Genomic DNA, 72089 nt, shown 5'->3' with positions numbered 1-72089 from the left:
ACATGACAGTGCCTTGTCCTTTTCATTTTTCTCCTCCGGCAGCTTGATCTACATCCATCACAGAGGGGTCGGGCGAAAAACCTATGCAGTTGGGTCGTGGACCTCTTTCTCCAGAAGAAAAGCAAAAGCAATGTAAGTCAGGCCTCTGTTTATATTGCGGAGGGTCGGGTCATCTCATTGCGCATTGTCAAACTGTTATGGTTCTGCTACTGGAGTTAGCAATCTGTTAGGAAAGCTCTATGGTTCGGCTCCTGTGGTGGGAGGAGTTAGCAATCCATCATGCTCTACTCCTCAAGAAGGGAGGAGTTAGCAATCTGTTTCGAATCGGCTCCTGTAGAGGGAGGAGTTAGCAATCTTTTACGGTTCTCCGTGAGGAGTTAGCAATCTGTAATGAACTGGCTCCTGTGGAAGGAGGAGTTTAGCAATCTGATATGTTCAACTCATGTAGAGGGAGTAGTTAACAAACTGTTAAAGTATAGACTGTGGAGTAGCAATCTGTTATGAATCTGTAGCTGAAGACTCCTAATGGGGAAGGAGTAGCCATCTGTTACCAGTGGAGTACTTGGAGAGAACCCTCAGTTGTAGAAGAATGTAGATAGGTGAATCCTTGGGCCTATGGCAGATGACTGCACCCCCAGGAGGATATCCTGAGAGGGACCACCGGCTAGGCTTGGGTATGGAGACAGACACATATAGTTCTTTTATTAGACAGGTTAGTAGAACCACCAGAGGTGGCAGTAGTGAGCTCTTATGCCTGGCAGGGCTGAAGTCCCTCAGGTACTGGAACAGCGATCCCAGGGTAGATGAGCTGTAGAGAAACTATAGATAGTGAGTAGACAGGGTATGCTGTGTTCATAGCCAGAACTGGATGACAACTCACATACGGTCTTAAGGAAGCTCAGTAGCTGGACAGGGTTAGGCCCTCGAGACATGAGTACCTGGTTCCAGGGAAGGCTCTGAGAGAGCGATGGTAACTCACAATTGTCTGTATCTGCGATAGCTTCCAGGCAGTCGAGAATCTTCAGAGTGTTCAGGAACATGGGCGCTCAAGGAGCGAGTACCGGTTCCTATCTGCATTCTGAAATAAAGGAAAGAGAGCGAGGCCCCCGAGGAGTGGGTACCCCTGGTAAGTCCAAGGAGGCAGAGTAGATTGGACAAATCCTTTCTAACTTGATTCGTTAGTGAATACTGAGACCTTTTATATTGGAAGCAGATGATGTCATCTCGGGGGACGCCCCCGAGGTTCACAGCCTTGCTGGTACATCAATCGGAGCGCGCGCGCGCCCTGCGTTATCAGGCAACATGGCTGATCCACAGCGTTGTGCCGGTTCGGGGATGCCAGAGGGAGACGGCATGGAGACGCTGCAGCAGCTAACCGTCCATCAGACCCGGAGGGAGTCGCCACAGAGGTAAAGAGGGAGGAGTGATGGCCTTGAGCAGCGACGGACACAACACCAACGCGTCCAGGAAGCTGCCAAGCCTAGGTTCTATTGGAGGAGTAACCCTAGGCATCACTACTCCGGCTCCCTCACTCACACTGCAGATAATCCTGTTTCTAGGAGACCGCAAATTTTCTATGCTGGCGTTAGTGGATTCTGGGGCTGGAGGAAGTTTCATCCTGGAAGATGTGGTAGAACAACTGCATATTCCTACCCGTCTGTGCCCGACCATTAATCATCTCTTCCATCCACGGAGACCCTCTGCCAAGGAGAATAACTCATCACACGATTCCTTTGGATTGCCATATTGCACCGAATCATACCGAAAGCATCACCTTCTATATCATTCAGAAAGCCATTCACCCAGTTGCTCTTGGGATTCCTTGGTTGCAACATCACAACCCACAGTTCGACTGGACATCGCTAAGACTGGTTCATTGGGGTCCAGCCTGCCGTGAAACCTGCATTAAAGAATCCAATGCCTCTAGTACCCTTATCTGCACCACTCGTCTGGAGGGTCTTCCTTCCCAGTAAGGACAATTCACCGATGTCTTCTCTAAGAAGGCTTAAATCAAAAACTCAATCAAATTGTATGTATATGATGTAGGCTATTAGTGAAATTAAAAAAAAAATCATATTTTCAACATATACATAGAGCTGCTACCGTGTAGTTTATATTAGAGTGCGGAAACCTTATAAAAATGGCGGGTTTTTTGAATAGCCCTTAAATTGCCAAATTTTAGGTTTTACAGTCACTGTCATGCCTGGGACTGTAAGTGACCAACATATAATCATTGGTTTCCACACTCATCTGGTAATTCCAAAATCCTTGTCCGGACTATTTTTAAATATGCTATAATAGCTTTTAGGCAGTATAGGAGAACTTATCGTAGCAGGACTTAGACAGCAAAGAAAACTGCACAGCCCGACATGGCTTGTGTTTCTTTAGGCTTCATCAGGGGCATTCAAGTGTTGTATGTTTCTGAAATCTGCCAAGAAATACACTGCTACTCGCGATTATTGATTACTTTCTTCAACCAAATCTATTACTGTCCATCGGAGGTCATCAAAGCTATGTTTCTTTTCCATACAATGCTCAACAATCGGGGCTTCTATCATCTTTGTGTTTAGTCATGACCTGTGTTCAATTAACCTAGTTCTCACTATCCTAGAGGTCCGACCTATATAATTTTTTGGACAAGGACACTGTATGATGTAAACAACATTTTTAGACAAACAATTCGTCTCTCCCCTTCTTTTGATCCTGTATCCTGTTACTGGATCTTCCTATTCTAATCCCTCAATAATCAATTTACAAATATCGCACTTATCACATTTACTGTGTCTAGCCTGAGAGGAATTTCTGTTGGCATCTTGTTGCGACCGTCGCTGACCGATGTCTCCACTATGCCCACCTTACCTCCTCAGTGACTCCCTCTTGCTCAAGTGGAAGGTTGGCTGCCGCAGTGTCATTCTGCTGACTCCCTCTGGCGTCCCCGGAGCGGCTGCCATGATTCACAAGAGCCTAAGGGCACGCGTGCGGTGCGGCCCTGACTGATGAACCAGCAGTGGCGCGAACCTCAGGGGCTTCCCCTTAAGATGACATCATCCATACCGGATATATAAGGTCTCAGAAATCGCTAACTAATCGATTTTAGCAAGGACCAGTTTCGCACTCTCCTAGCTACTCTGCCTCCTCGGACTTACCAGGGGTACCCGCTCCTCGGGGGCCTCACTCTCTCTTTGTTTTTCAGGTCACAGTCAGGAACCGGTACTCGCTCCTCGAGGGCCCATGTTCCCGGACTGGTTGCTGAGTGCTTATACTGCCTGGAGGTCATCGCTGCCTATTACACTGGTGAGTTGCCTTCTCTCTTTCAGAGCTTTCCATAGAACCAGGTGCTCGCTCCTCGTGGGCCTAGCTCATTCCAACACCTGGACTGCTTCTGGAGACTATTGTGTGAGTGTTACCATCAAGGTTCTGTTCCTGAACTCTGTATGCCCTGCCTACTCACTATGTTCAGTTTCTCTGCAGCTCAGTTGTCCAGGATCACTGTTCCAGTACCTGAGGGACTCAGCCCTGTCGAGCACGTCCAGCTCACTACTGCCACCTCTGGTGGTTCAATATACTGTTTAATAAAAGAACTAGTGTGTGTCTGTCTCCATATTCTGAGCCTGACCGGTGGTCCCTCTCAGGATCTTCCCCTGGGGGCGTGGTCATCTGCTACCAGCCCAAGGATTCACCCTTGGGGAATATTGAGTAAGAAAAGGGAAGTGATTATCCCCTTGTATAGGTCCTTGGTGAGGCCTCACCTGGAGTACTGTGTTCAGTTCTGGAGACCGTATCTACAAAGAGACAAGGACAAGATGGAAGCGGTACAGAGAAGGGCGACCAGGAAGGTGGAGGGTCTTCATAGGATGACATACAAGGAGAGATTGAAGAATCTAAATATGTACTCCCTGGAAGAAAGGAGGAGCAGGGGTGATATGATTCAGACTTTCAGATACATAAAAAACTTTAATGATCCAAAGACAACGACAAACCTCTTCTGTCAGAAAAAAATCAGCAGAACCAGAGGTCACGAGCTGAGGCTCCAGGGAGGAAGATTAAGAACCAATGTCAGGAAGTATTTCTTCACGGAAAGGGTGGTGGATGCCTGGAATGCCCTTCCGGAGGAAGTGGTGAAGTCTAAAACTGTGAATGACTTCAAAGGGGCGTGGGATAAACACTGTGGATCCATCAAGTCTAGAGGGCGTGAATAAAGTGGAGGCAGCAAAACACTGCACGGAGCAGCAGTAGCCACAGCAGCATTCAAACACTGCACAGAGCAGCAGTAGCCACAGAGGCATTCTGGAGCGGGATGCCAGTGGCCAGTAGTTGGTGTTCCACCTTCACGGAACGGAAGGATGGAGGGCTGCTGTCTCCAAATAAATAAATAAATAAATAAATAAATAAACAAACAAAAATAAAAACAGGGGTGGGTAAGAGTATGGGGCAAGGGGGTGGCCTGCTTGTTACAGCGGTTGCTACCCCTATTGAGCTGGATGTCACTTGGATGCAGATACGGAGCTGCTCTCTAAATTGGTGATAGGGTGGAGGGGAAATGGGGCTGGAGGGTACTGGAATCAGATACGGAGCTGCTCTCTAAATTGGTGGTAGGGTGGAGGGGAAATAGGGCTGGAGGGTACTGGAAGCCAATAGTAACAGGTGGGAGAGAGAAAAAGGGAAAAAAAATGGATAAAGTGCGTGGCTTGCTGGGTAGACTTGATGGGCCGTTTGGTCTTCTTCTGCCGTCATTTCTATGTTTCTATGTTTCTATGTTTCAAACACCAACACATGTATGGCAGTGTCCGCATGTACCACTTGATCTCGAATGTTAGGACCTCTTGTAGTGGCTATCAATGGTGTGTCCTTAAATACCTCTTGCAGTGAAAGTGTATGCCAGTGCCTATGTATAGATGATATGACAGATGAAGATGTCATACATTGGGGCAAAATAAATGTCAACCTATGTTGTTCCTTGCTGTTTCGATATTCTAACAGTTGTTCCTGATCTGAATATTTCACCCTCTTATAGGCTTTGTTGATTATATTTTTTAGGTAACCTCTGAACTTGAACTTCTGTTTCAGCCACTGTGCTTGCTTCTCAAATTCATCATTCGTCAAACAGATCCTCCGAAATCTGAAAAATTGGCTGACTGGCAACCCTTGTTTTAAAGACTTGGCGTGATGGCTATGATAACGTAATAAGGTGTTCCTCTCTATGGGCTTGTGGTATACTGTTGTATTCAGTCGTCTTCCTGTCCTTGAAACTTCAACATCAAGATAACTGATCCTGACCAGATCTTGATTGGAGGTAAATTGGAAATTAGGATCCGTGGTATTGATCCATTGTAAGAATGTCTTCAAATCTTCTTCAGTTGACCTCCATATGAAAAAGATATTGTCTATATATCGATGCCAGTATACAATCTTCCTCCACTATATGGATTGGTAAATATGCTGATTTTCAAATTCAGATACATAAATATTCACTACCGATGGGGCCAATGAAGACCCTATTGCTATACTGTGTACTTGATGGTGAAATTTGTTGCCAAACCTGAAATAGTTGTTAGTTAAAACTAACTCTAATAACTGTACCAAAAATGCTGTGGGAATCCTGTTCACCCCTCTCTCTTTTACCATCCTATTTGTAACTACTTCTATAGCCTCATTTTGGGGAATCTGCATGTATAAGGACTGTATGTCAATCGTGACCAACCAATGTTCACCTTTATCCAATTGGATTTCCTTGATTTCCTTAAGGAACTAACTGTATTGTATCCTTTAGATATGATTCGGTTTTCATTACTAGAGGTTGTAAGATCTTATCTAAAAAAAATAGCAGGTGGTTCCAATACTGTGTCTCGCAATGAGACTATTGGTCTTATAGGAGGAGATATTATGTTCTTGTGTACTTTAGGAACCAAATATATAAGTGAAATGCTGGGGTGACTCTTCTGTAAATATCCTTTTTCCTTTGTTGTCAAAAATGGTATTGATTCTACCATTAGACACAATTTCTTTATTAACACTGCTGTTGGATTAAGGGGTATTTCCTGGTAATATTTTCGATCTTCTAAATGTGTCATCATAGTGGATGTATATTCTTCAATTTCTTGCACCACTATGGCCCCCCTTTATCAGCAGGTTTGATGACCACTTTCTGTTCTTTTGCTAATGTCATTAATGCCTCTCTTTGTTATCTAGTTAGATTATGATATCTAGGGGTTTCTTTCAATTCTATTTGTTCTAAATCCTGTAAAATTAAATGTTTAAACATCTGAATATATGGATCAAACAGTTCTGGTGGAATCCATGTTGATGTAGGTCACACAATCGACATATCCGCCACTGATGTATTCTGAGAACTGAAAAACAATTTCACTTGTAGTTTGCATATGAATTTATGAATCTATATCCTCGTATCAAATGGCTTGTGAAATTATGTTGGCACAAACGAAAGTCCATTTTCCAAAACTTGCTCTTGTTCTCTCATCAACTCCAAATGTGACAGATTTATGATTGCTTTTGATTTTTGGAAAATGGTTGCATCTTGTGGTCTTGTTGCCTCGTCATCCTGCCTCCTCCTGTCTGGTATTCCGAGTTCCCCCTTGTTTTGTACTTGTGGAATGTCCTTCAATTTCTGTTTTCTTCTCCTAAAAAATTCTTGGAGCCTGTGTATCCCGCTAATGCTGATTTCTGTCTGCTTGAAATATCCAAATTATGGCTCATATGATCATCCTCTATTTCTCCTGCCTCCAAACTACTGCTGGTACTCTCCCCGATGAGTAATTAAATCTTACTCATTTCTGTTGTCCATTTTCCTGTTGATGTTTCCAGATATATACTCTATTATTAGTATAATCTCTCTGTTCCCTCTTGAACTTAGTCATTTTAGCTGTTTTGATATTACTATGATATTGGTCAAGCATTTGTTTATGTTCCTCAAGCTTCTTTCAAAGTCTGCTAATTTATTAACAACCTCCAAAGTTTCCTGAATTTGTACACTGATCTCATCTGTGTATCATTGTACTCAATTGATTATACTATACCATCCTATACCATTAATTTTGCTTACAAGAGGGGAATAGAGAAGTGTTTTGATAGATATTTTTGACCTCACAAATAGCGGAGATTGTATCTTTGAATGTATGACATAGGCAGGGAGAAACTCATAGCGACATGACAAACTGTTTGAATACTGATGTTTTAGGACATTTTGCCTTTAATTGTTTCCCATAACACTAAAAAATGCAATGGTACAATAGGTTCAATCATACTACCTAATATTTATAGTGAAGAGTAGGAAAATTAATAATCAGTTATGATAATGAGTACAACAAATAATTTCCAAGTATAACAAGTGGTATTTTATTGGTCAAATATTAACTTTTGTATCAAAGAAGCATTTTTTAATAAAATTATTCATCTCCAGATATGAGGCATCATGTACCTGCAGGCATGTTCTGAAAAGAAAATCTCATTATTTCAATTTCTATGTGATTTATCTTTACAAATTCAATATAATCTATGTACTAGGATAGGATACCAACCAGAAGAGAAGTAATGCAGGGAAGGGATCAAGAATTACACCACATTTTTATTGCTAAATTCTTTTATTTATGTCATAACCCTTAGGAAGAAAAATTATGGCATACAAAAATGTCAGAAAGAAAAATGAGTATGATAATATAATATATACAAACAAAAGAAAAAGTAACCATTGGAGTGTAATATTATAGTGGCTGATATACAACTTCTGGTATACAATAAAATAAGAATAAATGTCTTTATTCTTTTTCATTTATCTCTTAGGGTAAGTAAGAGCATCCATACACCCCAAATGTTATTTTGTCTTAATCCTATAGTGTCTGAAAACTTGTCTCACCTACCCTTGCCCCTTGTCACAGGTGAAAGAAAATGGTATAGAGTTCTCAAATTTAGCAACAGGACCATGAACGAGACTGCAAAGGTGTTCCTATCTACTGCTTCTGAGACATTTGGAGGCAAATATTTAGCACTATTTAGCCAATACATAGATACTTACCTGGCTAAGTGGTGGCGTGAATATCCTCTGGCTATGTTCAATGGCCATCACTTAGGCCTAGATTTACCAAATGTCTCAGGGCTCCGTAAATCCCGTGGTAATGGGGGGTGAAATGGGGGTGGCGGTCCTGCGATAGCCTGCAGTGATCGCACCTCCGCGGTGTGATCGCTGCCGGCGTTGCACGAAATAACTACCATAAAAGGTGTAGTTATTTGGCGCGAAACTGACAGCGAATTAGGTGCTTACCTTTCTCTGTCAGTGCAATCTTCGGGGTGTCAGCCCCGGTGCTGCCCTAACTCCTTCTCTTCAGGGGCTGACGCCATCCTGACTCCGCCCACATCTTGGTATCACATGCAATAAGGGACTTTTCGCATGCAAAACGTCCCTTATCGCGTGCGATCTGCTTAGAAAATGACCCCCTTAGCTGGCTAATTATGTATCTGGCTAAGTAGATAGTGAGATAGATAGGATTTTAGAACTGGAGAGAAGCCAGCTGTCTTGGTACATGTGGGTACCAATAACATAGGAAACTGTAGGAGGGAGGTTTTAGAAGCTAAATTTAGGATTTTAGGTAGAAAGCTGAAATCTAGAATCTTCATGGTAGCATTTTCAGAAATGTTCCCCATTCTATTTAGTGTTCAGCATCTTCAGGAGTTGGAGTCACTCATCCAGAGAGATCCAGTGCACTGAAGAGGAATGCATCTTCTTTCATTCCTGGGGAGAAGGAGACATGAGGAATTTAGAGAATACTTGTGGTACCCATATGGTGTTAACCAAATGTATATCACCACCTGCAGATGTAGTGTACTTGGATTTTCAGAAGGCATTTGACAAAGTTCCTCTTGAGAGGCTTCTAGGAAAAATAAAAAGTTATAGTGGCGATGACCTTTCGTGGATTACAAACTGGCTAAAAGACAGGAAACAGAGAGTAGGATTAAATGGACAATTTTCTCAGGGCAGTGGAGTGCCTCAGGGATCTGTATTGGGACCCTTACTTTTCAATATATTTATAAATGATCTGGAAAGAAATACGGCAAGTGAGGTAATCAAACTTGCAGATGATACAAAATTGTTCAGAGTAGTAAAATCACAAGCAGATTGTGATAAATTGCAGGAAGACCTTGTGAGACTGGAAAATTGGGCATCAAAATGGCAGATGAAATTTAATGTGGATAAGTGCAAGGTGATGCATATAGGGAAAAATTACCCATGCTATAGTTACACAATGTTAGGTTCCATATTAGGAGCTACCACCCAAGAAAGAGATCTAGGCATCATAGTGGATAATACACTAAAATCATCAGTTCAGTGTTCTGCGGCAGTCAAAAAAGCAAACAGAATGTTGGGAATTATTAGAAAGGGAGTGGTGAATAAAACGGAAAATGTCAAAATGCCTCTGTATCACTCCATGGTGAGCCCACACCTTGAATACGGTGTACAATTCTGGTCGATTACATCTCAAAAAAGATATAGTTGCAATAGAGAAGGTACTGAGAAGGGTGACCAAAATGATAAAGGGAATGGCACAGCTTCCCTATGAGGAAAGACTAAAGACGTTAGGACTTTTGAGCTTGGAGAAGAGACGGCTGAGGGGGGATATAATAGAGGTGTTTAAAATCATGAGAGGTCTAGAACGGATTCATGTGAATCAGTTATTTACTCTTTCAGATAATAGAAAGACTAGGGAGCACTCCATAAAGTTAGCATGAGGCACATTTAAAACTATCAGAGAAAGTTCTTTTTCACTCAATGCACAATTAAACTCTGGAATTTGTTGCCAGAGGATGTGGTTAGTGCAGTTAGTGTAGTTGTGTTGAAAAAAGGATTAGAAAAGTTCTTGGAGAAGTTCATTACCTGCTATTAATTAAGTTGACTTAGAAAATAGCCACTGCTATTTACTAGCAACAGTAACTTGGAATAGACAGTTTTTGGGTACTTGCCAGGTTCTTATAGCCTGGATTGGCCACTGTTGGAAACAGGATGCTGGACTTGATGGACCCTTGGTCTGACCCAGTATGGCATGTTCTTATGTTCTTAAGCTGCCCTAACCTCTTAAGCCTTTCCTCATAAGGGAGCCATTCCATCCCCTTAATCATTTTGATCACCCTTCTCTGTACCTTCTCCAGAACAACTATTACTTTTTTGAAATGCACTGACCATAACTGCACACAGTACTCAAGGTGCAGTCTCACCATGGAGTGATATAGAGGCATTATGATATTCTCCATTTTACTCACCATTCCCTTCCTAATAATTCCTAACATTCTGTATGCTTTTTTTGACCACTGTGGCACACTCAGCTAATGATTTGAATGTACTATCCATTAAGACACCTATTTTTTTTTCCTGGGTAGTAACTCCTAATATGGAACCTAACGTTGTGTAATTACAGCCTAGGTTATTTTTCCCTATATGCATCATCTTGTACTTGTCCACATTAAATTTCATCTGCCATTTGGACGCCCAGTCTTCCTGTCTCAAAAGGTCATCCTGCAAATTATTACAATCCACTTGTAATTTAACTACTCTGAATTATTTTGTGTCATCTGCAAATTTGATCACCACACTTATTGTACCCCTTTCCAGATGATTTATAAATATTTTGAAAAGCACTGGTCCAAGTACAAATCCTTGAGGCACTCCACTGTTTACCTTTTTCCACTGAGAAAACTGAACAATTAATCCTACTCTCTTTTAATTAATTTGCAATCCACAATCCACTTGTGTGGCTGAAACCTGACTTTATATGGCTGTGCACACTCTCTTGCAAAATTAGGCACACACATATGCACGCCTAGGCTATTTTAAAAGAAACACACATATCTGCACATGTTATAAAATTTCTGTGTCTCTAGGTGCATGCTGACACACTTGTACACTTATGCGCCCACGAGCCTGTTTGAAAATTACCATTTATTAGTATATGTCAATATTATTTACTCTTTTCCATGTTCTTTTAAGATGTTATCTTATGTTTCTCACTCATGGGTGCCCTTTTCTCTATTTTTGAGAATATATAGTACAGTAAGTGACAATATATGACTTGAAAAATTCTGTGAAATGTACTCACCCAGAAATTGCTAACAGTTCTCTTTTGGGAGGCTAAGAGAGGCATATATAGCAAATGCATTTCACAAAATGTCTTAAAAGAGGTAGCTGTTTGCTAATGATCAAAACAGAAGTGACATAGGCTCTCAACTGCAATTTCTGCAGCTGTGGTCAGGATGTTTTGTGACGTTAATAAACACCCTGGATTCCTTTCCTGGCTCATTTGAATATCTTCCCTTTTCAGATAAAATTGCAGTTCTGATTGTTTAGTTAAAAGTGTTTTGATCTGAGGAAAGTAATAGAAGTTAAAAAAAACACATATCTTTATTAATATTGCCATTTCTGATTACAAAAAAGTTTTCACTTTACTTTTCTTCAGAGAAGGTGGTGACTTATTCTGTCTCCTTGTACATCTGATCATAAATTCTTTTGAATCGCACAAGGAAATGTATTTGAAATTCATTTGTGTGAACATTAAATAAGAAATGGACTAGAGCAGGGACCGCCACAATAATCTATTTTTGCATGATGGAGGCAGAAACTAAAAACATCTTTTTCACCTAACATCGGTTTATCCAACTGTATTTGCATAACAGCAACATAGTTGACAAGTCATAATTTTAAAAAGAATCATCAAGTGCAACACGTGATATAAAACAGCAATTTAAATAAGTGAAAAAAACAACAAAAATGAGTCAATCTCTACTATCTAGTTATAGTAAAGTGCATGAAAAACTGTACCCACTGATTTCTACCTTTCAAGATTCTCAAAGCCCAGAATGCACACAGGGGTCAATTCATCCATGTTGTGACTGGAAAGGCGTCCAAAAGAAAAACCACGTCAGTGAATATACCGTAGTTGTTATTTAAAGCTGAAGCAGAGTCTGTGTTGAGAGCTGAATAGATGTTAAGTAAGATGAATGTGGGAATTTAATCACTATGGGCTTTCATAATACGAGTGACAGAATTTACTAGCTACCTTTTTTCCTTACATACGGGCCGATACAGTACAGTGCGCTCCAATGGAGCGCACTGTTAACCCGCCATTGGACGCGCGTATTCCCTTACCCCTTATTCAGTAAGGGGCCAAAAACGCGCATCCAACCCGTCGAACCTAATCGCGCCCTCAACATGCAAATGCAAATGCATGTTGATGGCCCTATTAGGTATTCCCGCGTGATTCAGAAAACAAAATGTGCAGCCAAGCTGCACATTTTGCTTTCAGAAATTAGCGCCTACCCAAAGGTAGGCGCTAATTTCTTCGGGCACTGGGAAAGTGCACAGAAAGCAGTAAAAATTGCTTTTCTGTGCACCCTCCAACTTAATGGCGATATTAAGTCAGTGATCCCGAAGGGTAAAAAAAATAAAAAAAAAATTTAAGTCGGCCCATGGCTGTCGGGTCGGGTCAAAAACCAGACGCTCAATTTTGCCAGCGTCCGGTGTCCGAGCCCGTGGCTGTCAGAGAGCTCGAGAACCGACGCCAGCAAAATTGAGCATCGGCTGTCAAACCCACTGACAGCCGCCGCTCCGGGCCAAAAGGAGGCTCTAGGGACGCGCTAGTGTCCCTAGAGACGGGCCTCATTTAAATAGAGAATTGCATGCACAGGAGAGTGGCCTGTGCGTGCGCTCTCCCGCGGACTTTACTGAATCGGCCCGATAGAAACTTCATTATCTTTTATAAGACAAACATAGTACTGAGTTTTCAAAGGAGGTCTAGGTATAAAAAATAACATATAAGCAACATGCTCACGTGTATGTTATTTCATAAATTTCAAGAGTATGCATATTTTGGGTTTTACATGTACATTTTACCAGGACAAAAGGGGGCAATCTAGAGGCATTCTGGAGTGCAGTTCAGAAGAACTCATGATGGTTGCTATTTTGTAAGAGATACATGCATATATATATATAAGCAAGCCAAACATATTTGCATACTTTCGCACCTGCCATTTGACATGTATTTATGTATTTATTTATCAAGTTTTATATACCGTCATTCGGTTTCGCCATCATAACGGTTTACAAAAAATACAAAGGTTATAAGGTTAAGGAGGGTAACAAGGGTTTCAAAAGGTTCAAAAGATTGTTAACATAGGGATATCATAAACAGGTTAGTTTCTGTTCAGTTTTTTTTTCACGTTTCTATTCTTTGTTATAATCCATACTTGTGTTGAGTTTTATTTTCTTCAGGTTAGACCGGAGGGTGTTGGCGTTGTGTTGTTCATTGGGTGACATGCATAAGTAAAAACAGGCTTGTTTGTTGTCTTCAGAGTTTAGGTGGGATTTAAGGTTAAACTGGTGGGGGTGACCTGCTAGAAGACCTGGGCAGTGAACTGGGAGAGGTATTGGTGAACTGGTGATTCCAAGTAAGCATGCACGTATTTTCAAAATGCTATATGTGCATACTTTATAAAATGCCCACGCCACGTTAATGCTTGGTGTTTATTCATATACAATTATTTTGCGCATAAGATATACTCACAAATGTTTTATAAAATGGGTACTGAAAGTACTTTCCGAGTAAAACTGTGAGGTATTTTAAAAACTGTGCAGCTCCACCATGCAGTTTTTAAAATACTATCATAAGTATCCATGCATCCACTTACACATGCAAATGCTGTACTGTGGCTAGGTTTGAAAGTAGAGGATCAAAGTGACTTGGGTGATATCAATCTCCTATAGAAAATGTTGAGGAAGCCACATGATCAGAGCATGATGTCAATGTATCTAAGGGCAAGAAGCCATTAACACTGTGCGCACTTCAATCTCCACACCACCTTTTTTGCATACTTTCTGAAACACTTATTCATCCCAGCACAATAGAAATTGAAGGGGAAACCCTAGCATTCTCACACAGAGAATATAAAATGCATATTAATAGCCAGAAAAAAGACACATCATCTTAACAAGCCACAAGGAATCGGTAACTGCTAATATTCAAGACCAGTATGTGTCTAAATAAAAAAACAAAACAAAACAAAATTTCCCATCTTTATTCTGCATCCTTCACTTACAGCTATCTTCCCATGAAAGACAGCATTTGTACCAGACATAATAATATGAGGAATATTTCTTCTATTAACAATATTCTGTTGGACATTTTCTTTATTTCTAACCTAATGCCTTTTCTTTGGATGCACTCATGAGCTGTGCTGGATTCTTCCAAAATGCAAACCTGCAGGGGAGTTTGCCTGTTAGGACTGGTTATTTCCACAAACAACCAAAAGTCGATACTCCTGTTTGGTAGTATCAGAGTTGTAAAAATGGAAGCACCATGTAATTTCAATGAATCACTTTTGAGCATGATTAATTTGTTGTTTCTCCCGACCTGTGTTTCCCTCTTCTTTCTCCCTCTGATCCACAAGCTGCCTCTCTCAGAGGTCATTATGATTGTTCAGACTCTTGAGTAGATTCCAGCTAATAAAATGTTGCTGACTGCAAGTGACGGGGTTGGTGTTTGTGCGTATGAGATCTGCTGTTGGCGTCTTTTTTAAAGAAATCTGTCACACATACGGTGGGCACTAGTCATAAACCGTTCTGGTATACACACCATTCAGTCCTCAACTCTTGCATTGCTGTCACGGCCTCACAAACTTGTAACCCCATTCTATACAGTCCAGCAAGGCTAGGGGCATATCCTACTAGAGATGTGAATCGTGTCCTCGATCGTCTTAACGATCGATTTCGGCTGGGAGGGGGAGGGAATCGTATTGTTGCCGTTTGGGGGGGTAAAATATCGTGAAAAATCGTGAAAAATCGTGAAAAATTGAAAAATCGTAAAATCGCAAAACCGGCACATTAAAACCCCCTAAAACCCACCCCCAACCCTTTAAATTAAATCCCCCACCCCCAATGACTTAAATAACCTGGGGGTCCAGCGGCGGTCCGGAACGGCAGCGGTCCGGAACGGGCTCCTGCTACTGAATCTTGTTGTCTTCAGCCGGCGCCATTTTCCAAAATGGCGCCGAAAAATGGCGGCGGCCATAGACGAACACGATTGGATGGCAGGAGGTCCTTCCGGACCCCCGCTGGACTTTTGGCAAGTCTTGTGGGGGTCAGGAGGCCCCCCCCAAGCTGGCCAAAATTTCCTGGAGGTCCAGCGGGGGTCAGGGAGCGATTTCCCGCCGCGAATCGTTTTCCGTACGGAAAATGGCGCTTGCAGGAGATCGACTGCAGGAGGTCGTTCAGCGAGGCGCCGGAACCCTCGCTGAACGACCTCCTGCAGTCGATCTCCTGCCGGCGCCATTTTCCGTACGGAAAACGATTTGCGGCGGGAAATCGCTCCCTGACCCCCGCTGGACCTCCAGGAACTTTTGGCCAGCTTGGGGGGGGCCTCCTGACCCCCACAAGACTTGCCAAAAGTCCAGCGGGGGTCCGGAAGGACCTCCTGCCGTCCAATCGTGTTCGTCTATGGCCGCCGCCATTTTTCGGCGCCATTTTGGAAAATGGCGCCGGCTGAAGACAACAAGATTCAGTAGCAGGAGCCCGTTCCGGACCGCTGCCGTTCCGGACCGCCGCTGGACCCCCAGGTTATTTAAGTCATTTGGGGGGGGGGGGGTTGGGGGGGGGGGGGGTTTTAATTTAAAGGGTCGGGGGTGGGTTTTAGGGGGTTTTAGTGTGCCGGCTCACGATTCTAACGATTTATAACGATAAATCGTTAGAATCTATATTGTATTGTGTTCCATAACGGTTTAAGACGATATTAAAATTATCGGACGATAATTTTAATCGTCCTAAAACGATTCACATCCCTATATGCTACTGTCATATGCTACTGTCATATATTAGGGATACATCTCTGTATCCCTTTTCTTGCATTCTCTGCAGGTATGTCATAATAAAAGACATTCTGCCTTCTTCCTTCCCACTCCTGCAAGCATCCTGCCAAATTCCTCAGCACAGATAAAGAGGAAGAATGAATAATATCAAGTGAGATACACTATTACTCATTATTAGGGATGTGAATCGTTTTTTAACGATTAAAATTATCGTCCGATAATTTTAATATCGTCTTAAATCGTTATAGAACACGATACAATAGAAATTCTAACGATTTATCGTTAAAAATCGTTAAATCGTGTTAGTGCGCACTAACGGGAGTTAGTGCGCACTAACTCGAGTTAGTGCGCACTAACTAAAAATGATACAAATTGACACTTTCCAGGTCAGTAAAGGTCAGTTAGGAATGAATATGTGTTCCTATTGGCTGGCTGCCCTCTTATCTATTGATGTTAACCAGGTTCCCACTGAGGTGATGGTTGGGGGGATGGGAAATGGAAATGGAAACTCAGGAACACTAACAGAAAATGATACAATTATTGACACTATCCAGGTCAGTAAAGGTCAGTTAGGAATGAATATGTATTCCTATTGGCTGGCTGCCCTCTTATCTATTGATGTTACCAAGGTTCCAACTGAGGTGATGGATGGGGGGATGGGAAATGAAAACTGTTGGTAGTTGACAAAAAAAGTAATGTGATCAGTCAATATGACTAGAACCTGTGCCCTATTCCTGATACCAGGGGTGTTGTGATCTTCCTGCACTCAGTGCCCTATCCCTGATACCAGTCTGAGACAGCTCCCTCCCTGCATTACTAGTGAGAGGCTGGCTTCACAGACAGGGGGGAGCTGCCTGACCCTCACTCCTGACTTCCCCCATGTCCCAGCTAGTGAATGGTGTGTGGGTGAGGGGGGGGGGGGAGGATGGTGAAGTCTGAGACAGCTCCCTCCCTGCATTACTAGTGAGAGGCTGGCGTCACAGACAGGGGGGAGCTGCCTGACCCTCACTCCTGACTTCCCCCATGTCCCAGCTAGTGAATGGTGTGTGGGTGAGGGGGGGGGGAGGATGGTGAAGTCTGAGACAGCTCCCTCCCTGCATTACTAGTGAGAGGCTGGCTTCACAGACAGGGGGGAGCTGCCTGACCCTCACTCCTCCGGGGTATTGTGATCTTCCTGCACACAGTGCCCTATCCCTAATACCAGGAGTGTTGTGATCTTCCTGCACGCAGTGCCCTATCCCTAATACCAGGGGTGTTGTGATCTTCCTGCACACAGTGCCCTATTCCTGATACCAGGAGTGTTGTGATCTTCCTGCACGCAGTGCCCCATCCCTGATACCGGGATGTGTGCAAGAAGATCCCAACACCCCTGGTATCAGGAATAGGGCACTGTGTGCAGGAAGATCACAACACCCCTGGTATTAGGGATAGGGCACTGTGTGCAGGAAGATCACAACACTCCTGGTATTAATAGGGATAGGGCACTGTGTGCAGGAAGATCACAACACCCCTGGTGCCAGGGTTAGGGCACTGTGTGCAGGAAGATCACAACACTCCTGGTATTAATAGGGATAGGGCACTGTGTGCAGGAAGATCACAACACCCCTGGTGCCAGGGTTAGGGCACTGTGTGCAGGAAATCACAACACTCCTGGTATTAATAAGGATAGGGCACTGTGTGCAGGAAGATCACAACACCCCTGGTGCCAGGGTTAGGGCACTGTGTGCAGGAAGATCACAACACTCCTGGTATTAATAGGGATAGGGCACTGTGTGCAGGAAGATCACAACACCCCTGGTGCCAGGGTTAGGGCACTGTGTGCAGGAAGATCACAACACTCCTGGTATTAATAGGGATAGGGCACTGTGTGCAGGAAGATCACAACACCCTTGGTGCCAGGGTTAGGGCACTGTGTGCAGGAAGATGACAACACTCCTGGTATTAATAGGGATAGGGCACTGTGTGCAGGAAGATCACAACACTCCTGGTATTAATAGGGATAGGGCACTGTGTGCAGGAAGATCACAACACCCCTGGTGCCAGGGTTAGGGCACTGTGTGCAGGAAGATCACAACACTCCTGGTATTAATAGGGATAGGGCACTGTGTGCAGGAAGATCACAATACCCCTGGTATCAGGGTTAGGGCACAAGTTCTAGTCACATTGACTGATCACATTACTTGTTTTGTCAAGCTACCAACTGTTTCCATTTCCCATCCCCCATATACTGTCAGTGGGAAGCTTGGTAACATGAATAAATAAGAGGGCAGCCAATAGGAATACATATTCATTCCTAAACTGACCTTAACTGACCTGAAAAGTGTCAAATTGTATCATTTTCAGTTAGTGCGCACTAACTCGAGTTAGTGCGCACTAATCGGAAAAAACGATTTTTAACGATTTTTTAACTAAAAAATCGTGCCTAACACGATTTTCTTGCCCTGCCACACGATTTCTATCGTTAAGACGATATGGAAAACGATTCACATCTCTACTCATTATATCATTTTATAAACAGTTTTATGTTATGATATGAGCAGGCATAAAAATAATTTTTGACTAGTTTTTAGTTTGGACATCCAAGTTATGCCTGGGCATCTTAGGGGATATAGGGTAATAGGTAGAGCAGAAGAGACAGAGGAGAAGAAAGAGGTAACAAGAAAAAGGAGACAAGAGAAGGTTGCCTTGTTGGAGCACATCATTATTTTAGCTTCCATCTAAATATTCTGGCCCATCTACAGCAAGGCTGGTACCATCCAAATCCCCTGCACTCTGTGGGTATTCTAGCAAATTTCTAAATCTCCCCAAAGTTTCCGGATCGGGATTACCCCCAGTTCTCCCAAATGGTTTTGCACTTGCAAGGTCTCCACTTTTGCCTAAAACTCCTCTATTCGCTAGTCTACAAAGGAAAGCCTGTGTGGATAGCCATGCACCGTATTAGACAAGTTGGGTTCTATAAGACAACCCTGAGAGAGAAAAATGCTAATATGGCAATATTTATGCTCTGTTTTCCTAAATGGCATTTTAGTAATACAGATAACGCACCAGCTTATCCCTGCTATGTTGCCAAAGCTGTCTCTATGAGCTCAATTAATCAACCAATGATGTCTATTCTTTTGACAAGACATTGCTTCTGAAATGAGAAATTAATTGAACAGATGCAGCCACTTCACATCTTCTTGCAAAAGGCTAGAATTTTGATGTTTGGATGCTAATGTTTGATGTGTTTGATTGTCCTGTGGGTGACTCAAAGGCTGGTGACATCGGCAACTGTTCATTGCCAAATTCACTCCTTGGACATTATGGCTTTTCCAGTATAGCCTTTGCCAAACCCCACAGTTGACGTTTCCAGTATTAGCTCTGAAATCTTGTTCTCTGGTTGTATGAAGAAGAACATCCACATACCATAGACATATCACCTTTCCAGCCTCCAGCTCCATTTCTTCCTCAGCTCTTTCTTCTCCATGTCTTCTGACTGCTCTTGAGATATTTAATTCATTTTTTGGTGGGGGCAGTGTTAGTATCTATTTATTGTTCACCTCTTCAGTAGCTCTCCTGCTTTTCCTCTCAGCACTGAGGACCAACAGCTTGTGCTGGCCTTTCTTTTATACACTTAAAAAAAAAAAGGATGCAGAGCCAAGGGGATTAGCAGGATGAAAATTTTCTTTTTGGTTCTTTTTTTTTGTTTGTTTCTGGTGATTTTTTTTTTTTAAATTTTAGGTTCATTAACAGGTCCGTATTTAAAAGCATATAGCCAGATAAATTAGAAGTTATCTGGCTAAATGAAGATTTGGGCTCTTATCCAGCTAATAACTTGGCTGGTTAGAGTTTAGCTGGATAAGATAGGTGCATTCTTGGGATGAGCTAAGTTAGCTAGATAAGTTATCTGGCTAACTCTAATTGACCCTTAGACCTATCCTAAAGTTAGACGGATAAAGTTATCCGGCTAACTTTAAAATAGCCAAATATATTTAGTTGTGTGGCTGCATCGCTAAATCTATGGCAAAGTTAGCCAGTTAAATGTATCCGGCTAACTAGCTAAGCCACACAACAGCTGAATATGGACCTCTGTATGTTTATTTCCATTCAGTTTGTTTTCCAAACTGAAATAAACATGAAAAAAAAGAAATCCCCACTCCCCTAGAACCAAAATGGGGCTCCTTGTGGCCTTCCAATCCCTTCTCCTACTCACCAAGAAAGTCACTGGGCCTGAACCTTTCTGGCTGAACTCAGGTGAACCTAGCTGGGGCCTCCTTGAGCCATCCAACCCCACTCCCATCCCACAAAAGAAACCTTGGGACACAAGTCTTCTCAGCTGGTATCAGCTCAGCCCATCTCAAGCCTCTCTGAGTCCCTCTGGTCATCTCCCACTCCCCCAAAACTTGCCAGGGTTGGGTATCTTCCCTGCCTTCACTTACCCTTTCCATGGGAGTCTTCTAGGTGAAAAGGGTATAATTAATGCCTCTTTACTCCTGCCTGCCCCATTGATCCTTTAAAAATAGAGCTTTTCACTGCTTCCTGCTTCCTCTCGCCGGGTCCGCCCCCTGACGTCGGCAGTCGCGCTGATGGTCGGGTCGGGTCTGCAGGTGCTCCCGCTCCCTCCGGATAACTCGGGCCAGCCTCAGGTTGTTAGTCTCTGCTTGCCTTCTCCGCCTCTCTCAGCGTTCTCTCACCGCAGCCAGCTTTTCACTGCTTCCTGCTTCCTCTCGCCGGGTCCGCCCCCTGACGTCGGCAGTCGCGCTGATGGTCGGGTCGGGTCTGCAGGTGCTCCCGCTCCCTCCGGATAACTCGGGCCAGCCTCAGGTTGTTAGTCTCTGCTTGCCTTCTCCGCCTCTCTCTGGCTGCGGTGAGAGAACGCTGAGAGAGGCGGAGAAGGCAAGCAGAGACTAACAACCTGAGGCTGGCCCGAGTTATCTGGAGGGAGCGGGAGCACCTGCAGACCCGACCCGACCATCAGCGCGACTGCCGACGTCAGGGGGCGGACCCGGCGAGAGGAAGCAGGAAGCAGTGAAAAGCTGGCTGCGGTGAGAGAACGCTGAGAGAGGCGGAGAAGGCAAGCAGAGACTAACAACCTGAGGCTGGCCCGAGTTATCCGGAGGGAGCGGGAGCACCTGCAGACCCGACCCGACCATCAGCGCGACTGCCGACGTCAGGGGGCGGACCCGGCGAGAGGAAGCAGGAAGCAGTGAAAAGCTAACTGCGTGCGGCGCGCAGCAGAGCCGGCGCGCTGCCCAAGCCGCGCGCGCCTAAGGGGCGCGCGTAAGATCGGCTTTGCCCGGCTTGGGCAGCGCGCCGGCTCTGCTGCGCGCCGCACGCAGTTAGCTTTTCACTGCTTCCTGCTTCCTCTCGCCGGGTCCGCCCCCTGACGTCGGCAGTCGCGCTGATGGTCGGGTCGGGTCTGCAGGTGCTCCCGCTCCCTCCGGATAACTCGGGCCAGCCTCAGGTTGTTAGTCTCTGCTTGCCTTCTCCGCCTCTCTCAGCGTTCTCTCACCGCAGCCAGCTTTTCACTGCTTCCTGCTTCCTCTCGCCGGGTCCGCCCCCTGACGTCGGCAGTCGCGCTGATGGTCGGGTCGGGTCTGCAGGTGCTCCCGCTCCCTCCGGATAACTCGGGCCAGCCTCAGGTTGTTAGTCTCTGCTTGCCTTCTCCGCCTCTCTCAGCGTTCTCTCACCGCAGCCAGAGAGAGGCGGAGAAGGCAAGCAGAGACTAACAACCTGAGGCTGGCCCGAGTTATCCGGAGGGAGCGGGAGCACCTGCAGACCCGACCCGACCATCAGCGCGACTGCCGACGTCAGGGGGCGGACCCGGCGAGAGGAAGCAGGAAGCAGTGAAAAGCTAACTGCGTGCGGCGCGCAGCAGAGCCGGCGCGCTGCCCAAGCCGCGCGCGCCTAAGGGGCGCGCGTAAGATCGGCTTTGCCCGGCTTCGCCCGGATTGCCTGGACGCCTGGGACTTTCTGTAACTGAAGCTGAGGTAAAAATAAATTTCTTTTTCTCTCCTAAATTCTCCTACGGAACATCTGCTGGGAAATATAGGCAATATAAATTGCAGAAACGACTAAAAATATTTCCTTTATTACTTTTGTTTAGTAATGCCTCCGAAAAGGAAAGGGAGGGTGAGAGTCTTTCCATCTCTCCCCTTACCCTCTCCAATTCAATTGGATATCAGTCGCTTCATGCTTACTACTGGGTCAAATAGGTCAGGTAGCGAAGAATCTGGTGTGCCTGCTAATCAGGGAGGATTAGCAGTGCCTGCAGAGGAGGCCTCCCTCAGTCCAAATGCTGGACTGCCACCGGCACGGAGAGAAGGGAACGGGACATTTGGAGAAGCCCTTGAAGGAGCTGTGGGTGTTGAGATGAATGTAGAGAGTAAATCAAATTCCTCTCCTCAAGTTGAGAGAGGTGTAGAGCTGACCAACAGGACACCCCCTGTCCTAGTGACCCGCCCTCCGGTGGTTACTTTAGATATGCTCTGGGACATGATGGCTGGAACTTTAAATAATATCCAAAGGTTGGAAAATAAAGTTGATGCAATGAATGCAGGATATCAAACAGATCTCCTTCAAATCCACAAACAGCTAAAAGATTCAACAGAAAAAATAAAGTCATTGGAGACAGATGGAAAGAAAAATGCAGACTTTCAAATAGCGGTGGTCAAAGACCGAGAAAATATATCTAAAAGACTGGAGAATCTTGAAAATAACGCCAAACGGCTAAATTTAAGATTCTTAAACTTCCCCAGGGTGGTGGGGGAAGTACCATTAATTTCCTTAAAAAAATTTTTGATTGAAGGTTTGGGGTTTTTATTAGAGAATTCTCCAGTGATTATTAACTGCTTTTTCCTACCAAAATCTAGAAACCAGATTCCTATAGAAGATCAAATGTTTCAAGGAGATCTTACAAATTTTTTAGAAGACTCTTTGGCTCAGGTAATTGATAGGGGAACATTAATGGCAACATTTTCATCTATAGAAGACGTAAATTTAATTATGAAAAAATTTTTCATTAAATTCCCAATCAATTACCTTGGCAAAGAAATGAAAGTGTTTCCTGACTTAGCTGCAACAACCCAACAAAGGCGTAAAGCCTTTCTTGCTTTTCGAACAGAAGTCATTGCTTTAGGTTATAAATTTGTTTTAAGATTTCCATGCAAGTGTTTAATTTCAAAGCAAGACGAAGCATTTATTTTCTTTTTACCCGACCAATTGAAGAATTTCATAGAACAGCGAAAATTAACAACCTCATCCCCACTGCCATAACTTAAGTAATAGAAAACAGGTATACCCAGTTAATATTGCCCTTTTTGTTAAATGCAGTGGAAATAATTATTCTCCCTTAATTTCTATTTCCCATGTTGCTCTCTCAATTTTGATCTATATAGAGATTGGTTTATGGACATGATGGAAATTATATTTGTTTATTGTTTGTTTGTATAATTACTGTTATTAAGTAATTATTTGCTTTTGTCCAACCAATAGTTTGAAAAATTCGACATATGTTTAATATTGAAGTTATATTATGTTAACTTTAAATTGATAAATAAAGTATTAAAAAAAAAAAAAAAAAAAAAAAATAGAGCTTGTCTCATAGCTGACAGGTGCCATTTTGTTCCTGCCTACAAAGGAACCCTTCACATCCCCTCTCCTAAAACTACACAATGATCCTCCACTAGGGACAGAACACTCTCAATAGCAGGACCCATCAACTGGAACTCTATGCCTCCCGATCTACGCATTGAACCCTGTATACACAAATTAAAAAAACAAAAATCTGAAAACTTGGCTGTTCAACTAGCCTACCCCTAATACCTACCAACATCCATAGAAAACCACCCCCTACCATTAATGTTATTAACCACTCTCTTTACGTGCCTTGTCTCCAAGCTTTACTACTTTACATATATATATTATGTCAACAGCCATCTACCCTCTAGTTTAATGAGATATAACACACTACAAACACACCTTGTTACCAAATGTTCAATCAAACATTGTATATAGTATCCAATATATATATGCTTAAATCAACAGTTATGTTCACTCCTCTTATAATGTTATGCTTTTTCCCTGTATACCATGTAACCAAATTGTTCAATGTATTTCTCTCTATCATTGTTACACGTTCTGTGTAAACCGATACGATGTGTATACGGTTATCGGTATATAAAAACACTTAAATAAAAATAAATAAATAAAAAATATGGCAGTAAGCCAGTTTTGAGGTAGCCAGAGGACAGATTCAGGCTGGACTTTGGCTGTTCCCTCATAAATTTCTTTATTAATAACAAGAAAACAAAACATAATAGCTCTGTTTACCTTTGCAGTTCACAAAACTAAAGATAGCAATATAGCTCATAGTTCAGCTGTATTAGTCTTCCCTAGCTTCTTTCTTTTTCCTGGGGCCTCTTTGTTTCCCCTGGACCTAACTTCTAATCTCCCTGTAAGGAGAATGTCCTCAAAGCAGAACTCCCTTCCTATTTGTTGCTTAAGATGGACCAGGCTAAATGCCTGGTCCCGAGCTTTTAAGGATGGTCTAATAAACACATCTTCACAGCTATTTATTGGGGAAAAGTCCCTATGCAACCAGCTGGCACCATTTTCAACTTGGGAACACCAGGCCAGGAGTTCTAGTGGGGTGATTTGAGCCCCACTAGTGCACCAGTCATATTGAGGTACTTCGTGGAGGATTGGAGGTGAGCTAGGGTGGGGGTGGGGGTGAGGAGGAGTTGTGGTATGGGGGTTATCTTGTATAATATGGGGAGGGGTGGGGGTAGCTGACAGTGCCTAAGTTCATGGTCTTCAATTTAATTTTTTTTCACTTAGGCTACCTCATAAGGCAGCATGGAGGATGGGACAGTGGCCTTTCAAGATCTCAAAGAGTTTTACTGTGATTGTGGTGGACACTTTATAGGCCAATTGTCCCCTTTAAAAGATGGCAGGCCCAGGATATCAGGATATCATCAGATGTATTTCCAGGGGGTAGCTAAGCTGAGAGGATTATTCCCAATTATATTTTACCACTTGGGAAAATGCAATGGGACTGACGATGTTGCAGTGCTTTGAGTAAAATACCATAGCTTAGTAAATAACCCCCTAAATTTGTACTTGAAATCTATCCTATCTTATTATATCAGATGAAACAGCCTGGATTTCTTGTAATAAACAGGGACAGTAACTTTCAAATGGGCATGTGTGTCGGCACACACCCAGAGATACATTTTATAGCACATGTGCACATATGTGCATGTTATAAAATAACCTAGGTGCATGTATGTGTGCATGTGCTTATTTTATGCTTGTACATGCCCAGCAGCATAAGTCGGCTTAAGGTTGTGCAACTGCCTGTATTTTGAAACAAAAATGTGTCCAGATGAGGACCATTTTCACCATTTCATCCATCGGTTCACCCAGTGTTCTCCTAGATCCTCCCAAACCCCCTGGCTATACAGCCTTTACTCCCTCCGCCCCCCCCCCCAGTTACCCCAGACCCCTCAAACCCCTCATAGATGCCTGTATATTTTTTTAACTTTCACCACCTCCATAGCAGAATAAATTTGAGTGGCAGTGGACCTGGCCGCGTACCCAGGTATTATGTAGGTACTTGTGCGCACATCTCTTGGCACATCTCATGCCCTATCCACACCATGCCCTTTATTCTTCAGATGCGAGTTGTGCATGCATCGGCACTTGTGCACTCATCTATAAAATAGGGTGGACACACAGTAGTACTAGATACACATCCTTCTCCACATTGCAATGTGGAGATATGCTTTTAAAATTCACCTCGTAATATATTTGCAGAGTTTTGAATTAAGAGTGAGCAAAGGGTACAAAAGTTTTAAGAAAAAGGTCCAGAAACAAAGATGCTGTTTCAAGCTCTGATCCTTTGCCTGAAATAATGGGCCATTCCAGGAAGTCTCAAAGGACTTGGGGATTTCGGGGACCGTGTACATGATGAGTATATGGGGTTATTCAACTATTAAAATTTGGGGCTCCTTGTTCATCAATAAACCTATTTAATCAGCTTTAGTAATTAATCTTTTAATTTGCAACTGCAGTCATATGATTCTTTTAGACCCTTATCAGTGTGTCTTTCGAAATGGACAGAGTATGGAGATATATTTTTTTTACTCTCCCAATCAGTTGTTAAGTTTAAAAATATGTATCTTCTGCTGGTAACAGACCAACCCTGCTAAACAGATTACATAGTAAACATTAAGGGGCGGATTTTCAGAGCCCTGCTCGCCTAAATCCGCCCAAATCTGGGCGGATTTAGGCGAGCAGGGCCCTGCACGCCGGTGAGCCTATTTTACATAGGCTCACCGGCGCGCGCAGACCCCGGGACTCGCGTAAGTCCCGGGGTTCTCCGAGGGGGGCGTGTCGGGGGCGTGTCGGGGGGCGGGCCCGATCCACGCGGCGTTTAAGGGGCGTGTCGGGAGCATTTCGGGGGCGGACCCAGAGGCGTGGTTACGGCCCGGGGCAGCCCGGGGGCGTGGCCGCGCCCTCTGGACCCGCCCCCAGGTTGCGTCCCGGCGCGCAGGAGGCCCGCTGACACGCGGGGATTTACGCCTCCCTCTGGGAGGCGTAAATCCCCCGACAAAGGTAAGGGGGGGGCTTAGACAGGCCCGGGTGGGTGGGTTAGGTAGGGGAAGGGAGGGGAAGGTGAGGGGAGGGCAAAAGGAAGTTCCCTCCGAGGCCGCTCCGATTTCGGAGCGGCCTTGGAGGGAACGGGGGTAGGCTGCGCGGCTCGGCGCGCGCCGGCTATACAGAATCGATAGCCTTGCGCGCGCCGATCCAGGATTTTAGTGGATACGCGCGGCTCCGCGCGTATCTACTAAAATCCAGCGTACTTTTGCTTGCGCCTGATGCGCCAGCAAAAGTAGGCCTATTCGCATAGTTTGAAAATCTACCCCTAAACATCCAACTAGATTGGGGGGGGGGGGAGGCAAGTATATCTGCTGCCTTTGATTTGGTGAGTCACTCTGTTCTACTTTGAAGGCTGCAGATGCTTGGTGTAGGGGAGGGTGTATTAAGGTGGTTTAGATCCTTTTTTTTTTATTTTATCTAATCGCCCACAGTAAGTATGAATGGGTGGATAAAGGTCATCTCGGAAAGCAGTCAGCTCAGGCATTTTGCAGGGCTCTCCACTCTCATCTGGGTTATTTAATATTTATGTACAGCCACTATGTGCTGTTATTACCTCTATTTTTAAGATTTATGTGGATGTCATACAGTTGCTCTTTTCTGTTAGCAACTGATTTTTTTTTTTTTTTTTACCACCACTGAGGTTCTTCTTTTCTGTTGTTTAACGGGGCTGTGAAAGCCTGGTGGAGGGAAAATAAATGAGTGCTGACTTTTTCTAAGACTGAGGCCTTGTAGGTGAGTTGGTCCGCATTCCCTGAAAACTCAGCAGGAATCTGTGTGATTATGGTTTATATAGGTTTTTCCCTTATTCAACTTTATAGCAGAATTGGAGGCACAGCATAGTATTAACAAACTCAGAGAGCTTTGGAGTAACAGAAAGTATTCCTGTGAGCATTGCCTTGTATAGAAAGACTCCAAAGAAGGATGAATCTGTTTAGACTGTCACAAATAATGACATATGAATATAATACATAAAACAGATAGTACACCTTTATATTTACTGTGGCATTTCAGATAACTTTGCAGAGCATTTGTTGGAATATTTTCAGTTTTATATTTCTGATATATTTTTTCCTGTTGTGTTTGAAGCAAAATATGCAGGAAAGCATCCAAAGCAAACTATTTTTCAATGATCAATATGCTCTTATTTCCCACAGCTGGCATGCATTTAAGCCATTCATTAGTCAGACACATAAATAGGATGTATTGTGGGCTGCCTAAGTACTTGCAGTCCTTCCAATGTTATGTATTTGAAAGGGAGGTTTGGCAGAGCAGGTGTTTTCAACAGGGAGGAAGTAAATGATATGGAAAGCATTAATGAAATGCGACTAGTCACTTGTGTGGAACTTGATTTTTAAATAAACTAAACAAGATTTAACCATGTAAGTTGTAGGAGCTGATTATTCAGGTCTGAGCAATTTTCCATTGATCTGTAAACAATCGGAAATATTACATACATATGGGGAGGGCACTTTTCTGAAATAATTTTCCTGAGTATTTGCTTATTTACCTGGATGAAAGGGTTGTCTGAAATTTACCCACCTTGTATGCAGATTAAAGCACCCATGGGAAAAGTAGGTGGGAAAAGAGGTGGGGGTTAGGGGAGGGGAGGCCACAACACACATACTTTTGGATTTTCAAAACTATGCATGTCGGGTGACCTGTGCTACAAGACCTGTCAGTGCTGAGCTGCAGTTCCCATCCCCCACTCTGAGGCCTGCTGCTGATGTCATTTAATGGAGCCTTGTAACAATTTTTATTGCAAGGGTCTCTTGCTTCATTGCTGTATATGAGGCAAAAGAAGAAAGTTAAACTCCTTTCTTCTCCTTCTTCAAATTTGATTAGAGCTTCGAAGGATCTCCATGTCTGGCACACTTTTCAGACTGCCCAATGTGACTTGGTGATTCAGTTTCTGGTACTTCCTTGAGGCCCTCGGCAATTTCTCCACCCACTCAGCCTCCTGCTCCGATTATTGATGGTGGTAAGAGTATGCAAGTCACCCCACTGGTTAATGATATTTTGCAGAGTGGAGATGGGCAGAGGAAGCAAAAGGCTGAGATCTTAATGAGACCCACTTTAGGGTCTGGTTCTGTTCCTCTGAATCAAGGTTTTTCAATGGAGAGAGTTCCTATTCCACCTTCTGTCACCTCCCTGGGGCCATTATCTGAAGTTCAGGAAAATAAGGGTAATGTAACTCTCCTATATATGGAGAATTGTTATCAGAGTGGAAAAAACATTGACTAACTCTGTAGTTCAGTTATGTGAATTCACTGAGGGAGCTTACTCAAAGTTTGAAGAACAAGATTTATGTTTTAATATTCTTGTGTGGCAGACCCTCCTGGTTTGGCCACCAGCTGTCACTGTCCCTGTCTTAGGACACGCTTTGTAAGAAGTCACCCATACCTCTAAGTCCCTTCCACCTGGAGGTTCTGGATTGGATGCCTGAAGACTATTTAGCCCAGCTTTTCTAATATACTGTGGGGTTCATTGCAAACCGTAGCTGAGAAAGCACCAGTGATGGATCCTGCTGCGAGAGACAGTGAAGGCAGAAGAGATATCCAGTTTAAACTTTAAAGTATTTTTTGGACATAAGAAGCATGGGAAGGTTTCTGGATCCCCTTCCCCACTGGAATTACAGAGTTGAGAACCAGCCTGGTCCCATAGACTTTTCACCAAATGAAGTCCTCCAGATAGATCAGAGAATAAGGATGAAAGAATCATTAAGGAGACAAGAGCAAAAGTAGGAGATCCCAACTGGAGCTCCACAACCAAAGAACCAGAACGGGCTGGGTGCTGAGAAGAAGATGCTCAAAAGTAGGATTTTTTCAGTAAAATTGGGAACACCTCCACTAGGATTCCTGCACAGCCACTGGGAGAGTTTGTGCATAAAAAATCACCATGAACTCAACCCAGAGGTCTGGTAAAAGGACACCTCCTACCCAAAATTATACCAGCACCATCAGTCAGATGTAAATTCACTCTTCTGGATAATGGACTTTAATTAATGAGTATTAATCAGTAAATTTTATTTTAAGACCCAGACCTGGTCCTGTCAGAATCATTTCAGTCTCTCACCTCGTGGGAAGCACCAATACAGTATCCACACACTGGTGACCTTTTAACATCATCTGGGCTGTAAGTGAGAGCTACCCCCCACAAAAAGAGTCCCCCCCTAGGAATTGAGAATCAGCATGGGATGAAAGGGATACCCAGAGCAGCCCCAAAGAAATAAATTAATTATGTGCCCTAAGGAGGAACAATCCTCCAAATAAGGAGTTACACTTTAAGAGAAAGTATTTATGTTATTCACCAAAGTGAATAATTTTCAAGGTTCCAAGGCTAATTTTATTAAGGATAGTATGATTTTTCATAGATAACTTGAATCCTTAGGGAATGGTATTTCTAAACTTTCCTATGACTCATCTTCTTTCTGCACAAGGAATTGTTTAAAAAAATATTTCTGTGAAACCTTACATTTTACCTCCCTTTATTTTCAAAAATATTTTATATTTCCAAGGCCATGGTAACAGGTGATACCAAGGAGGATATGCCTGAATTTTTTAGAGAAGAAAATGTTGATCTGTCTGATTTCTTATAAGCCTCCCTTGTTGACATTACCGTGTGAGCCACTTTTTTAGTATCTTATTATTATTATAATTTGATTTATATTCCACCTTTCATCCACTTCAAAGTGGATTACATTCAGTCCTGTAAGTATTTCACTGTCCCTAGAGAGTTCACAATCTGAGGTTTCGATTTAAAAAGCATTGCTCATGCTAAAATGCCCACATACATGAGTATCTGGGCCTTGTGTAAGCAATGAGTATTTAAAGCCAGAAATTATGTATGTAAATACATGTGCACGAGTTAAAAAAAAGAACTGAGTTGTGGCGTGGCATGGACATGCTGAGGAAGGGCAAAAACTTCCATATTTTAAAATAGGATTCTGCAGCACACGGCGGCTTGGTAGTCATGTAACTTTACTGCTGCTCCTGATGAGCAGGTAAATGTATATGTACTGTGAGACAAAAAGCATATATTTCTCTGCATACAGAGTGGGGAAATAGAAGGAGGTAACAATTAAGGATGTTCATTTGTCTAGGACGAATTAGGCAATTTCAATGAAATTGCCTATTTCGTCCTGGTTCGGGGAGCCCGAAACCCGAAGTAATTTTTACCAATTTTTGAGTTTAGTACGCAATAACATTTACTCAGTTCAGACCTTTAAAATTCAGGGAGACCCGAAATTTGTTTTAGTGCACACTAACTCCTTTTAGTGCGCGCTAACGAAAAAATGTTAGCACGCACTAACTCTCATTAGTGCGCTAACGGGGAGTTAGTGCGCACTTACCCCGTTAGTGTGCACTAAAACGAAATTTGGATCTCCCTGAATGTTAAAGTCCTGAACCGTGGGAAATATGACATTTCCCGTGGTGGGCTGAAAACGAAGCCCGAACCAATAGATTCGGGCTTCGTATATCTCTAATAACAATAATCAAACCTTATTTTTACATGGGTAAACTTGCTTTTCCATGTAAAAACATTTGATTATTACCGCCCTGAGTGTATTGTGATCAGTGTTGTGCTATAGCATAATGCTTGTCCAGATCTGCATATCCAAGCTATGGTTGGCATCTTTGAGATTAACTTCTACGCAAGTGAGAAATCGGGGTTGGATGATAAATGGAAGTCCTGAACTACAAAAAAAGATAACAGTGACTGCAACTGTCATGTCTCACTTATCTGGGGTCCCAAAATGTTTTTTATAAAGAGTCCAGTTTAGCTATGATCCTTGCCTATGATAAACAAGTTTCTAAATCATTTAGAACTAGAATATAAGTCCTTTCTTAATTTTGTACTGCTTGTTCAGCTGGAGGGAGTGAAATTCCTTGTAAGCAATTATTTTTGTGATCCAAATGAAGTTTGGAATACAAAAGAAAGAAGTTCTAGTAAATATCAATGTAGGAAACCATTTGACATATAAACCTACAAAATCAAGATTTGCAGCAGTCTAAGGCATAGATTCATCAGAATGCTATAAAAATAGAAGAAATATGGTGTGATAGCATCTGCATTAAAAAAAGGGGTGTGGTTATGATAAAACTAGATCATTCACAATGCAAAGGTAATTTGCCTCACTTGTAATACATTATCGCATCGCACGTAGCATCAGCATGTCGTGCATCATTTTTTGCGGCACTTGTTGATTTTGTGGCAAGTGTGTGGCAAGTTATTTTTTTGGTTTAAATATACTGGTTTCCTGCAGTTGCCTCTTTGAAGGTATGTCAGGTGTTGGAGAGAGGAGAGGAGAGTTGGTGAGTGGTTTAGTGGGAGTAGGAACCTTTTGGATTTGATTACCTGAGTATATTGTCTTGTTTTCTGTTGTCATCTGTTTCCCTTTCCCTTGGTCATTTGTCTCCTTTGTTTGAGTAAAAGTTTATATTAGTTTGTCCAGTTTGTCTTTCTCTCTTTTTCTATGGAGAAATGAGGAAAAGTGGTCATGGTGGTTAGGAGGTGTGAGGAAGAATGGTGGTGGGTGGTGAGGAGGAGTGGTGGTGGTGTTGTGGAGGACAGAGGACTTGTGGTGGTCACAAAGAGGAGTGGTGGTGGTAAAGGAATGAGGAGGAACAGTGGTGTTGTGGAGGAGTTGTGAAGTGTGGTAGTGGTGATGTGGAGGAGTGAGGAGTGAGGAATGAAGCTCTGGAGAGGATGGAGTGTGAAAGGTGTGGGGAGAAAGGAGAGGATAAGCATCAGGAGGGGGAGGAGGAGGGAGGATGAGGGCAGGAGTGGTAGGAGTAGGGACTGGGACAAAAACAGAGTAGAGATAGGCAGGAGGGAAGGGAAGGAGGAGGAGGGATGGGGAAAGGGATATGCAGACCAATAAGGTGGGAGGAGAATGGCAGGATAGAGATAGACAGAGAGGGAAAAGGGAAGAGGAGTTGGTAGGGCAGGTGCAGGAGGGGAGAAGGAGGGGAGGAGGAGGAAGGGGTCTGCCGGCCATAGCAGACCCACAGCCTGGTCCCCTCACCTCTTTCAGACAAATCCAGTGTCTGGTTCCCCTTCCCTGGCGGCGGTGGGACGCTGGCTCCATCCTCGGGCTGCCCCCGGTACATTAGCTTCAGCTACAGATCCCTGTGCTCCGCATCGGGCCTCTCCATGTGGCCCGCAGAAAGATGACACTGTTCAGCGCCATGCCCCTCCCTAGGCTCACACTAGCTCATTATTGAGTCTTATGAAGGGCCTGAGACTGGAACTTGGCTGCGGCCCCGGATAATGACGTCAGCGGAGCTCTGGTACTTATGGAAGGGCTCCGCTTCCTAGGATTGCCTTGCAACAGGTCTCCACGCTGGTCGTGTACTCGTTGCCTCCTAGTGATCCTCCTGCATTCCTGGTTCCTGTTCCTCGCAAGTTCCTGTTCTCCTTGTTCCTGTGTTCCTGATCCTCAGATTGCTTTCTTGGATACGACTTCTGCATTGCCTGACTTCGCCATCGACTCTCTCTAAGCCTGGACCTTTGCATTGCTGACTACGCTATTTCCTTTTTCCAAGCCCGGACCTCTGCATCGCCTGACTACGTCTTTGACTCTCTCCAAACCTGGACCTCTGCATTGCCTGACTACACTATAGCATCTCTCCAAGCCCAGACCTCTTCATCGCCTGACTACGCTAATGACTCTCTCCAAGCCCGGACCTCTGCATCACCTGACCATGTCGTTGACTCTCTCCTCATCCAGACCTCAGCCTTGTCTTGCCACCGGCCCTGACTCCAGCTTGCTCTACGACACCTCTTCAGTCTACATTCAGGCTTTGGCCTGTTCTTCCTCGGGCGCCCCCTGTTTGACTTTGGTTCTATTGGCGCCAGGGACTCCGGGACTCCGCCTCGTCTAGTACAGACTTCTTCATCCCACTGGGTTGACCTCTCGACGACTTACAGAGGCCCACCTAAGACCAGCCAGCCCCAGTACCCAAAGGCTGAACCCGCAGGGAACGAGGGCTGGTATTGGTGAAGCACCAGCCGGCCTCCGGCCTTCAGCCTACTCTACCTGCCAATGGTGGGGTCCTGTAGGATCCCTCCTATGGGTAGCATCAACCCCATCTTGGCCCAAGGATCCACCTCCAGCACAACAGGTTGCAAAGGCCATGGACTCTGCGGAGCCGCAGGCCCTCTAGGCCATTCCTGGCCTGGCTTCAAACGTACAAGAACAGCAACAGTTTCTTGAGGCACTGGCCTCCTCCCTTGAGCATCTTCATGCCCGGCTTGATGCCCTGTCCAGTAACTCAGTTCCAGTAATGGCTTGCTCTCAGGAACAGCTGTCTCCCTCCACTCCTAGAGCCTTGCTGGCTCTACCAGCTCCGCCTCGTTTCAACGGTGACTCCAAACTCTGCAGAGGGTTCATCAACCAATGCTACATGCTGTTCGCTCTGCAGCCCTCCATTTTTCAAGACTAACTCATGAAAGTCATCTTTATCTTGTCTCGCCTAGAAGGGAATGCATTGGCTTGGGCGTTGCCCTTATGGGAGCATTCAGATTCACTCCTATAGGAACTGTCTCAATTCGTGGCCGTGTTCCGACGGACCTTTGATGATCCTGGGCGGCATGCCATGGCAAGCACTAATTTGCTACACCTCCGACAAGGCCAGAGAAGCCTATTTGATTATACAATTGAATTTCAGACCTTAGCCACAGAACTCTCCTGACAGGAAGACTGCCTGTGTGCTATCTACCTGGATAGACTCTCCCCACAGCTGAAGGATGAATTGCAGCTCGGGAGATCCCTTCCTCACTTGAAGATCTCATCAATCTGACTGGCTGAATTGATCATCGTCTCCAAGAGTGCCACTGGGAGACTCGGATGCCCAGGAAGCCTTCTCTGGTTCACTCCCGTTCACCTATGGCCATTAGCCCTGCTTCCAGTAGGGTCTCAATCGTGGCCAAGACAGAAGAACCCATGCAGTTGGGCCATGGTCGGCTGTCCCTAGAAGAGCGCCTCTGGCAGAGACAAACAGTCCTGTGCCTGTACTGCGGAGCACTTGGCCATCACCTGCAGGCCTGCCCAGTTTGTCTGGGAAACTACCCAGCCTAAGTTCAGTTGGGGTCCTGAACTTGAGCACAACGTCACTGGTCCCTCAATTGTCCATGCCACTTAATTTGATTTGGGACTCTTGGTCCTTTCCAGTCTTCACTCTGGTGGACTCTGGAGCAGGAGGGAACTTTATCCTCAAGGATCTAGTTCAACTTCTGGGTATAAATAACCATCCTTTGGAGACCTCCTTGTGTATTGTTTCAATTTATGGAGAGCCGTTTCCTGGCCAAATTTCCCTAACCACTAAGCCAGTTCAGCTTCTTCCTGGCTCCCTTCATACCGAAATCTATCTACCCGGTAGTCTTAGGACTACCCTGACTCCAATGTCACTCCCCCCAATTTGATTGGGGGTCGCTCCAGCTGATGGAATGGGGTTCCACCTGCCATCAGACTTGTTTACAAAGAGTGGTGCCACCCCTGTGATTCCTTTGACGACCACCTCCTCAGGCATACCTGCTCCCTATGCAGACTTTGAAGATGTGTTTTCAAAGCAAAGGGCAGACCTTTTACCACCTCTTTGGAGGTTCGACTGCCCTATCGAACTTCTACCTGGGACTACACCTCCCCGAGGGCATACGTATCATCTGTCCCTTCCTGAGACCAAGGCTATGATGAACCTTGCTAGAAGGTTCATTCATCCCTTAACTTCTCCTGCCAGTACAGGATTCTTAATTGTTACAATGAAAGATGCATCCCTAAGGCCGTGTATCGATTACCACGGCTTAAATGCCATCACCCGCAAAGACAATTACCAGTTGCCCTTAATCTCTGATTTATTTGATCGACTACACAGAGTTTCCATTTTTACCGAATTGGATCTATGCGGAGTGTACAACTTGTTGCGTATCTGTCCCAATGACATCTGGAAAGCAGCTTTCAACACCAGAGGTGGGCATTAGGAATATCTGGTGATGCCCTTTTGCCTCTGTAATACTCCTGCAGTATTTCAATGAATGATTAATGAAATCTTCAGAGATCTATTATATATTAAGGTTGTGGCATACCTTGATGACATCCTTGTCTTCTCCAAGGATCTGTCTACACACTGCACTGATGTCCACATGGTTCTTCAATGTCTCCGTGAAAATCATATATTCATGAAATTGGATAAATACCTGTTTGAAAAATCCAGTTTGCCCCTTATGGATATCATTTCACAATGAGGATTCTCTATGGACCCTGAAAAACTCAAAGGAATCTAAGATTGGCCTCAGCCCGTGGGTCTTATTTATTTATTTTATTTATTTAATAGCTTTTATATACCGGCATTAGTGCGAGACATCATGCCGGTTCACATTTTAACAAAATGAGCGGAAAATACAATGGAACAAGGAGATGGGGAGGGGAAAACAACGCCAACAGGGCAACAGGTCTTAAAGCTCTACAATGATTTCTAGGATTTACGAATTATTACCGCCATTTCATTCTTCATTACTTAACACTGGCAGCTCCTCTTACTGCATTGACCCGTAAGGGCCAAGACACCCAGAACTGGACCCCAGAAGCCATTACAGCCTTTCAACACCTCAAAGAGGCCTTCCTAGCTGGACCTTGTCTCCACCATCCAGACCCAAACTGCCCCTTCCAGTTCGAGGTGATCGTCTCTGCTATCAGAGCTAGGGCAGTCTTGATCCAATGTTCAATCTCTGGATCCCTAGTTCCATGTTCCTTCTACTCACGTAAATTCTCTTCTGCGGAACAAAACTACAGCATTGGAGATCGCAAATTACTTGCTATCAAATTAGCCCTAGAAGAGTCGTGCCCAATGCTAGAGGGTGCTCAACATAAATTCACCATATTTACAGATCACAAGAATCTGAAACCCTTGAATCGTGCCCAGTGCCTCAATGCCTGCCAAGCTCGATGGGCCCTGTTTTTTTAGACGTTCAACTTTGAACTTTACTATCGTCCAGCTAAAAAAATCTGTGGGCAGATGCCCTGTCAAGTTCCCTGGAACCAGAAGATACTCCAGAAGAACCTGGTCACAATATTGACCCTGCTTGTATTTGTTTGTCTGCGACTCACCCAGTTCTGACTGGGAAGACTGTTGTGCCCCGTCGACTCTAAGTTCACCGGTCACCCAGGGCGAGCGTGAACTCTAGCGTTGCCCCAGCGGTTCTTCTTGTGGCCCACTATGGTCTCTGATGCTAAAGCATACGTCGATTCCTGCAATACTTGCGCTCAACAGAAAACCCCTGTTGGCCGAACATGGGGTTTGCTCCAACCACTTCCAGCTCCCAAAGAACCATGGGCTCATCTCTCCATGGATTTCATTGTGGACTTACCACCATCCAAGGGTCACACATTCATATGGGTTACCATAGATAGATTTTCTAAAATGGCCCATTTTGTTGCACTACCGGGTCTACCATCTGCACCCAAATTGGCACTCCTGTTCTTTCTCCATATATTTCGGCTACATGGCCTGCCCAAGGACATTGTCTCTGACAGGGGTCCACAATTTGTTGCCCATTACTGGCATGCCCTGTGCAATAAATTTGGCATCAACATCAGTTTAACAGAATACCATCCGCAAGCCAATGGACAAACTGAGCGAATGAACCACGCCTTAAAATCCTTCCTCCGTGCCTATATAAATGACCATCAAGACAACTGGTCTGAATTCCTTCCTTGGGTGGAGTTCTCCCACAACTCCCATATTGCCGCTGCCACAGGTATGTCGCCGTTTTTAATTGTTTATGGGAAGCAACCATGACCACCACTGCCTATATCACTATCAGTGCCCTCTCCTGCCACGCAAGCGACTGCTGATACTCTCAAGGCCCTCTGGAATCAGACGAATCTTCACTTACACCAAGTCACATACCAGTCCAAAAAGTCTGCAGATATCCATTGACACTCGGCTCCTGAGTTCCTCCCTGGCCAGAAAGTATGGTTGAACACTCAGTATATTCAGCTTAAGATACCTTCCCAAAGATTTGCACCAATGTACATTGGACCTTTTCCAATCATTCGTCATGTTGGACCAGTTACATTTATTTATTTATTTTATTTATTTAATGGCTTTTTTATACCGACATTAAAATACACATCATATCGGTTTACATCGTAACGAAAGGTAGAAATTACAATAAAAGGGGAGTGGGGAAACAAGAGAACAATAAACAATAGAAAAGGGGCTATGAGGAGGAGCCAAATATCAAGCTAGAGAAACTACAGAAGGGGTGGGGGGAGAGGGATATGAACATATTTACAAAAATGGAAATGATGCTACATAATGGGGGTAATTTTCAAAAGGAGTTACACGTGTAAATGTAGCTACTATTGTAGCAATTTTCAAAAGCCATTTACTCAAGTAAATTGCACTTATGTGAATAAATCCTATAGACAAGTCAATGGCATAAATTGTAGCAATTTTCAAAAACCCACTTACTCAAGTAAAGTGAATTTACTCCAGTAAACCTGGTTTTTACTCGAGTAAATGCTTTTTAAAATCAGGCCCAATATTTATAACATATTTACAAAAAATACATACCAGCTTCGGTTGCCTCCAACATTAGGAATCCATAATACATTCCACTTATCACTGTTGAAGCCAGTAGTTCTATCTTGGCCTTCACAAAAGGCTCCCGAACCACCTCAGCTGGTTGCGGAGACCAACACTACCTACAAGGTCCATGAATTCCAAGATATTCACTGTAGGGGCCGCCAGTGGGAATACCTCCTTTCCTGGAAGGGTTACAGGCCCGAAGGGAATTCGTGGGAGCCAGCTCATAATATCTTGGATAAAACCCACCTCCTACAATTTCATCATTCCCATCCGGGCAAACCCAGACCTCAAGAGTGGGGCATAAAGGGGGGTTACTGTTACGCATGCCAGCCGCGGCAGACACCCAGCCCTGTCCCCTCACCTCTTTCAGACAAATCCAGTGCCTGGTTCCCCTTCCCTGGCAGCAGTGGGCCAGCAGCTCCTTCCTCGGGCCGCCCCCAGTGCATCAGTTTCAGCTACGGATCCCTGTGCTCTGCGTCAGGCCTTTCCATGTGGCCGTGGGGAAACACCTCTGTTCTGTGCCATGCCCATCCCTAGGCGAGCCCGTGCGCATCATTGAGTCTTATGAAGGGCCCGCAGTGGGAACTTGGCCACGGCCCCGGATGATGACATCAGCGGAGGTCTGGTATTTTAGGCTGGGCTCCACTTCCTAGGATTGCCTTGCAACAGGTCTCCACGCTGGTCATGTACTCGTTGCCTCCTGGTGATCCTCCTGTGTTCCTGGTTCCTGTTCATTGCAAGTTCCTTTTCTCCTTGTTCCTGTGTTCCTGATTCCTAACCTTCCCTCAGATTGCTTTCTCGGACATGACCTTTGCATTACCTGACTTTGCCATCGACTCTCTCCAAGCCTGGACCTCTGCATTGCCTGACTATGCCATTGACTTTCTTCAAGCCCGGACCTCTGCATTGCCTGACTATGCCATTGACTCTCTCCAAGTCCGGACCTCTGCATTGCCCGACTACTCTATTGACCCGCTCCAAACCCAGACCTCTGCATTGCCTGACTATGCTATTGACTCTTTCCTCGTCCAGTCCTCAGCCTTATCTTGCCTCCGCTTCCTGATTGCCGCTGGCCCTGACTCCAGCTTGCTCTATGACACCTCTTCAGTCTATGTCCTGAACTTGGCCTAGTCAGGCTTCGGCCTGTTCTTGCTCAGGTGCCCCCTTTGGTTCTATTGGTGCCCGGGTCTCCGGGACTCTGTCTTGTCCAGTACAGACTTATTCATCCCACTGTTGCTGCCTCTGGGCTGACCTCTCAATGATGACATACGGAGGCTCACCTAAGTCCAGCCAGCCCTGGTACCCAAAGGCTCAACCTGTGGGGAATGGGGGCTGGTATTGGTGAAGCGCCAGCCGGCCTCTATCCTTCAGCCCACTCCGCCTGCCAACAGTGGGGACCCATAGGATCCCTCCTACAGGTAGCATCAACCCCACCTCGGCCCAAGGGTCTACCTCTGGTGCAATATAGGCTGGGTGTCTGCCACCAGGAGACAGTAGCCACCCAGCAGGAGCAGCCCACCAGCTCCATCTTGCCTCATTTGGAAGACCAAATTGTTGCTCCAACCACAATGAGCACAGCACCAGCATTAACAGAGTGGTCTATGCATGAGCAGTTGGACCGCCTGCAATGGAGGCATGGTGATCACCTCCACCACATATGGGCAGAGCTAGTGAATGTGAGGAGGGCTGTCAATGCTCACAACCAGGCTCTGTGTGACCAGATAGCAGCCCACACATAATTCCTAAGCATTGTGTCAATGTCATTCAACAATATGACCAGTGTTTTAACACACATCCTGCAAAGAATGCCCAAACCTCCACCTGTGCCTTGCCCAGCTTCCCAGGACTCCACACCATGCAGCAGTCCATGACCTGAGAGATGACGCAGAGGTAGGCTCCCCAAAGAGATGGTACCCCCAACTGGAAAGCCACGCCGAGGCAAAGGTCCACGAGGCTACAGTAGTGGTGCCATATATACAGAGCTAACAAGCCTGGCGGTTCACTGTACAGATTTCCTGTGCTGGTTGGATTAAGCCAGATGGTTTCTGGGGCTGCGTAGATTAGGGAAGACCTATCCTTCTATACCCTCAATGAGAATGGAGGAAGGTGGTGACTTGGCCAGGACTTTCTGGTGTTTGCATCATCAAGATTTCCATGCTAGGAGGCCAGCCTCTTTCAAAGGAAATGAGGTTCTACAATGAGGGGTGTAAAGTGAGTAGAATTAATCTAAGGAAATATTGTTGTAGATGCATGGAACAGCCTCCCCATGGAGATGGTAGAGACAAGAACAGTATCTGAATTCAAGAAAGTATGGGATAAGCACAGGTTATCTCTGAGGTAGTGGTAGAAATTGTGAGGGCAGAATATTTGGTGTGAATATTTGGTTTGGAGGGAGGAGCACTGTGAGCCTCACCATCAGCAGGCACAGTTTCAGTGTGACATGGGACACAGCTAGTAATGAAGACTTTATTAATAGGAAGGAAGAATTAGTCTCCACAGTCCTGAGCAATGGGAATTACCCAGAGTGAGACACAGTTGAGAAGATCTGGTAGTGGCCCGCGGAGCAGGGTATACCGAGGGTGTCTGTACAGTAGATGTTGAAGAACTGGTAGTGAAGCCTTAACCCAGAAGTGGCTCCTGTAGATGAGGTGTCAGTATTCTGTAGAGCCAGAGGGTGGAAGCCTCCCACAGGAGGAAGGCAGTAGTGGCCCGAGGATTGGGGTATGCCACGTGGAATCCTCAATGCAGTCTGTATAGTAGAAATCAGTAGCAGTACTCACAGTCGGTGGTTCCTGGAGTGAGGTAGAGATGAGAGGAGGCAGATCCCATAGCAGTCAGGCAGGAAGGCCCTCCAAGGAGTGGATAGCCGGGACACAGGGGAGCCCACGAGGAGCGGGTACTCATATGCCAAGACCAAGCCAGGAACAGAAAGTCCTTGAAGTGGAGAATACAGCAAGATGGAAGTCCTTGCTAACTCAAGGAAGGCAAGGGCAGGGCAGATTAAATACACTGGTAGGTTGACGTCATCGGGTGGGGACGCCCCCAAAGTTCCCGTCATGATGTGTTCAAATGAGGCCCTTGCGCGCACGCACATGTCTAGGTATCTCCGGGTCCAAGATGGACGTCGGCAGTGCCCACACTGTGCCGGGAATGCCGGCGAGGTTGGCGCGGACTGGTAGAGACTGCCATTCTTCCCAGACTTGATGGAGCGGCATGAGAGGTTGCAGCCGTCTGCGACCGACAGGCATAACATTTTCTATTCACAACTCTCACTCAGACCATTGTCAACATGCCACAAAACCCCAGGTGGGGGTTAAATGAACTCTCTCACCCAGAATCCTTTCCAAGGAATGTTTTCCATGACTCAGGTCTCATTTTGGGAGGTCTATCATATGAAAAAACAATGTCTGAACCAAAAATGACCCTAAAATGAAAGAAACAAACCAAAACAAAAATTTCAGCTGTGCACATCTCTAATTTTTAATGGGTGTTAGTGCAGGCTGTTTAGCCTTTAGTAAAGGCATTAAGTCTTTCGTAAATACTATGAGAAATGTGGTTTTGCCATGACCAATTATATGCATATGTTACTGGCAATGGCAGCACATCTGTCTTTCTTATACTGATAATGCAAACACACCTCCACACCAGGGAGGTAGACTGCTGAAGATCTGCAGTAAAATTCTCTACCAATATCAGAACATCCACACCAGAAGCAGACCACTTCCCCATTGAAGTCTCCCCCTAGGCAGAAACACTCTCTCCAACTTGGAGATCCCCTTCCAGAACGTAATGTCAAGGGGAACCAAGCCCCAAAGCTCATAACCCCTAGAACTTCAAGTGGGATCCAAACACTCTGATCCATCTTCTCCTCATATCTCCCTCCCCAGGTTCCCCCAGTCACCTCCTACCTATACCTTCTAAGTTCTTATGGGGGCAAGATTGATCTCTTCTTTAAGCTCTCCCACTGGCTTGGAGATAGGAATGAAGCTGGCTCATCTGATATTCTTCTTCCTTTGTTTTAGATGTAAGAGGTCTTGGATCACCTAGGGAAAAGAGACTCAGGGGCATCTGGGAGACTTGTAGCATCCCTCTGGGAGGGAGGGAGGGAGGGGATATTGGGGCTTGGAACCCTTTGTTACCTTGCTGGGGGATGGGAGCATGTTTCTGGAAGAAGGATATGCCTCTTGTTGGAGAGAGGGGAGACTATGTTTCTGGTGATATGTGTGTGATGGGGGGGAGGGTTTATATGTGTGTTAGGGGGGTGTCTGATCTGGGCAGAGTATTACTTTGAGAGAAGGGTTATTTCTGCTTCAAGGAATTCTACTCATGCTAGGAAGTGGTGGTTGTTACTTTGTGATTCAAAAGGCCATTTTTGCACAGTGGTGGTGAGATCAAGGCTAAGACATTGACAGGTGCATTAGCAAGCTGATGATCTAAAAATAAAATTAACAGTGCATCTTATAGATATAATCACTGTCTTAATGGGTGCATTAAAGTGAATTTTGTGTTAAAAGAAGCTGAGATTAATTTAAATGAGATGATTAGCATACATTTTGATATTAATCAGTACATTTAAATTTGAATGCAAAAATCGGCTTTAATAGGGCACCACTTTAGTATTGATGCAAATTTGTTAATGTCCATTAACATCATTTTAACATATAAGCATAAATGCAGGCATAGGGAGCCCGATTTTATAACATAGCACTTAGGATGAAGTCCACACATACAAAGGGCATGTGAATATTAGCATAATTTTCAAAGCATGCACGTAAGTCCACTTTGAAAATTATGGGGTATTTGAGAACCTTTGTGTGGCATCCATGTTTACATCCAAGCCTGTATATGACTAGGTGTAAATGTTCAAGTACACATTCATTTGAATACTTTTGATGTGAGAAAGTATGTGCATAAACAGTTTTCACACCCTGACTCCCCTCTCCCCCTGGGGAATGCCTCTTTCAAGTACAAGTAAAAGTATGCATGACATTTCTGCTGTGTGCACTTTTAGGTGTGCAGCACCCGGGCTAATTTTCCAAAGGCCTATACACATGCGTAAAATGGTGCTCTCTGTGTGTATACACTTTTCAAAATTCACTCCTTAGTGATCATTAATGCCAGTGTTTGCATTAATGCTGATTAGTATATAGGCCCAAAATATTTTTGTCCATTCAGTCACTTCCACACAACTCCACTGAAAGCTAAAATACTTTTCTAGTAGTAGTACTCTGGCCTTCACAATGTTTATATATTGGTCAAGGGATATATATATATGTATATATATATATATATATATATATATATAGCAATCAAAAATTTTTTTGGCAGTATTATCTCCACCAGTGCTAAAACTAGTGTGTATACAAAAAAAAAAACCCAACGTAAAAACGTGGGAGAAAACCAAGCACTCTTCTGTATTCAATAAACCATTTCAAAAATGTGATGTTTCTTAAGATTATTATTCTTTTATTGAAAGTTTAACAACATTAACCTATCAATGTTTCATGAAATACATTTTTAACATATCATTGAGTATTTCATTAACATTAAAATCAACATTGAGTCCACATAGTTATGACCCTCAACCCTCTCCTACTTCTTACCTCAATCTTGCCCTAACTGGACTTTGTATTCCCTCACCGCACTGATGTTATTATTGGTCTTTCTTGTTGGATACACCGTTTTTACTTCAAAGATCTTGTTTATATTACTTAAATTACAATCCTATATTCATTTAATAAAAGTGTATTAATGGTGTATTCCATTCAGCTGGTTCTATCTTCCATCCCGACAAGACCTCGTTTCGCCAATTTGGCTTCTTCAGGGGAATACTCTTATTAAGACCAAACATCAACAGAAAGCAATGACTTCCACCTCTTGTATCTATAATACATAAGTCAATGTTGAAATAAACTGCTTTTCCCATATCCTAAACCCCCAGATATAGTATTTCACCAAATTTACCCAGATATTATCAAAGCATCCTTTAGACCATTATATATATATATTAATTTTTAATCCATAAATGATTATTAATAAACGATGTAATTTATAAAAACCTCATCCTGAAACCCACTCCTACCTGAACATAAAGGAGTGGATCAGAAAAAGCACATTCAATTCACTCCGGCTCAATAGCTCCTATTGTTTTATTTAAAAAACTCCCGAATGTGAGTGTGCACCTATAAAATAATTCAAACAAGAATTTGGTTCAACCTTCTTCTTCCAATGTAATTTAAATATAAGAATCTCAAAATAGTTTAAATGAACATATTTATAGTCCGGTATAGTCTTGAGATGCTCCCACAGTAAAACAATTGTTAGAGCAAACAGGGAAGGCTCAGCAGGGAATAGGAGGGCGGGGCGAGCTAAGGTGCTGGGCAGGGTGCGCCGGTGGCGCCCGTGGATGACGTCAACGGCCCCATAAAGGGGCCGCAGCTCGACGAAAGCGCTCCTTTTCGGATCGCAGGCAGAGGGAAAACATCCCACCCTCCCACCCAATGTTTCTGCCATATGTTCAGATAGTGATCAATGTTAGTAAGGAATTTCTGTATTTGTTCATCTTTTGGGTTTGTTGCAGCTGATGGGGGCGGGTACCCGGGCCGGTACAGGTGGATTACATGTGGTGCTGGTGTCACCACAACACGGCGGGGTAGCCGTGAGTGCCGGGAGGTGTATGAGGCGATGGCCCCCTTGCTCGGGAACAAGGCGGGGGGCCCGTATCGTCTGGCTGCCTTGCTTGATCCACGCGGCGGGCAGCAGTAGAACCCCCTCCCCCTGCCGGCGCGGGTATTTTAAAAGTTATTATGTTATGTTTAAATAAAAGCTGCGGCCAATTTTATACCAACAACTGAGTCCATCTAGTCAATTAAAAGTATTATAACGAAAGGGGTAACAGTGTGAACACTTAATTTAACTACTCTCAATTCACTGGGGAGGAGCGACAAAAGAGCAAGTAGCAGCTGCTAACGTCATGAGGTAAGAAGTAGGAGAGGGTTGAGGGTCATAACTATATGGACTCAATGTTGATTTTAGTGTTAATGAAATACTCAATGATATGTTAAAAATTTATTTCATGAAACATTGATAGGTTAATGTTGTTAAACTTTCAATAAAAGAATAATAATCTTAAGAAACATTACATTTTTTAAATGGTTTATTGAATACACAAGAGTGCTTGTTTTTCTCCCATGAACGACCTCCTGCAGTCGATCTCCTGCCGGCGCCATTTTCCGTACGAAAACGATTTGCGGCAAGAAATCGCTCCCGGAACCCCGCTGGACTCCCAGGAAAATTTTGGCCAGCTTGGGGGGGCCTCCTGACCCCCACAAGACTTGCCAAAAGTCCAGCGGGGGTCCGGAACGACCTCCTGCGTCGAATCGTTTTTGTCTATGGCCGCCGCCATATTGCGGCGGCCATTTTGAAAAATGGCGCCGGCTGAAGACAACACGATTCTATTGAGGGGGCCGTTCTGGACCGCCGCCGTTCTGGACCACCGCCGGATCCCCAGGTAATTTAAAGCATTTGGGGGGGGGGTTCGGGAGGGGGGGGGATTTAATTTAAAGGGTCGGGGTGGGTTTTAGGGGGGTTTAGTGTGTCGGCTCACGATTTTAACGATTTTTCACGATAGTTTACACACCCAAACGGCAACAATACGATTCCCTCCCCCTCCCAGCCAAAATCGATCGTTAAGACGATCGAGGACACGATTCTCATCTCTATTATGCACTGCTTTTTTCTTCGGGCTGGCTGAATACAAGAGCTTGACACTGAGGTCGGGACCCCAGCCACCTGGTATCTAATCAGTGACTCATCGAGGAGTGAGAATAGAGGGAGTGTTCAAGCATTTGTTTTGTTTATACCCTCAAGCAGCATCCGAACAGTTGCAGCTTTGGTAACATTTTCAATGCTGAAGGGATCCTCTCTTTCTTCTCTTAAAGTCTGGTAAAATGTTGTTTGTGGGGTTTTTTTCCTGTTAAAAGTTGTTATTATGTTTTTTTACCTGGTGGATGGTGCTGAAACACATCAGAACGTGTCCTCTTAACTACCCCTAATTTTAGAGGTAGTAACTTTACTAATGTGTTTTAGAAGGGATGGGAAATGGGAGGACGGGGGAGGGGGAGAGAAGGGAGGGCAGAAGGGGGGGTTCAGGAGAGAGGGAGTGGTAGTCCTAGCTGGAGAATGGAGAGAAACTGGTCTGGCTGTTCAGGTATTGCTTCACTATTATTTAAACTGTCATAACATAGTATGGAGATGGATCTCCAAGTCTGTGAGCCTAGGCTGGGGGGCTCATAGACTCATTATAGCAGACATCACACTAGGTATTACAATTGTTTGTAATCTTAGGTAAGTTAAGATACGATTAGCAAGCTTAAATGTCAATGGGTTGGGGACACCTATTAAAAGAGCAAAAGTTTTACAGGCTCTCCGGAGGGTGAAAGCAGATATAACATGCTTACAAGAGACCCATCTGAATTCAGTCGAGAGTAAAAAATTGCACCGTGAATGGGTAGGTCAAGTATACTTTTCTCCGGCACAAGGAAAGAAAGCTGGGGTTGCAATTTTATTTCACAAAAATGTAAGTTTTCAACTTGTTACCGAAATTGCAGACCCAGAAGGCAGATATACCATACTCGTAGGAACATTAGAGGGGAAAGAAGTTACGATATGTAATCTGTATGGTCCTAACTCCATGTCTCCGAGTTTCTTCCAAAATATAAGAAACCTCTTGCTGACCCACAGACAAGGCTGGCTAATTATTGCAGGGGATTTTAACACAGTTTTGGATCCCCTACTAGACAGATCCACAACACCATATCAGGGAACGGTATGCCCATCCAATACTTGTCTAGCAAACCTCTGCAAGGACCTACAGGTTCTGGACCCCTGGCGGCTCCTACACCCAGAAGAAAGGGATTACACACACCTTTCTAAGGTCCATAAAACCTCCTCCCGTATTGATTACATTTTGGGGGCCCAGGAGATTTTTCCATTTGTTTCCGATGCCAGCATAGGGCATGCGAGTGTCTCGGATCATTCCTTGATATGGATGGACCTCAACATAGGGGTTCAGGCACAGCAAATGCGCTGGTGGCGTTTCCCCGCATATATGAAAAATGACCCAGATTTTCATCAATTCCTCCGCTCTAAATGGCTTCTTTTTAAGGAGAGTAATGCACAACACCTGGAAAATGCCCAGCTTTTTTGGGAAACCAGCAAAACCGTGCTACGGGGGGAAATAATATCTTACCTGCGACAAAGAAATAAGAAACTAAATGAAAACATTTTACAATTAGAAGGAGAATTAGTACAAGCCAAAAAGCTGATGATCCAACGCCCTTCTGAAATCCATATGACGCAATATCATACCATTCTTAGTACATTACAAAATTATGTACATCAGAGAGCAGTTAAGAAACTCCAATTTGCTGAACATAGTTTCTTTCAGTACGGCAACAAATCCGGAAGGTTACTTGCAAATCTGGTAAGATCACGCCGTAGCAAGACATTTATACAGAAACTACGAACCCCTATGGGTACTTGGGCGACTCGGGAGGTGGAAATAGGGGAGACTCTCCGTGCTTTTTATGCTGCCTTATACACTGATGACAGGGGAGGGGAGAAACTAGAGGAAAATGAGTTCTTTAAAAATATTCAGTTACCTCATTTAACTCCCCAACAACTATTAATCTTGAATCAACCCATCATGCCCTCAGAGGTCTCACAGGTCATTAAAAACTGCAAGGTAGGCAAATCCTCGGGCCCAGATGGGTTCTCCTATGACTATTATAAAATACTTGAGAACCAAGTACAAGAGCCTTTATGTCAATTCTTCCAAGCTGGCCTAGCCCAAGGGTTTTTCCCCCCAGACTTTAATAAAGCATATATAACAATACTTCCTAAACCGGGGAAGGATTTGACCCAACCAGCATCTTACCGTCCAATATCCTTACTTAACTGTGATTTGAAACTGTTAGCTAACATTTTGGCCACTCGGTTGAGTGCTATCCTTCCTCATTTGATATCTAATCATCAAGTGGGTTTTGTCAAAGGCAGATCGGCAAGTCTACATATTAATAAACTTATCACAGCCATGGCTTACTGTAACAAACATAAGATACCATCATTAGTGGTCAGTTTCGACTCTGAAAAAGCCTTCGACCGGGTTTCATGGCCTTGCCTTTTTTCAGTTTTAGAACGCTATGGCTTTTTGGGGGCAATTATTCAATATCTGTCTCTTCTCTATTCAGACCCTACGTCACATTTGTTGGTTATCGGCATGATCACAGATGCCTTTCTTCCTGGAAGAGGAGTGCAGCAGGGCTGCCCTCTTTCACCACTCCTCTACATATTATCCATCGACCCGTTATTGCGGGCTATTGCTGAGGATAATGACATCCAAGGCTTGGAAATGGGAATACATTCTTTTCGTGTAGCGGCGTTTGCTGATGACGTCTTAATTTTTCTTACTACCCCCCAACACTCATTGCCTAAAGTCTTAGAACATCAGCATAAATTTGGTAGTTTTTCCGGGCTCAAAATAAATAGGGAGAAGTCAGAGGCCATGGCAGTGCACGGAAACCTCCAGCAAAATTGGGGCACACACTTCCCGCTTAGATGGTCAACTACTCACCTCAAATATTTGGGGGTGATCATCCCTACAGAAGTTGACAAACTTTACCATAGTAATATACTCCCAATGCTGAAGAAACTTAAATCTCACTTACAACAATGGGCATCACTGCCCTTATCTCTGACGGGAAGAATACATCTTTTCAAAATGATTGAGCTGCCCAGATGGTTGTACGTAATGCAGATGCTTCCTCTATGGTTGCATAAGAAGGACCTCCAAGAAATCCATAAATGCCTTCGTCACTTTATATGGGGAGGAAGGAGGGCTAGGCTGGCATTTCATTGGTTAGGAGCACCCTCTCGAGAGGGAGGTTTGGCATGTCCAGATTTTAGGAAATATAATGTTACATGTCTAATGGGACATCTGAAAGACTGGTTCACAGGCACGGCATACTGCTCACCACATACCCATCTACAGACTTGGTTCCAGGGCTATGAACTGGCTAGTTTAGTTCAGATACCACCCTCCTCGGTACCTAGCGAACTTAGGAATTACATGATTTTGGAATCTGGAAGACTAGCGTGGAAATTCGTGTGCAAGCTCTTTGGGCTAAGGTCCACACTTACCCCCTTATTAACCATTCAGGGAAACCCCCAATTTGCTCCCGGATCAGATTCAGCAATATTTCGTCAATGGGCACAGAAGGGGTTAGTTACCATCAGTCAGATTCTCACGCACTCACCAGCGGCTCTATACACTTTTCAGGAATTACAGAATAGGTACCAATTATCCAGCAGAGACTTTTATGCTTATTTGCAACTTAGACATTATGTGATTACTTGGAATTTGCATACTTTCCCTAAAAATCACCTTACCAAGTTAACAAGCATTTTCTCAAATACACGCTTAGGTAAGATATCTTGTTCGCACTATGCTAAAATGTTTAGGGACAATATACCAAATAAACTTTATTCGGAGGTTGTAGCACGATGGGCACACTATCCACAATTCGACCTCTCAGAACATGATGTTAAACAATACATATGACACATTCACAAGGTGTCTGTTAATGCAAACCATAGACAATTACTATTTAAATTCATTTGGCAACTTTACTATGATCCTGCCACTGCTTTTAAGATGAAAATATGTCAATCAGCACTTTGTCTTAAATGTAAAATATCTGAGGGAGATTACCTCCACTGTTTTTGGTATTGTCCAGTGATATGTTCCTTCTGGTCAAAAATTATAGCTTTATGTTCTACTCTGTATCCTCACTCTATTTCGGCAGACCCCAAGGTATGGTTGTTGGGGCAGTTTGTGGTGGACCAATCAAGATCTGGAAATTCACAAAAACTATTTCTGTGCAAGGCTGCCCTGTTAGCTAAACAGACTATACTATCCCAATGGCTATCGGAGAAAGCCTCGGAATTTCAACACTGGACAAACAAGATGTTGAAAATGGCTATTTTCGAAAGCAAGACAATTAACCCAGCTCATGGACTTCGTTGGAAAATCACAAGGGAGATATGGACCCCATATATACAAAGCCATACCACGGAGATTCAACAAATGTTTAGGACTTTCTTGGCCTAACTGCTAAGCTACAAAGAAGTGAGGTACTAACCACAGTCTAATGTAAATGATAGAGCGTACTCCTATCTCTATATCTATCTTTTTACTTGTTTCTTCCTGTTTACCACTATGTTACTATTTGCTCACTGCTGTGCTGTTGTACTTTGAGGGGGTACTCGTGCAGAGGCAATATCACACCGTAACAGATCATAGTATAAATAACTGGAATTTAAAGACAGTCGCAATACAGTCTACATAGAGTCTAATTACAGTTTAAATATAGTCATAAACATAGCCTACAAAACAGACTAGCAACATACCAGCAGGACGGGGTGGGAGGGGAGGGATTGGGGGGGGGGGGCTAAATGAAGGGGGAAGAGGGGAAGGGTAGAAAAAGAAGCTGGCTCAGAGAAGGTTCAGCTTTCACATTGGGCTGGCAACACTTAATGACTCTTTTCTGTAATTCAATGCCTCTCTAAAATAGTTTGTTATGCTACTGTTACTGTTTATACAATACGCACATTAAACTATGTATGCATTTCAACTTAATAAAAAAGACATAGAAAAAAGAAAAAAAAAGAAGCCCTATACTTTACCTGGGTGAACTAGGAACAAACTGGGGAAACTGGTAAATGTGTCGGTGAGCGAGTCTACTAAAGTCCTCCCACTTAAGCAGTAGAGATGGCATTTGTACACAAATGCATGTGCCTATATTAAATTTTGTGCACATGTATGTGTATACAGCCTATTTTATACCATGCATGCATATGTCCACTGGTGCGAGCCAGCATGCGCACATACATGTACACCAACATGGTTGTTTCAAAGTTACCGTCCTGGTAAATCAGGCAATTAGTTTTCACCCAGCGTCCCTTCCATCCTTTTTCTAATCACAAAGCTTTGAAAATCTAATCTAGATACCTACCAATACTATTGTGACTATTGCCCAGGTATCCAACCTCTTATGACCTCTATAATCCTACCAAACAGACCCAACTATGTGAACACCTACATCTTCAAGGAATCTAGGATATATAGGGGCCAATTATCAAAGGGTTTAGGCTCCTAAATTTTGGAATTAGGCTCCTAAATTGATCCTATTGAAGATTTACTAGGGCTGAGTGCCTAAATTTAGGCTGCTAGTTTGGCTGAAGCAAAAATATTGGTCTACACCCAAAATGCTTCTGAAATGAATGTGGTCAACGTTACTAAATCTGGGTCACTGACAGTGAAAATGCTGCTTAAAATTATTGATTGGCTTTAGTTTTCAAGATATGCTACTGGGTTAGTATATATGACCTTTGACTTGGGAATTGCAGAGGATAAGTGAGTTAAGAAAGGAAAGGATCTCTGTCATCTCAGTGAGTGATCCGTTGCCAGAACCTTCTGATAAGAACATAAGAAGAAATTGCTTTAAGAATATCTAGGAGGAAGTTTTGTCTGCCCCTTTTCCTGACAATTAGAAGGAACAACCAGATCTGCTTGTCCAGAATAGGGCCCTCCCATGTCGGATTTGTCTGAGATAAATAGAACATGGAAGATCAATGAACTGCAAGTAAAGAACTATTTGAGATAATTAAGAAAAACGTATCAGGAGTCTTTACCTTGGGGAGAGAGGCTCTCTGTGCAGAAACTGTGATTTACTAATTTTAACAGTTTTGGAAGGGGATTTTCCTGCCCAATGAAAGAATACCCTGCCCACCTAAGAACTCCACTTAGCCAAGCTGTGGAGGATGGATGTTTCCCTTGCCCTGGTAACTAAGACACTTACACAGATAGAGGAGAAGAACTATAACAAAAAAGGAATTCTGTGGTACTGAGGACTAAGTTTTGTGTCATATTTTATCTGACTTTTGCAACAGAAAAGACTTTAATTTTGCACATTAACCCAGAGTGGCCTTCCAGAGTGATATTCTTATTTTTTGAGGGTAATTTGTAAATCCTTATTATACAGTTTGCAGTTTTGGTTAATAACTAGAGAAATTATATAAAAGATAAATATTTTCTTTATATATATTATACACTCAAGATTGTATGATTTGATTTAATAATATGTGATATTATGTAATGCAACTTTATATGGAAGGATTTAAAATGTAAAATTGAAAATCATAAATAAATAATAAAAAAAACCCAGAGTGGCTCCAGTGTTTTATTTGGCATTCACAACATACATAGTAAAAGAAAAATACCCCTCTCCCAGGGACAAGAAAATAATAAAAGAGTCACCACTGTCACTCTGGGCCCTGAAAGTTAAGTCTTTCCCCCCACCAGCAAAGGATCCACATCCTGGGGAAAAGAGATTGCATGTATTAGCTAGCCAGGAGTGGGCCTAGCCCTGAAGAGACTGTGAATTCTTTTATAACCCCATTGGAGTGCATTCCAGAGCCCGGAATGCACTAAAATAAAGGAAGGTGTTTTTGCTGGCCCTCAGATTCATGAAGATGATGCATTTAACCATGCATTGTGTAGTGAGCATGGAACACCTTCCATTTAGTGCTAACACATTTTCTCAGAAACAACAAGGGAGACAACTATAAGGAGTTGGTGGAAAACCTCCTCAAGGCATACAAAAGCCTTGGCTACAATATGTCACTAAAGATATATTTTTTTGTATTTTCATCTAGATTTCTTTCCACCAAACTGTGGACCAATGGGCAATGAGCATGGTGAGCAATTCACCAGGACATTGCAGCAATGGAAAAATGGTATCAGGGCAAATGGGGCCCATCAGTGCTTGCAGACTATTGCTGGACAGCGACAAGAGATATTCCATTTAATGAATAAAAGAGACAACTCAAGAGCCTAGTAGCCACACTTTAAGGGTTAAACTATGTACACATACATATACATAATAGTTTTTGACCTTTGTTTCTTAGTAATTTTATTTCTTTAATCATTTTGCTGATTTAATTTTTAAAGTGTTACATAAACAGGACAGGTGAAATATTTTTGTAATGCTTTTGTACTGTTTTATTTTGTTCATTTTGGTTTTTTTTATTCTTTTTGGTTAGTAATATTATTTTATATTGTTTATAATGTTATATTGTTATATTGCTATATTGTTTTACTGTATCTCATCTGAGTTCTTTGTAAACCTGCATGATGTGCTTCACGAATGTCGGTAAATAAAAGTTAATAAATAAATAAATAAATAAATATTATGCAGGCATAAATACATGAAAAGACCTAGGTTTAAAATTCATGGTTAAAACTCTACTATCTACACAATAGACATAGATGTAAACTATAAAAACTTAAATGTCATGGAAGCACTAGCCAATTAGTTGGTTTAATTCTCGTATTTGAAATCAGGACATCAATGTCAGTAGTAAATGGCACATTTTATTGTTGAAGCAGACAACATCTACAAATTTGTATACCAATGAAATTAGTAAAACAAATTTTCTAAGAAAGAAAAGAATGACAGAAATGCAAAAAGTCCCTGGTGGTCCAGCGGGGGTCCATGAGCGATCTCCTGCACTCGGGCCGTTGGCTGCCAGTATTCAAAATGGCGCTGATAGCCTTTGCCCTTACCATGTCACAGAGGCTACCGATGCCATTGGTTGGCCCCTGTCACATGGTAGGAGCACAAGATGGCGCCGGCCTTCCATTGCTCCTAGCATGTGACAGGGGCTGATCAATGGCACTGGTAGCCCCTGTGACATACTAAGGTCAAAGGCTATCGGTACCATTTTGAATACCGGCAGCCAACGGCGTGAGTGCATTAGATGGCTCCTAGATCCCCGCTGGACCACCAGGGAGTTTTGGTAAGTCTTGGGGGGGGGGGGGGGGGGGTCAGGAGGGTGGGGGGTTGTAGTTAATTAAATTTTAGCCGGGAAACGAATAAGAATGGAACACATGAACGGATCGGGGCCTCCCTTGCCAAATGCAAGATATCTGCCCCCCCCCCCCCCCACGAATACTGAATGTAACATATGCGATCCCTCTGCACATCCCTACTTTTTAAAATATTTATAAATAATCTGGAAAGGGGTACAAGAAATGAGAGGATCAAATGTGTGGATGACACAAAATTATGCAGAGTTGTTTAATCTCAGGTGCACTGTAATGAATTGCAGGGGATCTTGCAAGACTGGAAGATTGGGCTTCCAAATGACAGATGAAAATTAACGTGGACAAGTGCAAAGTGATGCATATAGGGAAAAATAACCCTTGCTGTACTTACACAATCTTATGTTCTATCTTAGGAGTTACCACCCAGGAAAGAGATCTAGGCGTCAATGTGGATAATACATTGAAATTGTTGGCCCAATGTGCTGTGGCAATCAAAAAAGCAAACATAATGATAGGAATTATTAAGAAGGGAATGTAAAATAAAATAAAGGATGTCATAATGCCTCTGTATCGCACCATGGTGAGACCGCACCTTGAATACTGTGTGCAGTTCTGGTCACCGCAACTCATAAAGGATATAGCTGCACTGGAGAAAGTGCAGAGAAGGGTGACCAAAATGATAAGGGCCATGAAACGGCTGCCCTATGAGGAAAGGCTAAAGAAGTTGCTAAAGAAGTTTGGAGAAGAGATGACTGAGGAGGGATATGACAGAAGTCTATAAAATCATGAAAGGACTTGAACAAGTTAATGTAAATTGGTTATTTACTCTCTCAGATAATAGAAGGACCAGGGGGAACTCCATGAAGTTAGCAAGTAGCTCATTTAAAACAAATCAAAGAAAATTCTTTTTTACTCAGCGCATAGCTAAGCTTTGGAATTCATTGCCAGAGGATGTGGTTACAGCAGTTAGTGTAGGTGGGTTTAAAAAATGTTTGGATAAGTTCCTAGAGGATAAATCCATAAACTGATATGTTGGTAATTAATAAGAAATAGTAGCTTCTGATCTATCTAATGTTTGGGTACTTACCATGTACTTGTGACTTGGATTGGCCACTGTTGGAAACAGGATACTGGGCTTGATGGGCCCTTAGTCTGATCCAGTATAGCATATCGTATGTTCTTATGAGGTAGGGCAAACAGTTATGCACAAAACTCTGTTTTTTAAAAAGAGAGGCCACAGGGGAGGAGTCAAAATGGCCACGGCTTGAAGGCGCTGAATCGACCTGCTCCGACAATCACTTGTTGTTTTTCCTCTTTTTTATCTACTAAAGATTAAACATTTTTCCTAAAATTCCTCACAAGCGAAAGTGTAAGGTAAGGGTCTATCCTCCAGACCTACCTAGCCCGGCGGGGCAGCGGTACATCACAGACTTCGCGTCAGTCTCTCCTATCGTGGGAACTCCGAACGCAGCTGCGGGAGAACTGAGAGAAGTGGCAATCTCGCCAGGCGAAATCACCTTGAGCCCACCAGAACCTTGAGGCCCGTTGAGTAGCTCTCCCCTCCGTCTCAGCAATGGAGCTGGACTCACTGACGCAAAGATAGTCGGGGGAGAACAGCGTGGAGGACCGTTGCTCAGACGGGAGCAGGGTCTACCCTCCCCCCCCCCCCCCCCCCGGTTGGAGGCTCAAGAATTACCTGCGAGGAGTTTGATGAATGCGGGAAATGAATCTCTGGGAACATCGAAAGAGAAGCCACAAGGGGAGGTAGGAGAAAACATCTTAGGACCCCTGGAGTTTGAAAAACCAGCGGTGATAACTTTGGAAGCCATATGGGATCTTATGGCTACTATGGCCCGTACCCTGAAGATATAATCTCAGCAACTGGGTAAATTTGAAAGTAAATTAGATTCTGTGGATAAAGAGTACTCACAGAAAATTCAGGACCATACTAACAGTATTCAGGACTTGACTATAAAGGTAAACCAGACACAGTCACTCAATTCTTCTTTAATGAAGGATTGTATAACATCTCAGAGAAGGCTGGAATCAGTTGAAAATTATCTTCGCTGTTTGAATGTTAGACTGGTCAATTTTTCTAAAGTAATGGGTGAACCAGTTTTGGTGACTTTCAAACGTTTCACAATGGAATCCTTAAAGATGGAAGCTGAAAAGGTGCCGCCTGTGAAAAAACTTTTCTTTCTTATGCCAAGAAGAAGTAGTTTACAGATTACCTCTGGAGGAGAGAGGGATGATTTACATAATTTAACACAATATCTGGAAAACTCTGAAATAGAAGTCACAGAAAGGGCAACCCTATTTGTCCAATTCTTCACGGAAGTAGAAAAAGGATTGCTGATGAAAGCATTTTTTCAAAATATCAATATTGTGTTTATGGGAGGGGTAGTGAGGGTCTATCCAGACCTCTCGCGTCCTACTCAACAGCGTAGGAAATTGTTTATAGCTATGCACTCTGAGATCTTGACTAAGGGGGCTAGCTTTCTCCTCCGATTTCCTTGTAGATGTATTGTGAAATCAGCTGGAAATGTATATGTTTTCTTTATGCCAGATCAACTGAGACAGTTTCTGGACTGGGGGGTCACAAGTTGATTTAATTGAGGGTAATAATGAATGAAAGAGAGTTTCAAGCCTGTTTGTAAAAAAATATATATATATTTCATTGAGAACTTCTCTGTTTTCCTGTTCTCCTCCCCTCAAATTTCCAATGAAAAAACAGCTGATTATGTGAAGCAAGCCATTATATATAATATATATTTTGGGATTGTATTTAATTTTCCTGTTAATTTTTTTTTCTGTAATTTCTGGCAAGGTATGTTCCTTGTATATATTTTGAAAAATTCATAAATAAAGAATAAAAAAAAAAAAAAGAGAGGCCACTGTGCACAGTGGCTTGTTAGTAGTGCTTATTTACTGCTGCTCCTGATGAGGAGCAAATCTGCAGAAATCATGTTTTAGGGCTTGCTCCTATCCCATAACTTTGTAACTTCTTGAGGAGTTTTTCAAGAGGGACTTTGTCAAATGCCTTCTGAAAATCCAAATACAATATTTAGATTGGGCCTCCAAGATGGTGTTTTTAAATAGCATCTACACATGCAAACGTCTACCCTTTGCAGCAATTCTTTTTAGTATTTTACTCATTTTCCCATCTGATCACAGTTTCCCTTATTAAAGATAAATGCTACTGCAACAGTTTTATGCCCACTCCAGTGATTATGTTAACTTTAATTATATTGTGATCATAAATGCCAGGCAGCCCCACTACTGTTACCGCATGTCTAGATCCTGGGTCTCACAGGGTCATTTATCAGAATGCATTAACAATGGTATTTCATGGAGCAAATTCAAATTTCAGGAAGGGGAGGGATTAGGTGGAAATATCACATGGTTGAGAAAGAGAGTGAGTGAGAAGGAAGAGAGAGAGAGAGACTATCTACAAGGCCTTCAGTTGTCAAGTATATTTATATGCCAATAGGAGGGTCATCTAATATCTTGAGGTGAGGTGGCAGTGGTTTAGGATTTAAGGGCCAGTTTATCATGCAGACGGAGATGCACAAACAGCACAGTACACCTCAATGAAGATTTGGCTTCTTTTGGAATGAGGAAAGTCTCACAAAAATGAAATTTTGTTCCACCCTGTTATAGAGTCCATCAACTTAGGGTGAGCCTGTTATAGAGTCCACCAAGTTAGGGTCAGAGAACATAGTAGAAATTTCATCTTTGTGAGACTTTCCTCACTCCAAATGAAGTCAAATATTCACTGAGGTGTACTGAGCTTTTCATATATCTTACTCTGCATGATGAACTCCCCCCTAAATCCTAAACCACTGCCAACACCTCACCTCGAGCTATTAGAGGACCCTGCTATTGGTATATAAATACTTGACTACTAGGAAACTCTTGTAGGTAGTCTCTTTCTCTCAGTTTCTCACTCTTAATGCAAAATAATTGTTGCAGGATACAAAAGTTTATCATACTACCAACATAAAGTGGTATGCTATTACATGGTACAGTAATTCTAAAAATACCATAAACACATGCCTTTTTCTTAGCACATGCACTATGAATCTAGTGAGACAGTGAGGTTTAGATTTAGAGTAGTGACCCCTCTCATCAGTTCTAGATCCAGCTGTTCCATGAAGCAGTTATTTATGACATTTTGAAACTTTATCTTCCTAGCATGTCCCAATGATACATTTATCCAATCAATATTGGGCTAATTGAAATCCCATATAAAAGGTCCATATCTGTCATCCAAATTCTCATACATTTCTGGCATGGCCAAGAATACTACATCCCATGTGCACATGGCAAATGGCCTTGGTAAATCATTTTTAAGAATCAAAGGCAAACTGGATCAGCCAGATCTTTAATGGCCTCCAAAAAGACAGCAAATCACGAATCAACCTAATCTCACACAGGCGCCTATTCCATAAATATGGTGCTACAGAGGAGAAAGCCATCCTTCACATAAACTCACAGCTTGTGCCCTTACTTTGTACTAGGGATGTGAATCGTTTTTTAACGATTAAAATTATCGTCCGATAATTTTAATATCGTCTTAAATCGTTATAGAACACGATACAATAGAAATTCTAACGATTTATCGTTAAAAATCGTTAAATCGTGTTAATGCGCACTAACGGGAGTTAGTGCGCACTAACTCGAGTTAGTGCGCACTAACTGAAAATGATACAAATTGACACTTTCCAGGTCAGTAAAGGTCAGTTAGGAATGAATATGTGTTCCTATTGGCTGGCTGCCCTCTTATCTATTGATGTTAACCAGGTTCCCACTGAGGTGATGGTTGGGGGGATGGGAAATGCAAATGGAAACTCAGGAACACTAACAGAAAATGATACAAATTATTGACACTATCCAGGTCAGTAAAGGTCAGTTAGGAATGAATATGTATTCCTATTGGCTGGCTGCCCTCTTATCTATTGATGTTACCAAGGTTCCAACTGAGGTGATGGTTGGGGGGATGGGAAATGAAAACTGTTGGTAGTTAACAAAAAAAGTAATGTGATCAGTCAATATGACTAGAACCTGTGCCCTATTCCTGATACCAGGGGTGTTGTGATCTTCCTGCACTCAGTGCCCTATCCCTGATACCAGACTGAGACAGCTCCCTCCCTGCATTACCAGTGAGAGGCTGGCTTCACAGACAGGGGGGAGCTGCCTGACCCTCACTCCTGACTTCCCCCATGTCCCAGCTAGTGAATGGTGTGTGGGTGAGGGGGGGGGGGGAGGATGGTGAAGTCTGAGACAGCTCCCTCCCTGCATTACTAGTGAGAGGCTGGCTTCACAGACAGGGGGGGAGCTGCCTGACCCTTACTCCTGACTTCCCCCATGTCCCAGCTAGTGAATGGTGTGTGGGTGAGGGGGGGGGGGGGAGGATGGTGAAGTCTGAGACAGCTCCCTCCCTGCATTACTAGTGAGAGGCTGGCTTCACAGACAGGGGGGAGCTGCCTGACCCCTCACTCCTGACTTCCCCCATGTCCCAGCTAGTGAATGGTGTGTGGGTGAGGGGGGGGGAGGATGGTGAAGTCTGAGACAGCTCCCTCCCTGCATTACGAGTGAGAGGCTGGCTTCACAGACAGGGGGGAGCTGCCTGACCCTCACTCCTGACTTCCCCCATGTCCCAGCTAGTGAATGGTGTGTGGGTGAGGGGGGGGGGGGGAGGATGGTGAAGTCTGAAACAGCTCCCTCCCTGCATTACTAGTGAGAGGCTGGCTTCACAGACAGGGGGGGAGCTGCCTGACCCTCACTCCTGACTTCCCCCATGTCCCAGCTAGTGAATGGTGTGTGGGTGAGGGGGGGGGGGGAGGATGGTGAAGTCTGAGACAGCTCCCTCCCTGCATTACTAGTGAGAGGCTGGCTTCACAGACAGGGGGGAGCTGCCTGACCCTCACTCCTGACTTCCCCCATGTCCCAGCTAGTGAATGGTGTGTGGGTGAGGGGGGGGGAGGATGGTGAAGTCTGAGACAGCTCCCTCCCTGCATTACTAGTGAGAGGCTGGCTTCACAGACAGGGGGGAGCTGCCTGACCCTCACTCCTGACTTCCCCCATGTCCCAGCTAGTGAATGGTGTGTGGGTGAGGGGGGGGGGGGAGGATGGTGAAGTCTGAGACAGCTCCCTCCCTGCATTACTAGTGAGAGGCTGGCTTCACAGACAGGGGGGAGCTGCCTGACCCTCACTCCTGACTTCCCCCATGTCCCAGCTAGTGAATGGTGTGTGGGTGAGGGGGGGGGGGGAGGATGGTGAAGTCTGAGACAGCTCCCTCCCTGCATTACTAGTGAGAGGCTGGCTTCACAGACAGGGGGGAGCTGCCTGACCCTCACTCCTGACTTCCCCCATGTCCCAGCTAGTGAATGGTGTGTGGGTGAGGGGGGGGGGGAGGATGGTGAAGTCTGAGACAGCTCCCTCCCTGCATTACTAGTGAGAGGCTGGCTTCACAGACAGGGGGGAGCTGCCTGACCCTCACTCCTGACTTCCCCCATGTCCCAGCTAGTGAATGGTGTGTGGGTGAGGGGGGGGGGGAGGATGGTGAAGTCTGAGACAGCTCCCTCCCTGCATTAGTAGTGAGAGGCTGGCTTCACAGACAGGGGGGAGCTGCCTGACCCTCACTCCTGACTTCCCCCATGTCCCAGCTAGTGAATGGTGTGTGGGTGAGGGGGGGGGGGAGGATGGTGAAGTCTGAGACAGCTCCTTCCCTGCATTACTAGTGAGAGGCTGGCTTCACAGACAGGGGGGAGCTGCCTGACCCTCACTCCTCCGGGGTATTGTGACCTTCCTGCACACAGTGCCCTATCCCTGATACCAGGGGTGTTGTGATCTTCCTGCATGCAGTGCCCTATCCCTTTTAATACCAGGAGTGTTGTGATCTTCCTGCACGCAGTGCCCTATCCCTAATACCAGGGGTGTTGTGATCTTCCTGCACACAGTGCCCTATCCCTGATACCAGGGGTGTTGTGATCTTCCTGCATGCAGTGCCCTATCCCTTTTAATACCAGGAGTGTTGTGATCTTCCTGCACGCAGTGCCCTATCCCTAATACCAGGAGTGTTGTGATCTTCGCATGCAGTGCCCTATCCCTGATACCGGGATGTGTGCAAGAAGATCCCAACACCCCCGGTATCAGGAATAGGGCACTGTGTGCAGGAAGATCACAACACCCCTGGTATTAGGGATAGGGCACTGTGTGCAGGAAGATCACAACACTCCTGGTATTAATAGGGATAGGGCACTGTGTGCAGGAAGATCACAACACTCCTGGTATTAATAGGGATAGGGCACTGTGTGCAGGAAGATCACAACACCCCTGGTGCCAGGGTTAGGGCACTGTGTGCAGGAAGATCACAACACTCCTGGTATTAATAGGGATAGGGCACTGTGTGCAGGAAGATCACAACACCCCTGGTGCCAGGGTTAGGGCACTGTGTGCAGGAAGATCACAACACTCCTGGTATTAATAGGGATAGGGCACTGTGTGCAGGAAGATCACAACACACCTGGTGCCAGGGTTAGGGCACTGTGTGCAGGAAGATCACAACGCTCCTGGTATTAATAGGGATAGGGCACTGTGTGCAGGAAGATCACAACAACCCTGGTGCCAGGGTTAGGGCACTGTGTGCAGGAAGATCACAACACTCCTGGTATTAATAGGGATAGGGCACTGTGTGCAGGAAGATCACAACACCCCTGGTGCCAGGGTTAGGGCACTGTGTGCAGGAAGATCACAACACTCCTGGTATTAATAGGGATAGGGCACTGTGTGCAGGAAGATCACAACACCCCTGGTGCCAGGGTTAGGGCACTGTGTGCAGGAAGATCACAACACTCCTGGTATTAATAGGGATAGGGCACTGTGTGCAGGAAGATCACAACACTCCGGGTATTAATAGGGATAGGGCACTGTGTGCAGGAAGATCACAACACCCCTGGTGCCAGGGTTAGGGCACTGTGTGCAGGAAGATCACAACACTCCTGGTATTAATAGGGATAGGGCACTGTGTGCAGGAAGATCACAACACACCTGGTGCCAGGGTTAGGGCACTGTGTGCAGGAAGATCACAACACTCCTGGTATTAATAGGGATAGGGCACTGTGTGCAGGAAGATCACAACAACCCTGGTGCCAGGGTTAGGGCACTGTGTGCAGGAAGATCACAACACTCCTGGTATTAATAGGGATAGGGCACTGTGTGCAGGAAGATCACAACACCCCTGGTGCCAGGGTTAGGGCACTGTGTGCAGGAAGATCACAACACTCCTGGTATTAATAGGGATAGGGCACTGTGTGCAGGAAGATCACAACACCCCTGGTGCCAGGGTTAGGGCACTGTGTGCAGGAAGATCACAACACTCCTGGTATTAATAGGGATAGGGCACTGTGTGCAGGAAGATCAGAACACTCCTGGTATTAATAGGGATAGGGCACTGTGTGCAGGAAGATCAGAACACTCCTGGTATTAATAGGGATAGGGCACTGTGTGCAGGAAGATCACAACACCGCTGGTGCCAGGGTTAGGGCACTGTGTGCAGGAAGATCACAACACTCCTGGTATTAATAGGGATAGGGCACTGTGTGCAGGAAGATCACAATACCCCTGGTATCAGGGTTAGGGCACAAGTTCTAGTCACATTGACTGATCACATTACTTGTTTTGTCAAGCTACCAACTGTTTCCATTTCCCATCCCCCATATACTGTCAGTGGGAAGCTTGGTAACATGAATAAATAAGAGGGCAGCCAATAGGAATACATATTCATTCCTAAACTGACCTTAACTGACCTTAACTGACCTGAAAAGTGTCAAATTGTATCATTTTCAGTTAGTGCGCACTAACTCCCAGTTAGTGCGCACTAACTCCCGTTAGTGCGCACTAATCGGAAAAAACGATTTTTAACGATTTTTTAACTAAAAAATCGTGCCTAACACGATTTTCTTGCCCTGCCACACGATTTCTATCGTTAAGACGATATGGAAAACGATTCACATCTCTACTTTGTACCAGGACCAGTTACTCCAAGAAAGCTAATCTTCTTTGATTATCAAAATCAAGTCAGCAACACCATATTCTTTATTGGTCATTTAGCAGGACATACGTCCTCTTGATTTATGCTTTTAAACAGCCAAAATCAAGAGGTAGATGGGTTTAATTTTTTTTATCAGGAAAAAGTTCTGGGAAAGGCTGGAGCTACAAGGTTAAGCAGCTCTCAGCAGAACACCCGTCCCTAATTTAGGTGAAAATTTTAAAAACGATGCAGATTGTCTATGCAGACTTTGCACCAGTTCTCAAATGGAAAATGTCCACATACATTTCCTATGAAAATTACCTGAGAATAAATTGTTAGCAGAGGTTATCACCTTCTTTTCTTGTGGATATTTTTTTCCCTGAAAAATAATGCACATGTTTTTGAACATGCAAAACTATGTAATTTATTGTTTCACTCTACGTAACCCTGCTTCTGATCCCACCTATTTTTCCTTTGAGTAAAAATTCTTGAGTTGTTGATCCCTTGCATACTTTTACTCACACAGGGTGGACAGTTTTCAGACAGCCCTTTTATCTTTGTTAATTGCCATTTACACAGGTAAATGGTGTTTGGAAACTGCCCTATAAATAATGCAATATCAGGTTTTGTCATGGATTGAAAGTGGGCAATAGTTGTTTAGTTGCTTGGAAGGAGCTTTTTCTTGGAGTGTCTTTATAGTCAACCAGTGATACACATAGGGCCAGATATTCAAAAGGTTTTCCCTATTCTAGTACATCTGACCTTTATTGTCAGATGAAGTTATGCATAGTTTAGGATATGATCTATGATTTGATTATTTAGGAATATTGAATTTGTGTTAGAGAATTTATGAATTTAGTGGAAAAATATCATTCATTTTTTACTTTCCCATAATCATATGTAAGTCAGTGGCTTGTAGAAGCATATATTAAAATAAATGTTTCTCCTTCTGCCAGAAAGGCTTTAAGTCCTAAGGAGAAATGATGAAATAAAAACAACTCTTTACAATCCTTTTGTTTCTTAGTCACAGAGGAAATCCTTAAGGATTAAAGCCAACAGATGTTTGCTTGAAAAGAATGTATAGTGAAAGTTGTTAATGATGGGCACTTGAGAGTTGAATTTCTATTTAAAGTGTTAGTAAGTAGGGGAAACCTATATATTATAACTGCAAATTAAGAAGTGTGTGATCCTATTAGCAAATCAATCTGCTGGCCAACAGAAACACCTAGTGGATATTACTGAAAAGGGGAGAAAATTAGAATTTATTATAATGAACTTTTCTTGGACAGCCTATGGGACACATAATTTTCAAATTGACCAATTGTAGGCTTTTGAATCAAAGCTTGGTTGGATGATACCTATCTAATGAGAACCAGGAGACTGAATGCTGATGAGACTGATTATCAATTACTGCTGCTTTCTTGAAAAAAAGAGAGGTCTTTTTTGAAGAGAGACAGACAGAGAGCGAGAGAGATAAAAAGATGTATTCATGAGGTGAGACTTTAGTTATCAGCAGAAAGTTGGAGACTGCAATTAAAGAAAAACAGTTTCTGGTTGCAGGAAGTTTTCTTATAATTAATTATCCTGAAGAAAATGATGTATCCTGTAGTACTGAGACAGTTAGTTGTTTGTTATTTTGTAGTAAGGGCACATAAGATGATTTTTAGATATTTCCTGATTTTATTTAATTTCAAATAAGAGAAACAGAATTTGGATTGTGCCTGAATAATATTAGGATTATGATAATTTAGCTAAGGAAAATTTTTGAAGATTTTTCATGATTTTATTCAGGATAAGGGGGATTATTTATTTGATTTGGATGAGATTTTTTGACAACTCCATGAGGAAAGTCTGATCATCTCTATACATGTGGAACACTGGAGACATTGCTGATCTCCCAACTACCCTGCAACTGTACTGCAGAGAAATTCATCTAAGTATTCAACAATCACATAAAATTGAACTAAGAACTTATGCTAATATTCTGGCCAGACTTTAGGTGAGAACATCGGGAGCTCCTTCTTAATTTGCACAAACTGGAACAGAGAGAAAAAGGATACAATTTGTGCTTTTTCAATTAAAACTACAGAAAGCTAATTTTCTTATTTTTTTCAACCTTAAATCATTTTATTTTAATGCCACAAGCCTCTGTTCTTATATGGTATACAAATCTAAATGACTTATGTAAATATGCATGCACTGAGTTTGGTTATATTATTTGCAATATTAATAATATATGTTCATCTTATTGTTTTGTTTTCTGCTTCAGCTTCTTCCCATCCCAGGGAGAACCATTAGTTGTGTGGGCATTTACTCACACCCATTCTAAATCACACAGTTGAGAGAAAGAATTACTTAAAACTCTCAGCTGTGTGATTTAGTGAGCCTTGTCTGGTTTGCTTAAGAATAAAATTAGTAGATATTTGCTGCAAATCATGGATCCTACATAGGTGGTGGTTTAAATGTAGGAGCCATGATTTGCAGCACAAATGTACTATATTTACATTCTTAAGCAAACCAGACAAGCCTAACATTCAGTTTCAAACTTTCCCTCAAAATGACCAGATAATTCCCATATAGCAGGCATTTGATCTCTAGGTTAGTTTCCGTCCTAGAACTGAGATTCTTTTCACAATTGTTGAGAGATTATTGAAGTAGATGTTAAAGTGGGTAGGACTGAGGCTACATCCCTGTTATACTCCTTCCTCTTTACTGAAGCTGTCCTCATATTTTTCATCTTTAACTTAAGGCTTGCAAGGATGATGAAAGAGTCCCAGGGCTGTAACTAGAGATGAGAAAGAAGGACATCCATTCAGGACATAAATATCTGGATTTTAAAAGGCCTGCGCATGTAACTCCCAGGGTTTACATGAATGGCCGGGCCTTGCGCGCATCAGGCAAATTTTCAAAGGGGCCCAGTTATGCGCCTAAACCTCGGTATGTGCGCAAGAGCCAGGCCTCATCAAAGGGGCACACGGGGATCTGTGCAGGGAAGGGTGGGGCAGGATGGAGGCCAGCCAGGCCAGCGGCCATTAGCCACTGGCCTGGGAAATCGCGTACTGGCTGGCGTGCATAAATTACTTCTGCTTCCCAGGAGTAGCAAGTAATGAAATAAAAAAATTCAGGACCAGTAGGTTAGTTTTAGGAGGTAGGGAGGAGAGGGGAAGGGGAAGGAAGGCTAGGCAGGGGTTTAGAGAAGTTCCCTCCCAGTCCGCTCCTTAATTGGGAGGCCTAATTGTGTTGGGAGGCCTCTTGTGTGTGCTGCACACACATGCATGCACAGATTATAAAATCCAGCATGCATGTGCATGCGGGCACCTGATTTCATAACATGTGCGCACCGGTGTGTGCATGTTATAAAATCAGTGCATCCATGTGTGCGCGCCACATGTTATGACCTAATGTTATAAAATCTACCCCAAAGCCCCTTGGGGTAGAAAATGACTGAAATACAGTGTTGGCAGGCAGCATATGAAGATCATGGAAGGTAAGCATGCCATTCTCCTTCTTCCATCTGGATTGAGGGAAAAAGGAAGAGAGAGAAAGAGTGAAAGAGGACCGGGGATCCAGGAGAATGGAGAAGAGAAGCAGTTATTAGGGTGGGGGAGGATAAGGGAAGTCATAAATATGATTATCTGTAGGGGTGTGCATTCGTTTTTGACGTATTGTGAATCCGCAACATATATGCCATATTTGTTGTATTCGTAAGGTTCCGAAACGTATGGCGAACCCCCACGAATACAACGGATCACCAACAAATAGGCCCCCAACCCTCCTGACCCCCCAAAGACTTGCCAAAAGTACCTGTGGTCTAGCGGCGTTTCTGGAGCGATCTCCTGCACTCGGGCTGTCGGCTGCCGGTATTCAAAATGGCGCCGATAGCCCCTGTGACATAGTAAGGGCAAAGGCTATCGGTGCCATTTTGAATACTGGCAGCCAATGACCCGCGTGCAGGAGATCACTCCAGGACCCCCGCTGGACCACCAGGGACTTTTGGCAAGTCTTGAGCGGTGGTCAGGAGGGTGGGGGATTGTAGATAAATAACTTTAAAGGGTTGGGTTGGGGTTTTTTGGGGGGAACACATTTATTTTTGACATATGAACGGATCAGGGGCCCCCGAGAATGGATGCAAAGGATTTGGGCCCCTACGAATCTGAATCCCGAATGGGACAAATCCGTCCCTGCTGCACATCCCTAATTATCTGCCTTGGGTACTATAATACTTAGGTAAGGCTCTGAGAGAACCATTAAACTGATAGCTTGCTTTGGGTTACAAATCCCCTAGCTATGTCCTTAGCATGATGCACACTAGTGCTGCAATCAGAAAAGGCAGGGGTCTATGCTGTGGGGAGGCCATGATATGAGGAAATGCTACTGTGGCTTATCTATATCCATGCCTAATTTGCTCTCTTTTGTACCCTCTACCTCCCCAAGTACCTTTGTACTTCTCTCTGGGGATGCCATCTCTATTCAGTTTATAGAAAACATTGTGCTGTAATATAATATAGATCCATTCATTCATTATTCATAATATTGTTTGTGGCATTGCAATTTAACTTAAAAGTGCTCAGCATTTTACAACAACATCTTATTGTCCTTCAAAAACACAAGATAGCTTCCAAGCGTAAATTGTTCAGGGAAATAATTCAATATCATGTGCAATACAGAATGTTCTTTCAAAAGGAACAGAGTTTGGAAAGCAAACCAGATATGTTAATGGCAAGGTTTTACGTGCCGCCCATACACTCTCATACTGTCAGTACAAGAGTAACAGTTTTAGGATTTTTTAATATTTCACTAATACATATTTACCATGCTTCCTAAATCTGCCCATTTTCAAATATCAAGCTGTGCCCACATTCTGCTTGTTATCTCATCTGTCAAGTTTCCATACTGCCAACATCACTTCTGTCACCACTGTACATGAAGCTTTACTATTAATGCAAATGGCACCATAATGCTACAATATAAAACTGCATAAATTTGCAAAATACATTCACATAGAGACTAATTTCACTAGTATACAAATTTTTAGAATTCTTCTGCTTCAGTGATAAAAATGTGCCATTTATTATTTATTTTTATGTGCTGAATTCAAATATGACAATTAAACCAGTTGATTGGTTACAGCTTCCATGATATTTAAATTTTTACAGTTTATGTCTATATATTGCATAGATAGTAGAGCTTTAATTATAAATTATAAACATAGGTCTTTTCTTGTATTTATGGTTGCATAATATTTTACTTGTTCTGTTTATATAACACTTTTAAATAAGCAAAAGGATTATAGAAATACAATTTACTATGAAACAAAAGGCCAAAAACTAGTATGTAAATATATATATATATATATATATATATATATACCAAAAAAAAAACCCAACTGAGATGGGAACCTCAGGACCCATGTTAGGGTCCAGGGCCTCCTGCCTCACTTTTAACGTTTTTCCAAGAGGTGTATATTTTCAATATAGTTTACTCCTTAATGAGTGGTTGTCGGCTCTTCTTGGATTGTCTCTTGTAATCATTAAATGGAAAATCCCTTGTCACTGTCCAGCAATAGACTGCAAGCATTGATAGCTCCATTTGCCCCGATACCTTTTTTTCATTGTTGCAATGTCCTGGTGATATCACTTGTCTTGTTCATCGCTCATTGCTCTGCAGTTTGCTGGAAAAAAATCTAGATGAGAGTACAAAAAAATGTATCTTTAACGACATGTTGCAGCCAAGGCTTTTGTATGCCTTGAGGAGGTTTTCAACCAACTTCTTGTATGCCTTGTTTCCGAGAAAATTTGTTATCGCTAACTGGAAGGCTTTCCACACAGCTTTTCCTTGCCATTTAGTACATGGTTAAATGCACCACCTTGAAGAAGTTCACAAGGGTCATAAAAAAACACAGTCCTTCACTTAACCTTGGAAATTTACCACTGAGGTACTTGAAGGCTACATCAGTCATTCTTGTGCCCAAAAAAGCAAGTACTGTCCAAACCCAGTCATGGATTTATTCATAGAGTCAATCCAAGATGTTTATTAGTCATTTCTGGTTTAATTTGAGATCCTTTCCCTTCTTAACTCACTTATCCTCTGCAATTCCCAAGTCAAAGGTCATATATATACTGACACAGAAGCATATCTCGAAAACTAAATCCAGTCATTCTCAATGACCCAAATTTAGTAAAATTTGATTACATTCATTTCAGAAGCATTTTGTCTTTAAACCAGTGTTTTCAAAGAACCTCTTAGCAACCAAGATAACTAGTTGAAGTTTATGCAGATATAAAACCATGCTTTTACACATGATTCATTAAAAATTAGCACACAACTTTGTGCAGATGAGCAAAAGGAAATCTGTGTGTCATGTTCTATAAACTCATGTAATCTGTTCTTTGTGAATGTATAAGCTCTATGTGCAGTTTTATGTGTATGTGGGCAATCACTCGGCCTGTTTGCTGCCTCCCACCCCTGACAGGAACATAAAAAACACTGATAGGTCTTTGCTGTCTGAAATCATTTTTGTGTATAGTGTCCTGTCTGTGCCTTGTTACCCTTTGTCTTATCTGCATTGATGTCTTCTTTCGCATCCGCTGAATGGTTCCCTCTGTGAAAATGAGTATGAGTAGTGTATCTATATAGACTTGTTTTGTATATATCACAACAGAAATGAACTTCACTTGTAAACCAGGATATGACAGGTTATTCATATGGGATCAATTTTGAAAAGGTTTGTCCAACTAAGATTTGGTCATAGCCTGTCAAACCATAGGAAAGTATAATTTCTACAACAGTGAATGGATCTGACTTATCTGGGGCATTTTGTATCAATCCACAATATTTTTCAAGGGAGTGTCACCACAATAGTGGGGCCTCTCCCCTGAAAAAATATCACAGCTGTAAGTTGCATTCTTTTCTCTTTTGATTCCTGGACAAATACCTCAAGCAAATAGAATATACCCAGTGGCCTTTTAATGCACTGGTGGTCCCAATCTCATGGGACCGCCATCACCTTAAGGGCCACTGGCCCTTAAATAAAAAATCATGGCAAAGATGGGAGATTGAGCAGGGGTTAATGTTGACCCCCATCTCAACTTGAAGCTGCCACTCAAGGTGGCCCCAACCTCCCCAAATTATAAAAAAAACTTTAAAATATTGCCATGTAATGATGATCCCAGCACCCCTATCTCCACTCAGAAGTCATCAATAAATCATAGGGTCTGGGCCACCCACACCAAGTCAAAAATAGGGTCCCACCTCTCCCTTCCCATACCCACCCTCACCCAAGACAAAAATAGGGTCCTGGCCCCCCTTTCCATTCACACACCCCAACCCAAGTAAAAAATAGGGTCCCGGACTCCTTCTCAAATACCCATGACCTCTCTTGTGATCCCTCCCTCCACTCACAACTCCCTCCCACACTCTCTGAATCTTCAAATTAAGTAGTGGATCTCTCATTGTGGCCAGGCTGCCTCCTAGCACCCTGCCCAGTCAACACCATTTTGGAAAATGACGCCAACCTGACTTTGTCAAGCCATGTGACTGGGGCAAGGTCTGGGGATTGGACCGCATGACAACAGTTTTTGGGTACTTGCCTGGTTCTTATGGCCTGGATTGGCCACTGTTGGAAACAGGATGCTGGGCTTGATGGACCCTTGGTCTGACCCAGTATGGCATTTTCTTATGTTCTTATGTTCTTAACATTTAAAGTTTTTTTATAAATTGGGGGAGTTGCAGCTCCCTCGAATGGCGGCACTGGGATGACACTGGGGTCAGCAATGACTCTTGCTCAATCTGTTATTTGCCTGCAATTTTTTATTTTTGCCACCTCTTTAAATGGGAGGTGAAACCTCAGGACCCATGTTAGGGTCTAGGGCCTTCTGCCTCACATTTAAGATTTTTCCTAGAAGTGTAGATATTTTATCATGGCTGACCATCTTCTCAGTCGGCCAGAATCAGATATTTGTCTATTATTGCCTATGAATGACATTCTTTGCATGCACTTGCATTATTCATGCATGCAAATCTCATGCAAAGAAGGCTATTCTAATAGGAGAGGAAACTTAGGCAGGAATATGCAAAATACTGTGCAATATCTGCAATATAATGCAAGTTAGAGCACTAATATGGCTTGATGCATCTCCCTGCAAGATAGCTGAATAAGGCTAATATTCAGCATTATCCAACTAATTTTATGATTGCCTAAGAGTAATTTTGGGCACTCATACCAAAGAATAAATTAGCAGTGGACAGGGAACAGCGCTCTCCCCAACCAGTAGAATTAAAAATGTTCCACACTGGAGAAACCCCAATTCCAACAACCCCTAAACCAATAAAATAAAAAATGAACTGCATCAGAGTGAACCTTCTTTTACCTCTCCAAACCAGTAGAATTAAAAATGTGCTGCACCACCCTTCTGACCACACCCCTCCCTCTTAGAATTGAACAGGTACCTTGGCTTGCAGCACAGATCCCCCTCTCAACCCAAACACGTAAAAAATAATTGCCACAATTCAGCATCAACCCAACCCAACTTCTTACACGTACCCCCTCATCCCCCCATACTGTGCCAAAAGCAAGGTGGGATCAGCAGGGTGGGGTCAGGTAAAAGCAAGAGAAGCTTTTACCTAATCCCACCCTGCTGAATATCTAAATGCCAATAACTCTGTCAGATACTGGCATTTATATATTCATTTATTCATTGCACTTTATGGGGATTTGTCAGTGCAGCGACAACTTGCCAGTTCTCTTCTCATTCAGAACTCAGCTCTAAATAAGGATTAGACTATTGGAATAGTGATTGGGTGTTGTAGTGGTATATGTTAGCTGTAAACTCAGCATGCTGTTATTGGGAAAGACAGTGCTTAAAGCTTGCTTTACTGGGGATGCATGGGAAATGTTCCAAACAAATAGGTACATCAAATTAATTTGGATAGAATTTCATATGACTCCCAAAATACAACATGTATAGAAATATACTGAATGAGAGTCAAAAAATTACTATGTTCATACCAAACTTCTATAAAA

This window comes from Rhinatrema bivittatum, chromosome 2 (assembly GCF_901001135.1).
Source record: "Rhinatrema bivittatum chromosome 2, aRhiBiv1.1, whole genome shotgun sequence".
NCBI classification, from domain to species: domain Eukaryota; kingdom Metazoa; phylum Chordata; class Amphibia; order Gymnophiona; family Rhinatrematidae; genus Rhinatrema; species Rhinatrema bivittatum.
The sequence above is the reverse complement of the archived record's forward strand: the minus strand, read 5'-3'. Positions refer to the sequence as shown.